This window comes from Diadema antillarum, unplaced genomic scaffold (genome assembly GCF_040938485.1).
Source record: "Diadema antillarum isolate AM-2024a unplaced genomic scaffold, OU_Dant_1.0 scf00000043, whole genome shotgun sequence".
Lineage (NCBI taxonomy): Eukaryota > Metazoa > Echinodermata > Echinoidea > Diadematoida > Diadematidae > Diadema > Diadema antillarum.
In genome coordinates, this window is record NW_027270932.1 from 985,924 (window position 1) to 1,058,012 (window position 72,089).

The window sequence follows — 72,089 nt, forward strand, 5'->3', positions numbered from 1 at the left end:
CTCAGTGCGCATGCGCATGAAGAGAGGCCAAAAGAGCCAGGCGTCTTCTGGCCTCTCTCCTCCAATCACCGCAGCTCGCGGTGACAATATTTGTGTATGATGCGTACACACACACGCACACACACACACACACACACACACACACACACACACACACACACACGCCGCAGCGTCTTCTGGCCTCTCTCCTCCAATCACCGCAGCTCGCGGTGACAATGTTTGTGTATGATGCGTACACACACACGCACACACATACACTAAAACTTGTCTCAGTGGTAGCATGACACAAACTTCGGTCGTTCGGAGTTTACGTACCATGAGGGATGGCGATCGGCTGCCTTTAAGATTGGTGTATTTACCTCTAACTAGGTCTCAGAGAGTGTGCGGCATTGTTAAACAGGTTACAGGTAGTTATTCCAAAGGTTCGTTATTCCGAAGGCTCTTTAGTCCGAAGATTCGTTATTCCGAAGGTACATTGTTCTGAATTTCATTTTCGGATTAACGAATCTTCAGAATAACGAACCTTCGGAATAACGCCACAAATTTTCGGATTAACGATCCCTTTTTCATTTTCGGATTAACGAACCTCTAGGTATAGGGAATTTGTGTGTTTCGGATTAACGACCCTTCGGAATAACGAACCCTCGGAATAGCGAACCTTCGAAATGACGAACAGCACCCGATAAACAGATCTCACAAGCACAAACTTGGGATAATGAGGAAAAGAAGCATCAATCGTCAACCCACGATTCTTTTTCTTGCATGATTTTTTTTTCTTGCTCGATTTTTTTTTTCTTGCTCATTTGGTGCAACTTAGCTGCAAGGGGTTGGCTTATGGTACAGAGTTGCTATAATAAAAGATGGTTCTGCATTGTGCATGTAAATCATTAATAGCCACCAACAGTAATGCCTTACTGAAAAAACAGAAATTTTTGTGTGCATGACAATTTCAAAAATTTTGCAAGGAGCCAAAATTCGCAGAATTATCCTTGTCTACATTATGCAGTGAGTACCAGTGGCAATTTGCGAAAATTTCATGCAGCGAAAAAAGCCGTCGGCTTCGATTTGCAAAGATTTCGTGCCACAAATTTTTCTGGTTGTACAGTGTGTTTAAATCCGTCCACCAAAGATTATCACCATTTGTATTAGGTTGGCGGAAAATCAAAGGTTAACTCTCGCTAATTTTTGTCGTGTGAACAGTCCTCTTGAGACCCTAGGAGGTGATCGGTGACCTTGTTTGACCTCTGCATGGTGCTGATGACAACAGCCCCAAGGAAAAACAGTTTGCCTGGCTATTGTTCTCTGCCACCAATGTTTGCTCATTTTCACCTTGTCCACAAAAAAAAAAAGGCAGTACCAATTCTTTATTTTTTATCACTTTCTCGCTCTCACCATTTCAATGGAATTTTTATTCTCTTGGAGGCAACGTGCTGAAGAATGGCATGTTTAAAGGGAAAAATACCCAAGGACGGGATTACTTTGCATAAACACACAGTAGTTGGGTATCTCAGCTCATAGAAGAATTAACAAATTGAGGAAATATCAATGAGATTTAATAGCATGAATTCATACCCAACTCCTGTTAGGAAGTAATGGTTTGGAATAGACATCTTTAAAGGTAAAATTTAGAGTCTCTTTGCTTACTTGATAAAAGGAACAGAATTATGTCCAAGATAAACAGCTCTGACCCCTGGACAATTACCCTGACCCTTTCTCTGACCCTAGCCCTAATCCTAATCCTGAAAGTAATCCTAATCCTAACCCGTACTCTAACTGAAAACCTAACCCTGTAACCCTACTCTTTCCTTAACCCTATCACTTATTACTGGTATTAATGTAGTGAGGTCCAGGGGTAATTGTCCTGTTTCAGTCCTATACTCCGTAATACAATATATGTATGTTGGCCTAAAGACAGATGATATACAATGTGTATATTTCCAAAAGTGATCATAGTTCATTACTTGTACCATGCAGAAACAATGAAATGAAAATGAAAATGAAAATGAAAATGAAAATGAAATGAAATGAAATGAAATGAAATGAAATGAAATGAAATGAAATGAAATGAAATGAATGAAATGAAATGAAATGAAATGAAATGAAATGAAATGAAATGAAATGAAATGAAATGAAATGAAATGAAATGAAATGAAATGAAATGAAGTGAAGTGAAATTTATATGAAGATATCTATATTTCTGTTTGTGTGAATAGGTCAGTCAGCTGCCAGGAAAGGCTGGATCGAGAGAAGTGGGGGCAAGGACTCGAGGACCAAAAAAGGTAACATGGAATAAGGAAGTATACTCCCAATCTGCTTTATTTGTTTGGTTTATTATATTGTCCAGTAGTTACTGGTGCCAGTATGCATATAAAAGATGCTGAGCTGCATTTCAGAGAGCACTTTCCATGCCTCTGTTGTAAAGGGTGCTGGGGGCATAGTTCTCAGTTTGTTCGTCCATTCATCTATCCTCCGGTCTGTATGTCCCATTTCTCATTACTGCAATTCTAAGAAAAAGTGTGTCATGGATTTTCTTGGTATATCTGGCCCAGGTACACTATATTTAAGGTATTGATACCCTGATTTAGGATTTCGGTGAAACTCCCTAGGAGTCAAAGGTCAATGAACTTAGACCAACCCCCCCCCCCCAAAAAAAAAAAAAAAAATCAAACCCATGAGATATGTAACTGGAACTTCATCTAGTTTATATCCATTGAAAACTGATGTGTTCTACTAATACTGCTGCTTTCTCTCAATCCACATGTATATTAAGGTGAATTTGTTCTTTAATTGATACGGAGGCCTAAGGTCATAGCAACAGTATCATACTTTGAGGAAATCTTTTTTACATTTAAAGGTCCAGTTTACGTTTGGGAGCAGTGATTTAAAAAATGTTCAAGATATCACTTTTGATGCAATTTTCACAATAAAGCCTTATTTAAGGCTTTATATTTATAAGGAGATATTAGTATTTTTCTCAATAAACCATAATTGTAGATGGTTTAGTCTGAAAACATTTTTATTATAAGTATTGTTCACATATTTTGTATTTAACAATACTGAGCATCGATTTATACAGATTCAAATTTTTACAGTGGTTGTTTCTATCCCAAACTCATATTCTAGAACTATTTAAAGCACTAATGCTGAGTTCTTGTTTCATCTGTAAATGGTAAATTATGCCTTTAAGACCCCCACCCCCATCCCCCAACCACCTCATCGCGATACCCAATTCCGGTTTGATTCCAAGCCAATCTTGATGAAGACTGGTAGTAACTACGGAAATCACGGTTAGTTGGGCTACCAGCACAAGAAATCACAAAGAGGATGTAATGCTCGCACATCCTCCGCCTGCCTCAATGTATTTTGTCACAACGGAAAAGTTGTCCCATATTTTTATGACCTTTTCCCTCCCATAATAGACATTTTCAAACGCTGACGGTACTTGAGTGAATAGAATGCGTCAAGTGTGAGGACTTCTAGAGATCTACAAAGTTGAGTGTCATTCAGTAATCGGTAGCAATCCTAACCCACGCACCACTTCTGCTATTCAATTTTGCTACCAAATAATTCAGGTAGTCATTTGCAGCAATAGTTAGGTTCTTGCAACATTTGTAATCTTTGAAATTTTAACTTTGGTGATTAGCTTGTATAGTTTTAAACTACATGTATGAAGTGTATCCACATCAAACGTAATTTTTGTTACGATTAAACTTTCGAGAGCCCCACTTGATAATTCAACCAAAGAACTTAAGAAATACATACCAACAGTGCTAGCGCTAAACTTTATAATGTGGAACGATAAAGTAATGTATGACAAATATTTTATTTTAACCTCAAAGGTCAGAGGGAATGGGGTTCACAGAGTTTTTGGCATGGAAAGATGTGGATGCTCTCTTGAGCTCCGGTGATGCAGTATGTTGTCAGTAATTAAATGTCACTCTTGGGGTCAAAAGTGCCGTACACTATTTCATGCACTCACTTTAATAGTTATGTTTACGGTACAGTCTGATGGTTATGCGATCTCAGATCATTTTATCACACTTTCGAAGTGTGTGTGTGTGTGTGTGTGTGGGGGGGGGGGTAATCGGGTCGGATACGGGGATGCTGTGATTGTTACGGGATTGATTGTATTGTAATATCTGTACACTATGTTTATTGCCATGTTTCACAAGCAAATGGTGTGCTATTTTACACCACACGTCACGACAGTCACCGTCAATCTAGCGCAGATAGTTTCCAAATACTGTATACGCCGTTATTTTCGCGAGGGTTTAATTTTCCCGAATTTCGCAAATTGCTGTTGGATCGCGAATTTAAAAACACGCAAAATTGTCTCTATGCGCTTTGTTGATAGGGCATTAACGTAAGCGTCGGCGTCAATTCGCGAAAACAACACCTCGCGAAAATGTCTATTACCTCGTCATTCGCGAAAATATCTGTACGCGAAAATAACGGCGTATACAGTAGGTCATGTTTTACTCGCACGTCATGTTTAACTGACACACTTTGATGACAACAACACAACAACGTAACACAACAGAAGGGTGATCTGGTGTCCTGGCAGTTGTGATGGAGATAACCCTGTGATAGCTAGTGTAATGTCCTCACTGGTCTCTACAAAGCGTGTCCAGAGTGATGTTATTCGTTATTGATGCAAAAGTGAAGACAGCCCACTGTGCGACAACAGCAACAATAACAAACAAAAGCAAGACTACTGTTTTTTGCGTCGTAGCCTAATACGGTACATACAAGTAAGTATACTGTAAAAGTGGAAATTTTTACGGTGTTCAAATTTTCGCGCATTTCGCGCAACCAGAAACTAGCGCGAAAATAAAAGCACGCGAATATTTTTGCTTGCCATATGTGCCTGTGCGTGATGTCTTGATTCTGCGGAATTGAAAACACGCGAAACTCTTCCGACCCGGCCAAGCGCAAAAAATTAGTCACGCGAAAATATCCACTTTTACAGCACTAGAGGATAACCTGTGATCGCTAGTAATGTCCTCACTGGTCACTAGATTGTCCAGATGTTATTGATGAAGATGTAAGAATGACCAAGTGTACAACCACAACAACAAAAGTAAACAAACACAAGACTACCAATTGAATCAATTCATACATTTATTCAATGATAAAAATCGTTTGGATATAAAATGTATACAAAATGTAGCAGGTACAGTTCTGAGAAAGCCAGAGGCTTGTTGAAATAGAATGTACCCTTGAAAACAAATCATACACAATATAATGCAATTTAAACATTGAAATACCAAATGATAAAAGGAGCACAGAGAGAATAAAACATATTAAAACAAGCACAAAATTAAAATTTACAAAAATTAGCGATAACATTATGGGAACATGGAGAGAATAAAACATACTAAGACAGAGGACAAAACTATTTTGCTAGCTCCTCATCAGAGGATGACTGTGGGATGCATGTAATTGTAAAGTCTTCAGTGTTCACCTTGGACAGTTTCGTCAATCGATGGTATCGTTGATAATTGATACAAATATTATGGCGCAAAATGTGGGTAAATGTTGGGGGGGGGGTTAAATGTGAATTGTTTGGAAGATGTTTTGTATTAAACTCGACATTCTTTTCGCAAACAGTATACATTGGCTGATGACGTGGGAAGTGAATCTTGCACTTGGTGAGGTCAAAACGATTCAGCTCTTGAAGTGTTTTTTTTTTTCAGTCAAAATAATCTCTTGTATAACTGTTTTTTCTGCATTTTTTTCTAATGCAACATTTCTCTGATGTAACTGCCATCAATGGCAAATTATCTTTTCCTTCCATTAATTATATGCAAAACAGGGAAGCATAGAAGGAGAGATGTAACCAACATACATTGTATACAGGCTACTTGTGAACAATGGTGATAATGATGATGGTAATAATAGCATTGGTAGTGATAATGATAATGACCATAGTGATAGTAATAATAATTTTTATAATAATGATAGTTTTAATAACTAGAGAAGCACTCTGAGAGCGCAGCTACTTTTCACTAGTGATCTTGTTTTTCCATAGAGATCAGTGATTTCCACTCATGTACGTGTGCATGCTGAAAATTGCTCGATTTTCCAATATAGAAACCTTTTGTAACTTCATAAACCCTCAGCTGCCCATCGCGCACCTCACCCAGCAGAAACTAGTGCGTGCACTTTAATGAAAACCTCAAAAAATTGCACAGCTTGATCTCTGAAGTGTATTGACCCTACCTGCCCAAATATCAAAAATCCTTCATAAAGTCCAGAAAAATTTTTGGATCACTACCGAAATTTAATAATCTGTTTCATGTGTCATTCTCGACCTTTCCTGCAAGTTTCAGTCAAATCCGTTCACAACCTTTTTAGTTATTTTGCACACGGACAAACGAATGAACGGTCATGAAAACATAACCTCCCCCCTTGGCAGAGGTAATGATGATAACTAAAAAAAGCACTCGGAGAGTGCAGACTTCTCCCAAGCTCATTTTTACTCATACACATATGCTGAAAATCGCCCAATTTCTCAATTATAAAGAAGCCTTGTGTTTACCTCATCAGCTTCCTGCTGTTCACCGCCTTGAACAGAGCACATGCTTTAGTGCGCGTATGCAAACCTCAAATACTCAAATACGGGCAGCTTGAACTCCCAAGTTCACCAACCCTATTTGCCAAAAGATCTTAAAGAATCCGTCAAAAATTCATAAAAATGCCCTGATCACTACCAAAATTTAGCTATCTGTTTCTTGTGTCATTATCAACTTTCCCTGCAAGTTTCATCCAGATCCGTTCCCAACATTTTGAGTTATTTTGGAAACAGACTGACAAACAAAGCAGTGGCGAAAAAAAACAAGCAAACAAAAAAAAACTTGGAGATTATCATGATGATAATAATAATGATCTTGATCGTGATAATCATAGTGATAACAATAATATCAAACTTTCCTGGAGTGATGGGGGGTGGGGGGGAGATGATGCAGTAATTTGATGCATGCAAGTGCTTTATTATCTGTAATTTCATATCAACCTGGCAAATTTGGTTTATTGCTTCTTGGTCTAATATCAGATGGTCTACTTCCCAGTTCATCTAACACCACTACGTCTAAACTCATTTGGTCTACTATCAATTTCATGTAATGCCCGTTTGGTCTAACCCTCACTTGGTCTAATGCCCAGTTTGGCTAATTATCATTTCGTCTAATGACTAGATGGTCTAATTGCAATTTTGACTCCTTGGATTTTTTTTCCCCATTTTGTCTAATAAACTGTGGGTATTAGACAAAATAGGCATAGCCCATCTGAAGGTAGACCTTCTGGTAATGAGGTTGTAAGTGGCAACTGGACTAAATGGTCATTACACGAACTGGTTGTAGATGAAACGGGACTAGACCATGTGGATTGAGACTAAATGGCTATTATATTTTGGATCAAAAATTTGTCTTCCATTGATTGGTTAAAAGAGCTTCACGTGATTATAGGTATTTTGAACTATTTTAGAGTGTTGGTGTGTTTGACACTCCATGAAGTACATTGCAAAATGACGTCACTTTTATGATGTCACAATCACCCTTCTTTACAATCAAGTGTACCCGTCCGCGTCCGGTCCTGAATTCTAGTGTTCAGGTTTGCAGCGGCCATACCATACGAGCGCTTGGATACATGCGACGGGCAACTCTGGCGGTGCCACGGCTACTACGTTTTTCAATTTCCGATCTCTCGCACTGTTGCGTATTGCAGGCGCTGCGCTGCCGCCGCAGTGCGGCTAAGCCTACGTAATGATTTTCACTTTTTATTCAAATTTTTGATCCAAAATATAAAACAAATATACTTTGCCTAGTTTCGAGTTTTTTGTTAAAACTATGGGCCTCTGTGACTCCAGACTAGTACTATTCACTTCGGGGCTGCGCCCGTCAGTGAATAGTACTAGTTTGGAGTCACCTCTGCCCATAGTTTTAACAAGAAACTCTCAAGGCCAAGTATATTTGTATATTAGATGCTGTGGGAGTAGACCAATTAATAGATAACTGCAAATTTAAGGAGTCATATTGCAAACGGGCTTTATGGAGGGTTTAAAAACAGTGACACTTTTGTGTCCTCAAACTCCCATTACATGTACAATGTAACTGTTAATCAATCTCCTCCATGTTGATGAGACCATTTAAAAATTCAGGTTCCACATCCTTCTTGTTACGTTTTCGATTGTAACGAAACAGTTATTGTACTGATTGTATTGTTGTTGAGCCCACCGGAGGTGAGGAGAGACTAAGGGATCGCCTGCGGCGTCTGTCCGTCCGTCGTCCGTCCGTCCGTCCGTCCGTCCGTCCGTCCGTCCGTCGTCCGTCCGTAATGCTATAAAAACTTGAATAACTCTGTATTCTGCAATGTTTATGTGAAGACGGAGTGCACCATTTCACGCATGATGCATGACGTGCTTCACGTTGCGAGTTCCGATTGAACCAGGTCGGAACTTGGAAGCAGATCCACTCGGTTGGACGAGTCACATCCGTGTGGGGGGGAAAAGTACCCAAAAGAACTGTGCTCGTAGCATAGCATGCCCTTGTACTAGAACTTGTTTATTTGCAGGATGTGTGTATTTATGTACTATGTGTATTTGGGTGTACAGTATGTGTATGGAGTATTTGTATGCATGTGTGTGTGCATGTGTGTGTGTACATACCTACAACTAAACTTATGTTAGTTTGTCTGGAACAGACATACAGAACAAAAGAGTACAATGGTTGCCATTATCTGTCATATTTGTGGGGTACATTATATACGATAGAAGAAAACTTCAAGATTCAATAGTGGAAAACAGTGCGTTCCCCCCCCCCCCCCCCCCCAAAAAAAAAAAAAGAAAAGAAAAGAAAAGAAAAGAAAAAAAGAATCAGTGTTTTGAAGTGTAGGTATGTGTGTGTACATGTGTTTACTGTGTAGGGGGGATTTTTGGTCATGAAAACCTTCTGCTTTAAAAGCAGTTTTTAATAGGGTGATACTTTTCTTCTCCCTACACAATATCCTGCATTGTCACAACACGGTCATGTTGATGGATAGATTGTGCAAAATTAATGTAGGAAGTGTTGAAGTACTTCCGTGCTACAGGATTTTGCTTCCTCCCAAATGAACTTTTTCCAGTGATATGTGATGATTTCTGCATAGGGGAGCAGCAAAGGGGAGAGCAAAACATACAGAAAGTATAATGCATATCACAAATTACGTCGGTCTTCTTGTGGTCAGCTAATTGGTTTATACCTCCGCATTGACCACATAGATGACATTATGATTTTCTCTTTTCAATGTGCCGGATTTTGCACCAAATCCTGTGCAAAACACAACTGTTATGCGATGACCTAAAAAGGAAATATGTTTACAAACAATCCTGTGCCAGATAGAACTATTACGGGATGACATACACAGAAAACTTGTTGACAAACCGTTTCATAATCATGATTTATTCTTCTGTTATTGTACAAAACTGGCAATTTTGACAATAAAATCCTCCTTGATCTGCCTATGAGGTGGGTTCCTTGCGCATGTAAACAGTGTATAGGGAGATATGGATGGGATATCAGTTATGCTGTTTAAGAAATGGGAAGTGGTTATGATAGATTACTCGATTGGTCAAAAACAACGAGAGTAAACATATGTGCAGACAGCGAAGAGTTCTGAGGAAGGCTCAAAATTCATCTTACACCATGCATGCTTTGCGCTGAAAAGCAAAGAATATTTGTGACATTAAATGTTTGCAAATTGGAGCCATTGGCATTTTTTTGTGGCGTAAAATTTTCCAAATTGCACTGGCATTCAATGCATAGTGCAAACGACAGCTACAAGACAAGAAAGTAATTATGCAGAGAATTTATGAAAAGCGCACATTCCTTCAAATTGTTACTAACACATGTAAGGTGTAATATTGTTCCCTCTGCTATCTTTCAAAGTGGTATGTCAAGTGCTCTTTTATTTTACTGGAAATATGAAATTATGTTGAATTGTCTTTATATATTATTCTTTATATATTATATCATCCTCCTGCAGTGATGTTACAAACTGTTGTAGTCTTCTCGTCCAGCGATGGCAGCACTAAAACTTGCAAAAAGATTCAGAACTTTTTAATGGACTGTCCGATTTCCTCCAAACATTCACTGATGCGTTCTAAGGGATATTGCTGCATTCACTCAATCAACACATTTTGAGTGAAAGTGTCCTTTAAAGAGGGACTTAAGTATAAACCAAGTGACGAAAACTTATCATGATAGAAGCATCAGCCCAGAAGGGTCCTGTGATGTCATCACATTACTGAAGTCATTTATTTATGGGGTTCAGCTTTGTCACGCTACTGAATTCATTACATGGGGCCGGCTTTTCTCTGTTAGTGCCGGATCCCGCGCCAATTGGTCTAAACTCCATCCATATTCCTCTCATACTGACATCGTTACGGGTGACATGATGTTCCTTTAGCGGCCCAGATGATGACTTGGAAGAAAAAATTTGGCAACGGAGCGTCCCTCGTCACCGCACGGGTAGGATGTCTCGCCTCGGTCAGAAAACAGACACCGTTGAGTCACGGCGGGCACGTGCGTGTTTACTTCCACGGCTGGTTGCCGTGGCAACATCGATGATGCCCTCTGCGGTTGTCTTGTCGTGCAGGCAGCTTGCATGCGTAGAGGAGTGGCACATATAGTGCATCACGTCTCTCTCTCTCTCTCTCCTAGACAAATGAAATGGATGAAAGGGATTGTAAGAAACAGGAGAGATTCCACCAAAATGCCTGCCATATAATGATGATTAATTCAAACTCTTGAATATTTCATCACAAACCGTTTCCAGAGTTTATTCTGTTTTGTTTTGTTTTTATTTTTGTTTTTTTGTTTTTGTCACCTGTCATGCTCTACTTTCTGTCAGCCATTGCTTGACTGTTTTGTTGTTTGTTTGTTTTTTGAGTGTGAGATGCCACGTGGTTCAATATGATTCAATGACACATTCATGTGGGTGTATCAACGACTGCATCATTTTATTCATACCGTATCAAGATAAGACAGATTGAGGCATGAAAGATAGATATTCCAGAAATGAGCTCATCATGATGGCCTGGTAAGACAGCTCATATCATTGATATGCTGCAAGATTCATTCTTTTGTCCTCATATCATAATTAACCCATTGGAGACTAGACCCGAGTATACTCGGACAGATGTGTATGGGAAACGTGTTGTAGCAAAATCAGTCCATCCTCAAGGGGGTAATTATGAAAAAGAAACAAAAAACAAAAAACACTCCAATAAGCTTTAGCCACTCAAAGTTGGCTTAGGGCATTTGCAAGAGAGAGAGAGAAAGCAAAAAACAAACAAACAACAACATCTATGAATGACCAATGAATGAACAAAAAAAATATATACATATGAAGTCATTTAACAAATAAAAATTGTAGATATTTCGGAGATGAACATAGGGTGAAGACATAAGTTGCATATTATTAGCAGAGAAAAGTAAGTTATCGAAAGCAATCATATACACATGTAACACCTTTGTATCTCTATATTGAAAGAGTTGATAGATATCTGTACTATCCTTATGAGTCTTGTATGGTACTGTGGCATACTATGAGACTTTGCAAATGAGTTAGCATGGCAATATTACTGACTGATTTTGCTTTGTAGGATTTTTAGTGAGCTGTATAGTTTGTATCTTCTTCAACTTTCACATTAGAGATGAGTGTACAATTTTGTACTTTTGGTATGATATGTTAGTCAATACCTTCCCGTAGTCTCGCAAAGATAAAGTTAGACCAACAGATAGATAGGTATTAAATAGGTAGCTTGATGAAGATATACATTGTAGCTATAGAGAGAGAGATAAAAGACCTGTAAATATGGATATGGATATAGAAAATAGATATATTAAGAGTTTGAGTGCAAAAATGGATATATCCACTATATCAATGTGAGATATTTGAGATTGACATTGCTGAAAAACAAATGAATTAATCAAAACATGTGTGATAATTTTCCCAATATCTTCAGAAATATTTCTTGTTATGTAACAAGTGCAGTATTGTTGAGAAAGATTACATTTTTATCGACTTGATGATGACCAAACTTGACAGATATTAGAAATGGAATTTCTCTGTTAACTGTTTGCATTCAAGCTCTTCATATATTCAGATAGATAGATAGGTAGATAGACAGATAGACAGACAGATAGATAGACATAGATATACAGACATAGATATATAGACATGGATGTATAGCTGTATTGACATATGGTATAAAAGTGGATATTTTTTGCATGAACAATTTTTTGCACTTGGCGGGGTAAGAAGAGTTTCGTGTGTTTTTGATTCCACGGAATCAAGACATCAACTACTGGAACATATTGCAAGCAAAAATATTTACGTGCTTTTGTTTTTGCGATAGTTTCTGATTGTGCAAATGCGCAACAATTTCCACTTTTACAGTAGATAAATATTTGGCCATATACGGAACTTATACACCGAGGAGGACAAACAAGTATATGTTTTCAATACTCCAAATATTTGTCAAGAACAAGTGTGAAGAAATTTTTCTGGGGAGAAAAATCAGAATGGGTGAATATATCTGTGTACAAAACGAATGGAAAGCTGATCAACATCAGAATCACACAGAGTTGTCAATTTGCCTTACTCTTTAGATTTTTACAGTTCATACAAGTTTTTTTTTTAAAAATGTGTCTGCTTATTTTCCCAAATTTTCACTGATCTACTCCTCCGATTTATCTGCCTTCATACAAAGCAACATTTGATATCAGGATGGAAGTCCCCTCTGAGTGGGAGGCACATTTTACCAATTCTGGCGTCTTATCAAACAATTACTCACAAAAAAAAAGAAAGAAAGAGAAAGAGAGGTGAACTACCTGTGATACATTGTACTGCCGCTTCCCACTAAAATGACTCAGAGCCAACGACAAAACCTGATATTTATACCGATCGAGTCTAACCCAGATCGAAGGCGACTGCCAATATCCAAAGAACAAACATTTGAGTGTATGAACAGTGTTACTGTCCTTCCTAATCCTATATCTTGTTTTTGTCAGGCTTTCTTTCTCTTTGTTTAATTTCCCCTGTTTTTAGGGAGCTTGCGTTTCAGACATTATCTGCCTATGTCACCTCTCTTGAATTCTAGGTTTTTAGTCTTTAGAAGGGCTTCCTATTGAAAAGGGATTGATGTCGCCGCGTTTGAGGATCTTGCCTCGTCACTTGCTTTGAGGTTGAGGTTGAGGTTGATTTTTTTTTTTTTTTTGGGGGGGGGGGATGGGCATATGAAGAGGGGCTGCCTGTGGAGAACGGAGCCGACCGAACGAGTGCAAGCCTTTCTCTGATTCACGCGGACCGATTTAGCATCAGCCGTATTAGGCGCTAAAACCACCCCTCAGTCATCGGGGGTTCAGTCCGGGGGAGCGAGAGGGACTATATATGAAGAGCAAATTTGTGTGTGTGTGTGTGTGTGTGTGTGTGTGTGTGTGTGTGTGTGTGTGTGTGTGTGTGTGTGTGTGTGTGTGTGTTTGTGTGTGTGTGTGTGTGTTGTTTCTTGAAATCAGGATTCCTACCATATAATAAGAAGTGAATATTCTCTTCATTATATTTGTGCCTGGTGAAAATGGGTCAATAATTGTTGTCGTTGTTGAACCACATTGGTTTAAATTTCTAGACAATTATAACTTCTGACCCTACGGCATAAATACATAGATACATTGTACATATGTATGTATTTATATTATGCTTTTCTGTGCATACATACAAGTATGCACATATGTATGTATGTATGTATGTATGTTTTTTAATCATATGTGCACAGGTATGTAGATTTATGTGTCTGTAATGGATTATGTTGATAGATATATAGAGAAAGACAAATATTAAAGGCACATTCAAACTTTTTGCACAAGACACGACAATATTGAATGTCAAGAATGATATAATTTCTGGTAATTGACAAGCCTTGAAAAAGTAAGATGATAATCCCCTACCCCCTGAAAAAGATAAGAAAAGCTCTGAAAACAAACCAACAAAATGTAAATGTACGAGAGGGCATTCAGACGCAAAAAATTTATACTAGAACGGTATAGCTATACCAAAACAGTATAGCTATACGATGAATTTATACGTCTGAACGCTGACTAACGAAACAACGTATAGCGAAACGACGGTCAGAGCATCGTTTCGAACTAGAACTCGATAAAGAATCAGCATTCCGTGTGCGTCTGAGCGTATGGCGACCATAGAACGGTATAACTGGGCGGGGCTTAACGGGAGCGCGCACGAAAGGTGACCCCACAGCTGTCACTCACAACTATAACAGCATGCGCAGTGGGAAACTGCACATCTATTCAACGTTTCCCAGAATGGTCGAAATTAGTGTCTGAACGGTCTGTCGGCTATACGATGATTCTTTATACGTCATTTCGTTATCGAGTTTTGGTATAAAATGGCATGCGTCTGAGAAGGGGGCATGTTATACATGAGATTATTGTACACATAGTCGTCTTATGCTACAGTAGCTAGCCTATCACCTTGTTGATTGTGGCTATACCAGAAATAAGTATGTAAAATCTGGATTTTGGCGTTCCAGAAGCAGACACATGTACCCAGCCACATCAGACCATTGGATCAACTTTGGAAGCAAAGCCATAGTCTTTCCTACCAGCCGTTATGAACACGATTGTTTTTAAACTGTTGAGTTGTAATAAAGGAGTGTGAGAAATGGGAGACTAGTCTTGTCTTCTGAGGATCAAGTACGCTGATATGATAATTGATGATGACTAAAAGAAGGCTACATATCCACATGGGGACCACCCATGATGGGGAAAGAACTATTAAATGTGAAAAACTGTATAACTTTACCCTCTCCAACAACATGTCTATATGCTTGTTATACTCATGTGTTCTTCAACTTGCACGTTGTCATTGATTTTGCAAGAGCCTGTATGCGGCACTGCAAAAAGTCGGATGTTAAATTTGAAACACTAAGCCAGTGTTAAATTTCTGGTGCTCATTTGTGGTGTTAAATTAGCACCTCCAGGTGTCACTTCAAAATATAAAACCTTTTATTAGATAGGTAAATTAGTTAATGTTCCTCTTTGATTTTGAACTTCAACAAGACAAACTAGAACTTTCCGATAGAGTGCTTAGATAGGTAAATTAGTTAATGTTTTTCTTGTTGATTTTGAATATCAACAAGATGAACAAGAACTTTCCGATAGAGTGCTTGGATTTAAAAAACAAAGTTGTGAACAAATTTATACCACATTAACCTGTTGAGGACGAATGCAGAGTATGTAACTCAGGCAAGTGTCTATGGGAAATGCGTGCTGTAGCAAACTCAGCCCGTCCTCAATGGGTTAACACCAGTTGGTGTAGTCTCGTATTGACACTGGGCAGGTGTTATACCATTGACATTAACACCAGCAATATCAAATCAACAGTATGTAGTGTCATTGTTGAATTAATACCAGCAGTGTCAAAATATCACCAGCTACAGTACTAGGAAGTGCCAGGTGAACACTTTTCAACACCATCACAACATTATTTCTACACCTGTTGGTGTGGTCCTCTATTGACACTTGATCGGTGTGAGATTTAACACCCATGGTGTTAAATCTAACACTGCTCTTTTTGCAGTGTGGTCAGTGGTGGGTTTTTCTAGGATGGATTCAGGCATAGTTGCTATTAAATGTAGGATACAGTGTATGTGTGGCACAAACATGTTTCTTAGTACCACAGGCATGAAAGGAAAACAAATGTTTCCAGAGACTCCAATTCTCCCGTTTTCGACGGGAGATCTCCCGCCGAAAACCTGTTTTTGCAAAATCTCCCGTTCTCCCGCTTGAGATTTAATTTCTCCCGCCCTGGCTCTGTGTCTCCAGTTGGAAAGGATATCTTACTTATTGCTATCGTATGTTGAAAAAATAAGCCTGAGATAGCACCAGAGAGCATATAGAACCCTAGGAACTTCGCGCTTCGCACACATCAACTTGGAGTCTCCCGTTTGCTTGGGGTTTCGGGCGGGAGAATCTCCAGATCAGAAGGTGCTTGGGGTTGGAGTCTCTGTGTTTCTTTTCTCTTATCGGGCACTCACAAAGGCCCAAATTGGTGCTGTTTCATTATCAACTATTCTTTTTTTCCTCTTATCGAATACTCACTTTCCCGAGTACGTAACAGTAAAGTTGCCGTCTTGGGATACCTCCATGGTGTATTTCTTTGAATGTGGTCATTGTAGACATGCGACGTCAGATATCATCAGTCGGTAATGCTAGAATAAAGGGTTATGTGGTGGGATATCATGGTTAGGCAGCATAATTTTTTGACAGAGCTATGAACATATGGGACTAACCAATTAGATGTTATGGTTTCCAAACTGTATTTTACTTGCGGCTGTCAGGGAATTTCATGGTTGTGGGAATATGACCATGGTATATGACTATCCATAATACCATGCTCATTTTGGGGGACAGAATTCTGTAACAAAACCACCACATTTCCTGATTAGTGGTGGGGAGGGTTGAGAGCAAAGTACAGGGTGACGTCCATATTTGTCACTTTTATCCCTCTCGTTTGTGTATTTTCGTTGAGGGCTTGACAGATATTAGCCAACTGGAATAAAATTCTGCTGATGTGAATACATTGGTTTGGATGTATGACTAACTTGAAAATTCAAGAAAAAGTGGGTAGGGTATTGAATTCCTGCCATAAAAGCATTGTTTTGTTTTATTCCAGAGACAAGTAAATCAGTGAGATAATTTTCACATCTTATTCTAGTCTGCCCCACCCCCTCAATAAATGTTTAGATTGCTGTGAATGAATATAAGGTGAGCATATGAAAACAATGATTTGCAGATTTTATAAGACAGCAGTGCAGTTGCAGAGTCTGACATATCATACTCTCGTGAAAAATTAGTAAAAAAAAATAAATAAAAGATCACACAACTAAAGATCCAACATGGGGAAACAAGATCGTTCTTTTCTAGAAAGTTCACAAATATGATAAGTGACACTCCGTTACTGGTATAGGACATGATCCATATCCTAGTATCCAAATATTCTTTGTGCTAATGTGATGCATTGAATTACTGTGCTGTATCAGTGAAACTACATTTCAGCGATGGGATGTAATGGCTACTTGCAGAGTTCGGTGAATGTTGACGGAAATCATGCGGGGGATCAATGCGCCACACCTGCCGTGACGTTCTTCCTTGAAATCTAAGTAAGCTTGTTTTGGGCCAAAGGAACGATCGAACAGTTCAAGCAAGCTAAAACTTGCTTTCTTCCTTTTATATTTCCTTTTTGTCTCTAAGGCTGTCTTTATGATTGAGGTTTTCCTGGACACACAGCATAATATCGCCTTCCCTTCTTCCTCTTCCCCTTCTTTCGGCGAATTAAGACAAGCTCCTACACCAAAAAATGATGTCAGCCCAAACAGACGAAACAGGAAACGGTAGCAGCTGGGCATTACACAGCCGGGTTGAAGAACCGCCAAACTTTGCTGACTCTAGGTGTTCACCTATTAAAAGTTGTTGATGTTGTTTGCAAATCCGCCGTCGATCGTCATTGGTTAGAATGTACATTTTGCTTCACATCACTGCCAAGTTTGCTTGCAAGATTTTTTTTTCAATTTTGTAAATATGTAGTTACATGATGAGGGAGGGATGCATAGTGTACTTGAGGGATAATCCTTTGTTTCATTTTCATTTTTTTTATTTTTTTTAAAGTGAGCAATATCACGAGATAGACAAAAGCAATATATGATATGAACAACAACACCACAAAAGAACAAGTACTACTAATTTTAAAGAAATAGTTAAGTATGCAGCTAATCATGCCCAGCACATACACCCACACACAGGCACACCGTATAACCAAGGAGGTCTCGCCTAGTACGTCCTTGATATAACACAAACACACACACAAATGCACAAACCACATATCTTCAAAGATTATTACCACATAATACACAGAACTTATGGCTGAAGGAATGATACATTCTTGATATCCAATGTGACCATGTGGAATCTAAAACACAAACAAAAAATGTGTAATGTTGTCTTTGGTTTGGAATAGTAAATCAACTCTAGCTACATGAAAGATACATTTCTTGAGTCAAGTTTCTGAATTTCATGTTACATCTAGCCACTTTCGCAAAGTTAGATATGACTTAGGACATTTTTCTGAAGTAATTTTTCCCCCAAGTATACTATGTACAATACAACCTATCAGATCAAAAATAATATTTTTTTTTTCTGTGTTTGACATCAAGGGTTTCTTTAGATCTGTAGTATATAAGTACACGGGTAGTGTGCCTTCTATAACACACAGTGGAATCAAAACCACCAGGAATGTCGACTTTGTTGCCAAATACTCACAAGTACAATCCAAAAAAGTATGTGCAAATACCTGACTTGAAATGTGCTACTTGCTGTTCAAAGCAGCAATTGGAAAAGGGGGAAAAATGAGAACTTGAAAATGATATGCTTTCGGGCAGACAGGCACGATAAAAATGATGCAGGTTTGTGCTATATTCGGTGCCTATCTCGTCGTAGTCCACATCTCACGTGCGTCACACGCATCTTCGGGAGGCACTTGACTTGTTTTCATTCACCCTTTTCAGATTTTTTTTTCCTCATCTTTTTTTTTCTTTCTTTTGAAGCCATACCACGCACCTCGCCAACGTGCTGCCCTGAGCATTACGTGAGCGTCAAGCAGTATCTGCGTATCTGAGAACCTTGAAGGGAACAAATAAAATAAGCAACAACAGCAACTGAAACATAAAAAGAGAGCTCACAGATTCTGACATGGCTATGAATTATCTTTGGAAGGAGAGAAGGGTGAATATGCTTCATAATTATGCTTGTACGTACCACCCTAGTCGACATACGTGCACTCTGAAGTTTGATGTCAGGATGAAAGAGGGGGTGTCTAGCCGGCAGTTTTTGAGTGAACGTAGATCTGTCAGAAAAACAAGTTTGGTAGGAATTAAACTCTTGAGGGTCTAAGATGATGATCATGAGAGAACTGATTGTGATTGTGATAGTAGTGATGATGATGATGATGATGGTGGTGGTGATATGACAGGAATGATAATGATGATGATACCTGGTGTTGTGATAATGATAATTGCAATGAAAATGGTAGCTTTGCTAGCAATGGGTGATGATAATTATGATAATAGCAGTGGTAAAGATGATGACACTGGCTCTTTAAAGGTTAATTATCACAGTGATAGCTTTTATAACCGTGGTAATAACAATGAAAAAAATAAAGACAATGACTGTTTCAATGCTAATTGAATAATAGTTTTGATAGTTTTGATAGTTGAAATGATGATGGTGATGATTAGGATGCTGATAAAGATGACAGATCATGATAATCATAGTGAAAATGATAGATTTTAGTGGATGATGTTGATAGTTCAGATACTAAGATGTCAACAGTGACTAAAATGGTGATGAATGTAAGAAGTATGGTAATCAAGAGTGTAAAGGTAGTAATGCTGGTGATGAGTGAGTGTGGTCATGATAACATTTTTAGCGAGCTTTAGATTTGTGATGCTAATGTTCACCACTTGCCCCTTCCTGGTTTGGGCAATGAAAACAGTTGTGCATGTGCAGAAAAACTTTTTGCTAAATAACGGCCTCTTAGCATTTATGTTACCAGTCTGTTGAGGGTATTGTGCTTTTCATTGTAGTATAAACTACTATGTACTTATGTAAGTATTATTATCATTTTAAGTGATTAATTATTTGTGTAACTTATAGTATTTTGGATTATGCAGTAGTTTATGTTTAGGTATATATTATGTAAAGCGCTTAGAGAATTTTATTGATAAGCGCTATATAAATACTGAGTTATTATTATTGTTATTATGTCTGAGGTATAGAACGTGCCATTGATGATGATGATGACAAAGGTAATGACATTTGTATCTTTTTTTCTTGTGTATCCATTGTCTATTCATGAAATATCTTCTATTCATTGTATATTTATTCCTTAAAAGAAATACTTTTCTTCCTCTTTTTTTTTCCTACTGCACACTGTAAAACGAGGAATGTTCGCGTGCATTTTTATTTCTCAAATTTCGTGAGTGCCAATATTCACGAAATAAAAATGCACGCGAAAGTTCTTGTCTACACTATATGCATTGAATGCCAGTGGCAATTTGCGAAAGTTTCATGCCGCGAAAAGGACCGTTGGCTTCAATTCGCGAAAATTTCATGCCGCGAAAATATCATGTTTTACAGTACACTTGTATATGGCGTTTTCCGTCACCCAGCATAACCAGGTCGTCTGTCTGCTTGTATGTCAATTGGCTGTCATCTCAGACCAATAAGAGACAACATTTGTATGTTTGTGTATACGTGCATAAATTTATACAGTATAAATTCCATTCACATACATTTTTATGTATATGTACAGACGTAAAATGCAAAAATTCATAATTACATAATATGAATACACATGTGTGTACAAAGCATATATTCATGTGTTTATATACAATTGTACATACTACAGTTGAACCTCTATTATCCGGCCTCCCTTTATCCGGATCTCTCTATTATCCGGACGCAATCTCGCTGTGATTTTTTAAAATCTTTTTTTAAGAATTACGGGAGGAAAGGGGGATTCCTACTCCTTGAGAACTCCTACACAAACACACATGAATTACATATACTTGATACATTTCTTAATAATTATTTAGGTAAATCATCCCAAGAATTTATAAAAGAAAATGATTTCATTCTTGCAAACACGAACCTCTATTTTGGGGTCTGTTACTGAGTGTAACAATGAAAAGGTTGCAGTATACACATTACTACATGTGGTACTACAATGGGCTACATCAGTACATGTGTATGTATATGTACATGTATAAAGCATTGAGTCTCCCGTATCCGGCCAAATCCCTTATCCGGATGAGCCCCGGTCCCGACTTGTCCGGATACGAGAGGTTCAACTGTATAAAAATGCATGTGTGAATACGCACATACTTGCATGTTATCGTTACTTTATTCACAAGAGAACCACCTTTATACCAGTTGGGACTGGACATCCTATAGTCCCAAACCTGATCGAGCTATTAAACGGTCTGTATAGAGAGTGGGTGTTATGACAGAATGAAATCAACTTTAGCCGGTCAATAGCTGACCGAGAAGACACTGACCCATCACATGATTCTGGCTTGGAGTGATTTGTTGCGGTGCCTGCCGAGTGATAACGAGAAGAGATGACCTCTCGTTGTAGTCATCCTTACTGATAGCAAACAGCAAGCATGTCAGTATTAAAGGGAGATACTTCAAGTGGTCATAACCTTGCCCTGTGGAATGAAGTTGACTGTTGGGAACATGTCAGACAAATACATTGTACAACAATTATGGTATCTTTAACTTGTTTCATATTTTGGTTCGGTAATTGAATCGATTTTCTTTCGCTGCCCACTGTGACCCCGTTTACAGTGCGTGAAAAGGCCGGGCTCGGCCCAGGCCGAGCCCAGCCTTCCTTTTTCTAAAACTGATATCAATTAAAGGGGGTGTTCACCATTTCACAGAGTCTTAGCATGCATAGTGATGCTTGATGCTTTGCTCCTATAACTATGGTTCATGGAAAGCCCCCCCCCCCCCAAAAAAAAAAAAAAAAAAACCCAAACAAACAAACAAAACAAAACAAAACAAAACACAAAAACAAAAAACAACAACACAAAAACAACAAACAAACAAACAAAAAGCAAACACAAAAAAAAAACTAATTTGATGGGAAAATCATCATATTTCCATATTCGTGTGTAACAATGTTTGTGTCACATGGAAAAAGAATAGTTTTGTCTGCACCTTCCTTTCACAGATTAAAGTTTAACAGTGTAAGAATTGTTTCTTTTCTTCTATAAAAGATACTTGCAACAGTACACATCACGTTTAAGTTCATGCATTACTATGTCAAGTTGAAATCATAGAATAAAGTTTTATAGTGTACATATTGTGTCTTTCCTTCTATAAAAGATCCTTGCACCAGTACTCATCAAATTCGATTTCATGCGTTATGATTTCAAGTTGAAATCTTACTTGCCAGCGATAGGATGCGGATGGGAAGGCATCACGGAGGGGGAAAAAAAACAAGAAAGGCATGAATGTTAGTACTATCTTTGGCTGATGAGGTATGATGTGAGAAATTGTAGGGATTCCATCTCCTGTGTTCTGACTCAGTTGCAAAAGGAACTTTGTTGGCATGTACTAGTGGTGGAAAGCTACTTCAGAACTGCAGAATCATTGATGTGTTTTCAGATCCAAGAGCCAGCGCGCATATAGCTCGGGGAACCCCCCTCTACATCACCACCACTACCCCCCCCCCTTCCCATTCCTTCTCATCCCTTCCCTTCCCCAACCAAACTAAACAGGAAAAATATTGCATTGTTTTATTTGGATTTCACAACAACCTTTCAGTGGTTGTGGTCGTATAACACACCTTTGAGCAGCCATCTAAGAACAGACCACAAATATTGTTCCTGTTTATTGTTGTTCATGTGTTTTTGCATTTTTTTTATATGTCACCAACTGCCCCACACTCACTAGTTTCTTTTATAGAATGTAATTATTCTGACCAAGAAATACACATTAAAATCATACCCCGTGAAAGTGTCCCTTCTATGCATGTATCCAGAATGTCCAAATGTTGGAATACCAGTACACCTGTAAAAATGTTGTTGTTTTTGAAGGGGGTTATTGTTCCCCCCCCCCCCCCTCACAAATAACATAGGAACCCTTTTGTTTCCTTCACTGGTATCTCCCAACTCGAGATCCTTTCAAGGTTCCACGAATAAGGAAGTGCGTTATTTCCTCGAACAAAAAGCACACCAGAGTTGAAAAGTTGACAATTGTTACTTCCCGTTTGGCACTGTTGTTGGGCTCCCAAATGCCAGGGAGTGCAAATCACCCACTTCCCCTCCCCCTGTCCCTCCGCCATGCCGGTCCCACCCCTCTGGCAGAGTGTAGCAGTCCATTGTACAGTGATGACTGTACAGTGGGCCAGAATACAATTATGCTAATGAGCTGCCTCCATGTGGTGATTATGCATGTGTGATGGGGGGTGAAAGCTTCGCACAGCAACCGTGGAGCACAAAGAAATCCAGATGAGTCCTTGTGACATCATCAGCCCTTGAGAATACTCTATGAGGTCACAGCGAGGCCTTTTTTTTTTCCCCAATCTCTTTCTCTCCACAGTTCTCTGCACCAGCCTTGAAATCTCCTGTATAAAGCTGACTACCTCTAGCACAGCAGTCAGATAGAATAGCGAAGTTATACTGCAAAGACTATATATCCTGGAGTGCTCCCATATTGATACACATTTTACCCAAATTATTTCACTGTATGCTGCATCATGTGCACACCTTGATAATATTTTTCAGTGCTGGAGTTTTTTCTTCTACAAGCCATACTGTTATGGTAGATTTTTTTTTTTCTCTCTTGTGTGTACTGTGCTGAAAGGCTAGCTGTTTATGCATAGCTTGTGTGTGTGTCTAAAAGGCACTGAACAGTGTAGAATCGCCGGCTGCAAACAGCTGATGTGGAGCAAGCTCTTTGTTTCGGAGAGAGAGGGCTCGGCAAAGCACCACTCCGCTAAACTGTTGTTGGGATCCAGCGCTGCTGTACATGTACCCTTGTGAATATAACTATTTTGGATATACGCCTGTGTGCCTGCCTCATTCATAACTATGACGAGTAAGTATTGCGATCAAATCTTCAGTCTTTCTCTTTTTTTTTTCCATGTGTATATACAACTGTACATTCTTTGGATAATTGTGTTGCCTTTGTTTATAACCCATCGGCATAAACTTGCTTCATATGTTTCTTCCCATGTGTGGTATATATTTAATGGATCTACCAAGAATATGTGATGCTACCATGGCCCTATACATCTTTTAATCTGCATCCGGTGGACTTTGTGATAATCATTTCTTTGTCTCCGTTAAACTGAACCCTCCTTGTTCGTGCGGCAATCTGGAGTCCTTCTCTGAAAAGTACCAATTAATCATTGCAAGCAAGCAAGCAGAGAGGAATGACCCATAACGAGAGTCGACGCATTGTTTGGGCATATCAGATGGAGGAAAGAAGAGGTGGACTTTGCTATCAGATTGTGACGCTGCGCTGGCGAGCGTCCAAGGTTTCAAGCATGACACGGAGCATATAAACAGAATGTTGATACATTTATTTACAGTTTGCATCAGGGCACATCCTAGAGTTAATGGACGAGATACGGTAGAAAGAAAAAGGAAGGGTATTGATGAATTGCTGGCAAGAAACTCCATCTTGTGTGGTTAACCGTTATCATGATTAGTTTTCTTTTTTCTCTAAATTTTTTTGTCAGCCCAAACAATCGATCAGATTTGGCAGTTATGTATGAATGACCAATTTCCTGGCAAGCGCACAAGAAAATGGATGAATAAACTGTGAATGTTTGTCTTTGTGGGGAGAGGAGGGGATATGTTTTTGCAGCAGGCATGCACTGAAACTGGGAGACTTGAATATGAATCATTTCGATACAAAAACATAGAAGGCACCCTTGAGGTTGACTATACGAGTTTCTAAACACCAAACAGGACTGGGGAAAAAGTGGGGCAGTGTTACATTTCCTCACAGCTCACTCTGTACTCAATCAAATTGGAGGTGGGTATTATCAAAAGCTGGTGGGATTGGGGGTTGATAATCTTGGTTGCACAGACACGCAAACATCATGCACAGGAATTGTGATAAACAGGCCTTGCTATGTAATAAGCCTGCATTAAGTGTTATAAAGGTGTCTAGACTTTTTAAATGAATGTTGTTGAATGCTCGTCTGTCCCCCATTCCTGTTTTTTCCCCCTTAAAGGACAAGTTCACCTTTATAAACATAAGGATTGAGAGAATGTAGCAATGTTAGTAGAACACATCATTGAAAGTTTGAGGAAAATCAGACAATCCGTTCAAAAGTTATGAATTTTTAAAATTTTTGTGCAGCAACCGCTGGATGAGAAGACTACTGCAGTGTATGAATAACTTGCGTACAACAATATAAGGAAAATATAAAGAGAATTTCACAAAATTCCATCTTTTGAAAAAAGTACACATTCCCCTGACTCGTTACCGACAAATGTTATGGGCAATATTATTCCCCCTGCCTTTAGAAAGAGGCAAGTCAAGAGTTCTTTTATTATGCGAAAAAAGTGAAAATATGTTGAATTTTCTTTTACATTTTCTTTATACTGTTGTACGCTTATGACTCACAAGCTGTAGTAGTCTCCTCATCCAGCGGTTCCAGCACAAAAATTTTAAAAATTCATAACTTTTGCATCGATTGTCCAATTTTCCTCAAACTTTCACTGATGTGTTCTACTAATATTGTTGCATTCTCTCAATCCTTATGTTTATGAAGGTGAACTTGTCCTTTAAGTTTATCTGTGCACAAAATCTCTTCAACGTGCAGGGCGGGGGGTGGGGTGGGGGGATAGGGGTAGCAAGGATGGGATTGGTAGGTTTAGTTGATTCCCAGACAGTAGGGGGAAGAAACAATGAAAATGCATGTTTTTCATTGATTGATGTAAAGAAAGTGCTAAACATGCAATATGTGTTTGCATCGTTCCGGGGAAATACAGTCTTAGTTTTGGTTCATGATGACTGGAAAGTAGAAGTGTTTTCCCCTTTTTCGCATTCACCATAATCACTGTGACCAGGCAGATCTTATTCGCAGCAGCGCTACTGCCAGCTACTGTATGCAGTGGAACTTGTTGCCGGCTGTATGGAGAATGCAGCCTCGTACCGGCACTCCCCCCCCCCCCCCCCTTTCTCCCTCCCCCTCTACCCTCCGAAGTCACGTTGACTGAGAGCTGGGACGAATTGATTATGATGATGAAAGTTCACAACCAGCGATCCATCGCCACTTTTTTACCCGTGCCAGAACGAGCGTAGAGCGCAGGGGACACATGGTCTCGGCAGAGAGAGAGAGAGAGAGAAGAGAGTAAGAGATAGAGTCTGTTTCTGTTTATCAATATAATTGACAAAAGAAAATTGTGTGTTATGCGAAATCAAACACGGCTTGTTAGCTTGTACAGCAGAAGGTTTAGAAGATGTTTTAATATATTGAGGACAAGCTGATTTTGCTCCACTCCAAGTGATCGCACGCTTTCTCCCATAGACAACTGGCCATGTATACATGGGACTATAGTCTTCATCGGGTTAAAGCCATGGGTCCCTTGTCTGTATGGATACACCTCCATGCTGGGTCCGATTGTCCGCACTTCCTACACATTCTTGGACTTTCAATTCCTTTTCGGCTGAATCCCTTGTGACGTTTTCATGATACACCTACACGTATCATTCATTGTCTTCCTATGCCGTCCTCCCTTTTTTTTTTCTCTCTCTCTAGCTTTCCTTGATATTCTCCCTGGCGGCCTTTGTCCTCTGTTCCCCCCACTGTTTGTCGCCTCGCTTCGTCATCTTTAATCTCTTCAGGCAGCGAGATAGTCCAGTTGACTTTCGGAGAATAACTTGTATAGCTTCCAAGCTCTTTTGTTCCATCGTCCATCCGTCCTATCTCTCTTTATCGGCCCCGATGTGTTCAAGTCATGTTGTAGTTTTCTTTGTCCTCTTTCCTTCCTTCCTTCCTAGTCCTTGTTCTCGTAAACATTTGTTTCTTTGAGTTCACTGCGATGTTTTGTTTTGTTTTGTGTGTGTAATCATGATCTCGCAGACGTAATTCCTGCTTTCCTACAATGTAATGTACATTCTTTCTCATAGTATACTATTCACGACTCCCACGTTTAATCAATAATTTCCCTCGTGCGTTAGTTCGTGTACGGATACCACGCATGGAGTTAGAGATGAGACTAAGCAGTAGGGGTGCCCCTCCCTTACTCGCTTTTTTTGCGGAATTCAATGTGGATTATTTGTCTGCTGAAAAGCAAAAGTGAAAGGTGAGGAAAAGTTTGTGGATTAGTGGGGTGGTAAGGGTGGGGTAAGGGGGTTATAGGAGAGAGAGGGGGGTTACCTGTGCGGTGGTGTGGTATAGATGATAAAGGGTCATTGAGAGGCCACCCCAAAAAAGAGGGTGTCTAGGGGTCATACTGTGGTCATTGCTTGCAGGGGTCAATCCCTATGTGGGTTTTCTTCGTAATGTAATGGAAAGTTGGGGGGGGGGTTGAGGGTGGTTGGGGTTAGAGTAACTAGCACTTTAGGTTACAATAACCAGCGGGGCAAGCAATTTTTCTCTGATTGGCAGTGGTCAGAGACAATAAGGGCATTGAGTGCTTAGAAGTTAAAAGGGTCTGTCTGTCTACCTTCTGTTAACCTCACATGGTAAGGTAACCTCACATGGTAAGGTAACCATGCTGTTGGGGTTTTTTTTTGTCTTCTTTGTTTGATACTGTATTGTTGTTTGTTTGTGTATCAGTATTCTTGGTAGACATCAAGTCATTTATCTCTTCCACCTAGATTCCCTGGGTTCTCCTTAGAGTCTTTTCTGTCCCCTCTTAGTCATGTGGAAAGAATTCAATGAGTAACCACAAATTGTTTGGCATTTTCTTTGTTAGATATGTGTAGGCCTATTCTTTCTGCAGTCTGCATGTGTCCATTGTGTTGTGTGTTAATAGACTCTCCCCCACACCTGACCCTCCCCATCCTCCCCCCCCCCCCCACAAAAAAAAAAGAAAGAAAAAAAGAGCAGGAGCATAATTTTGTGTTTGGCGTAGTTTGGCTGTGTGCCGTGCAGTCTTGCCTGTGTGATATTTCCTACAAAATGGAGAGTCTGGAAAAAGGACACCACCAGAAAATTTCAGGGGACTTTTGTTCGAATAGTCTTGACCAATCTATTTTGAGGGCCAATGATAAATGAAATTGAAATGCTCTGTTCTGTTAACACTAATGAAAGGGGATGTAGGGAAAAGAGGGGAAGGGGAGGGGGAATTCTATGACTGCCACACGAGGACCTGGGACTTAGCACTAAAGAAAGAAAGGAAGGAAAAAATCCCAGGAAGTGCCCCATTGGCAGTTACGGTAATTATGAACAAAAGGTTTACCGAGAGTGCCCAAGTATCACAAAGTACTGTGCATATTACAATTTGTTGTGTATGCATACAAGATATATGACTCAGTGTTAATTACAAAGGTTGTATATCCTGCTGTTTTTCTTCTCCTTTTTTCTCCCCCTCCCCATTGTTTTTGTTTTTGATGTGACAGCTAGTAGCCAAGTTTCTCAATTCATGTATCTGTCCCTACCCATTCCCGAGTATCTAGCTGTACATGCATGAGCACTGCTATTACTAGTGTTCGTGGAATCAAGTGGATCTGGAACTAGAAGGGACTATAGTTTGGGGGTTGTTCGTGTTCAGATAGAATTTCAGTTTCAAAAGATTTGTGTTCCTGTTTATAATCCCCTGACTCGGGTGTAAGTACAGCAATATGCGCACAAGGGGATGGCAACATTTACAGCTTCCAATGAACTAATGAACTGAACTACATGTAGTTGACGTGGGTGCAGATTTTTTGTTTTGTTTTGTGCTGATGGGTGCTGGTACCATGCTGGACGCGTCTGATGCAGGCGGTCATTATAGTATAGGCCAACACAATCCTAAAAGACCTTATTTTGATGACCAACAGCATACATGCTGGTCATTTAATGAGTAGGCCTATATTATCCATGTTGACTCTGTGCCATGCCTTAAACATTTAAAGTAATGGTACTTGTAAAGAAGCATACCCAGGGGGTTGTTTGCGTTCACACTCACAGTTATCTCTAAATTCACAAGCTTCTCACAGTCACACCTGAGAGAGGACACAATGTGACAAAGGTCATAAAGACTACAAAGGTCATGAAAGGTGACCACAGGAAACTCAGAAGATTTGAAAGAACAAAAAGCCACATACTATGAAATCCACCCCCCCCCCTTTGTCTCCTGAAAACGGTGTGTGTATATTTGTGTGTGTGTGTGTGTGTGTGTTGCAGTATGCACTTTTGTCCTAAAACCTCATGGCAATCATGGATTATTATCTGGCCTGCTGCTTTGTTGCTCACTATCTATTTAAAGACACCATACCGTGGAACAAGTGTATCAGTGTGAATCTCCTCTTCCAGCCTCCAACAATACTCCTGAACAATGAATGGACCCCTATTCTTTTGTTGCTGCCTATCTTTCTCTCTTCTCCTCCTCCTCCTCCCCCTTGTCCTTCTGTCTTTCCAACACCCTGTGGGAAGCTGGCCATGTGGGGTGTGTATGCGTAAAGCAAAGACAAAGACCCTCACAGATAGCAAGCAACAAGGAATGTATGTATCTTCTTTACCACCTACCAGTATCCTCGTCTTACCATCTTTTTTTCCCTTTGTTCCTTCCATTTTCCATTCATACCCTATTACCTGTAACACCCCCTTTGATGTTTCTATTATTTTGTTGTTGTTGTTGTTGCTTATGCTCTTCACTACCACCATTATCATAAGTTTCCCAACTTTAAAGATTAGATGGGGTGCCAAGTTGTCACCCCTTTGTTCCCTCTTGGTTTGTGACTCTGTTCATACAGTCTGTGCAGTTTGATTGTGGTTTTTCCACCTCACCCCCCTCCACAAAAGTTCCTGGTTTGCTGCCTCTTTGCTGGCAATCTGACTCTGACACATTGTTGCAGTAGGTCACTGTCCTACGGGTTCCCACCTCTCTCTCTAAGAAACAGAAACGGGGCCAAAGCTAATTGTTTAGTTCTTCTCCTTAAAAACCAATTGTTTGATTTCTGCTCTTTAACCCCTCTTCTCCAGGTCTGATATAAACTTATTGTGTATGTGTAAAGCGTGGTTTACTTGGAAATCCACACTATCTGCCTGTGGTGATAGCAGTCTCCTTGGGAAGGGAGAGGGCCTAAGTTCCATCAGCATTGATCTGAGAAAGGAAATAACCAGCAATTCTGATTTGACAAGGAGCCAAGTCTTTTATTTTTTCTTTAGTGTCCCTGCTTTTTTTTTCTCTCTCTATCATCTCTTCCATTTTCTTTGGTAGACCGTGTTTTACCATTATGTCACCGCAATTGTTGACTGCTGTAAAATGAATAAAACAAGAAAAGAAAGGGAGTTGTTTTGTCAGAAATGTATGAAAAATTACATTGAAAGGGGATGAATGAAGATTGTAATAGTCCCATATATACATCATCATATTTGTTAGTTTCACTGTGGCACATGATTTCAACATTGATCAGTTTTTGGTAACAGGCCCTATACCGTAGAACAAGAATAAAAACAGAAACAATGAAATACCCTCAGATTTGTCATCTGCTACATATGTGCAGACTGAATATTTTTTTTTTTTGAAATTTTGGATGGACTTACACCACATAGGAGCTACATTACATAGGAGCTACATTACACGGTTGTACTTTCCCCGACACCAAGGCACCTCAGAGAATTTGCCCGACATCCAATACAGTATGTGGGACTAAGCGTGTCCTTTGTTCCTCTTCCTTCCCGTGTGCTTTCCTTGAAAAGAGGAAGATAGATGTTCAAGGTCATGGGGAGACAACTTTGAACATCAGTGGTGGGCGTAGGAAGGTCGACAGACAACACTTATTCCAGGAATCAGAACACATGGGGGGATGGAAGGGGGGCTGTGGTACCTCTAAAAAGAAAGTGTCATTCGGGCTGTAAGCTCTGATAGGCTGAATTGCACCTATTTGTGGGGGTGGTGGTGGTTATGAAAAATGAATTATGGCTCGTCGACAGGCTTGGGTATAGCGTGTGCCGTAGGAGTTGTTGACAGCTGGTAGTCACATGTTCCCTCAGGTGATGCCCGATTGTTCAAGTGACCATGGGAGGCACTGAGTGGCGACTAACGTGTGGGGTGTGAAGGGGAGCTTTTAGCACACACACACACACACACACACACACACACACACACACACACACACACACACACACACAAGCTGCACCTTGATGACACAATAGTGGAGGTCGTTATTCATGGTCGAGATTACTTTACACATTAGTAAAGAGGATCCAGCATTGGGCCTGCACAGTAATCTGTTTCCATTAAAGTTTCAGAGGTGACTCCCGTGTTCAATGAACTGAACAACCTTCATTCATCCGTTTGTCTTATGCTTGTTTCTGGAAGAGGCAGCGATCATGCCCGCGTGCTTAATTGTCCTATCTCAATACTGACAAATATTGCTGTCACTGCACAAATCTTCACTTACTTTGTCTTCATGTACATGTAGGTAGAGATATGTAATCCTCAGTGCACGTTTCTTCAGAATACAATTACTACTTGTTTTGCTCAGTTAAACTGCAGTACTCGAGTGCAAAGGGTGTGACGTGGTTGTTGTTAGACTTCTTTCAATAAACGTGATCTGCCAGTAAACATCTCTCTTCCTTTTTTTTTTAATTCAGTCTTCCTTGCAGATTTTTTTTTTCTTTTTTTTGAGGGGGGATATGGAATATGTCTCTGAATATGAAAATATTTATATTTGATTTTGTTATGTTGGAACTTTGTCTTTGTGACTTGTGACTGAAATGTGCACAGTACTTTAATATCTTTAAAGATCTTCAGGGTGTCATTAAATTTAAATGCATGCATATAAAGATATTAGATACACATGTCTTTGTCTTTTTGTATGGGGGGGGGGGCAGATTGCAAAATGGCATGTTTGACCAACACTTATGTCATGAGTATGCTTTTATTGTTGTGAAAATGTTTGCTGCCCTCCTTTATTTTCCAGATCAGTTAAACTAGGGCAGGATAGTGAGCAATTAATATTCAAGGCTAGGGTCATTGTATTTACCTTACACTGAGTCATTGTAGCTTAGAGGTTTAGGCTCTTGATTTTATCTCAGCCAAGCACTGAGTTGGAGAACTTCTTGGTGAGGTGAATTTTAGCTATCATAATGAGACAGATCACATTGCTGGAGGGGAAAGAGATTTCATGAAAGGCACCAGTACTTCATTTACCACTGAGTTTCTTTTGGTTTGGGTGATTTACATTTTTGTTTTCACAATTTTGTGGTAGATATTTTGTAGTGAATGCAGCTTTCTTCTTGTCATACCAATGACTTGGCTGAATTCATTCAAGGTTGCTCAAGGTAACTGATGTTTTACTGTGCACACAAACAAGCTCTAATTTCTTGTTATTTTTCCTGTCTGTCTGTGTATATGTTTCGTTTTTTTCTTCTTCTGTAGCCCTCGCTACATAGGATCAGGAGCGGTCACTGTGTCTAGACATATGGAGTATTCACATTTCGTGGGCAGAGGCCGGGTGGTGGATTCTTGGGAGCTGCGAGATGGACCCTTTATTGTGGATAGCACTGTGTACCCCACTGTGTGTGTATTATGCGTGACGTCAGTCTTTCCGCTGGCCGTTTCTCTGAATCATTGATTTGTCTTCCTCCCCCACTCCGTCTGAATCAAACAACAACAATGTGCGGTCCTTGTGAGAAAGGCACACATGTCTACACACACACACACACACACACACACACAGATACGCATATACGCATAATGCAAACACACACACAAGTATGGATCGATCCATTTCAGAATGTGGGTGGGCACAAGTTCACTCGGCTTTCCCTTAAGTAATAGGGAGAGAAATTCCTAACTGATTGCTATGCACCATCAGAACTGAGATAGCAAATTCAAATTTATTATTTTTTCTTTCTCTTTCAGATCAAGTGCATAAAATTAATCTATCTGTAAGAAGAATTTGTATGGTTGCAATGGCTTTTAATCAAAGACAGACCAAAGAATTAAGTCAGGAATTTGCACTGCTTACTGCATTGCCGTGATGATTAATTTCATTCACCTTGTTGCTTGCACTGCAGCTCCCCCATAGTAAACAGAGATGTATACCAAACACTCGTGCACACAATCATTCTCTACATGCTTGGGCGGTGACCCGTTAGTTAGGGTTAATACGTAGGAAGGAGTGCACACACGTCAGAGAGATCCACCCATGAAGGCAATAAGGTGCTTGCTGCCTTTTGTCCTCTCGACTTGAGGTGACATCGGTGCGGTTCTAAGAAAAAGCTGCCGACACTGACAGGGAATAGCACTCAATATCACAAAGATGAATCTCCCGTCCACCCGTTGTCTGTTTTTCCAAACCCACAGACTCCGCCCTCCCATGCCGGTAGCATTCTTCCCGTACATTGTCATATCATTACACCACCATCATCATCATCATCATCATCATATTCTTGGGTGGGAGTCCAACGCTCCCGAAGATTGCCCGGCATGAATGAATCGATGAATGAATGGAGGAGTAGTGGACTGGACACCGAGAGCACACAGTAATCGTGCCCTGCGTGTACTTAGTAGTAAAGAGCGACAATCGAACAGCGTGCCATGCACTGTCGCCAGGCCGGTGGCTGACAGCCGGTGCGCACAAAAATGAAATGGTAGAGACATAGATTATGCAGTTTCATTTTCCGTCACATGTACTTTCCAAGAGTGGACATAATGTTAGTATCCCACCATAAACTGCCCACGTATATACCTAGATAGGCCTATACCTTTTGTCTCTCCTTTAATAGCGTACATTGTGCTTGTAGTCACTTCCTGTATTAACTGCAACAATGCATGCATCTGCATTTTCAACTTCTGTGGGAAACGAGGGTGGGAGTGAAGTGAAAACACAGCTCTTTGTTCTCTGAACTTCCTCCCGACAATCAAGAGGGTATAATGCACCTCTTCCTCTAGCCACATTCTTCTTCTTCTTTTTCTACCTATATTGGGGGGAAGTAGCCCAGCCGGCAACAATTGTTTTGTTGTTGTTGTCGTTTTCTCACTGATAGTTTGTTACATGGAGAAGCGTCCCTAATACGAGAATAGATGTCTAGAGTTGCCAGAGAACCAGTGACACTAAGACCAGATGTGGAGGAGGTATGTGGTTTGCTTTTATGAAAGGAGAAATTTGAAGAACATTGTGGAACTCCAATTTGTGAGCCCTTCCAAAGAGAAGACAGCATAAAAAGGGTATAAAGGAGAAGGAGGGGCAAAAACACACACACACACAAAAAAAAAAACAGACAAAAAAGGCAAGGAATGAACTTTGCAGTAACGCGAGACAGGTCGGGCTACCACTTTCCTGATGTGTATGAGTATGCAGTCTTATTCATTTCCTCTGCTGCCTGCAAACAGTGTGCAGGCCCACTGCACCTGAGTATGAGAGTGTCAGCGCTGATAGAAATGAGAACTTTGCCGAGTGTCATGAGCTGTTCATCTGTCTTCCACTAACCTCTCCCCATCAAGTTTCCTCCGACCCATCAAGTTTCCTCCGACCCCCTTCCAAGTTTTCCTCTCCACTTTCATCCAAGTGACAGCTTGAGTTAAACTTCACATCTTACTCTGTCTCGGCAATGGTACCAGTCGGGATTATACAACTGTATTTCTCACTGACATTTGGAGATGATGGTTCCAATTTGCCGAAACGTTTGCAGGTTTCTATGCAGAAATGGCTTCACTGTATCTCTGCTTTACTGTGTAGCACAATGCTTCACAAATTCCATTTCATAGTCACTCTTTAAACATGCTACGTTTGATGAATGACCCACACTAATTTTCACCCTCGTAGGATGACTGGAAGATACCATGGCTAGTCAGGGAACAAGGAATAAAATACAAAAGAGTTGTCTTTTAAATCTTTACTGTGCTGCTATGAAGGCTGGTTGTAGATTTTTAATGGTGAAATGTTGAACATTTGCAGTACATTAGGTGCTTATGATAGTCGCAATTGCCAGCTACGCACAAAATTGGAATGAGAAATTGACTAGGATGAGGGAAGGATCTTGTATCTTCAGGAGGTTTCCCCCCTCCCCCTCACCTTGCCTTGTCCCTCTCACCCTTACCCCTCCCCCACCCCCCCCCCCCCCCCCCAACCACCAACATTAATCACATGTCCTCTGCGGAGTGCTGTCACATTTTCAGCGATCGGGATTGGGGGAGCAGCAGAATACGGAGCTGCTGCTAATTAGCTGTGCCGGCATTTCCTGCGGTTCGACGATTGACCTAAGTCAAGAGTTCCCCCTGTAGTGCATATGTATGCATGATGTACATGTATAATTTGTGTGTTGCTACAAGATTAGGGTTATTTTACTTCTATAGTGTCTGGCTTTAGTCTCTCTGTCGTTCAACTAGGTGCCACTTAAGTTTGAATTTAGATCTGCATTCTTGTGAATTTCCAGAAATTCTTCTCCGCGTGGTTTCATTCGCCACCACCCCCACTCCATTTTCAGCATTGTGCAGGTTATTACTTGTTCAATTTTCTGTTTTGTCTCTCTTTGTTAAATTACAATAGCAGTGCTGCAATGATGTTCATTCAGGAAGGGAAAAAAAATCTTTGCCCTGCCTCGCGACAGTACTTGACATACTTCAACCTCTTCAAAAGACACGATTCCAAGTCTCCCTGACTACTTGGCAGTGACGACGTTCAATCAATCCCTGGCTTGCAGTTGACCCGTCGCAAGTTTCAATGTCGCTAATAAGAAAGGACGACAACCACAAAAAAAAAACTGAAACATTCTTCAAACACACAAATATGATTCACTTTTCTCTTACAATCATATGACACATGATACATGTTTATGTGTATGTCATTTTGGCACAAGAGGTTTGGGAAAAAAAAAATATTCTGAACTACCAACATATATCTATTTCACTTCAACTAATGTAGCTATTGCTATGCCAGTCATACTTGCCAAGATCAGTATTGCATTGCTTTTTGCCTCTATAATAAAATGCTTATCATCATGTAATTCCAATTTGCTTTTCCATGTGATGTGGTAATGTGTCTATCAACCTATTGTAGACTTCATGTCTATAAATTGAAACTACAAGGACAATTCACAGTTACATAATTTTAATGCTATTTGTGTCAACCTGCATCATTGATTAGAAGTTCAGGATAATCTGTGGCAAGCTGGGCGGTCTTCGTGCAATGACCCGAAAGTTACAGACAATGATATACAGTCGAGGAGGTGACAGAGAGCCAAGTTTTTCATCGTCGGAGTAGCTCCTCACCAGACGACTTATGCCAGCAATCTTTCATCTCCCTTGACTTTTCCACTTTCCTCCCCTCCCCCCACTCCCAAAGCAAAGCCACTGCTGTCCCGCTTTCAAATTGACCCTACCCTTAACATGCCAAAGAAAGAGGAGTCTCTCCTTGAAATGAAACTGTGAATTAATGTGGGGGGGGGGGTGGGGGAGAGGGGGATCACTTCTAGCGAGGATGAATTGAATCGCCGTGGAAACTGGCTTTTCTTATTTCATGGATTCAAACATCCTCCTGTGCTACACCAAACGACATTTGTAAGGCCCGTTATTTCCATCCAGTGTCCAGTTGCTATTCAAGTACAGAGTGGTGTGTGAGAGGGAGAGAGTGTACGGAATAGATCTCAAGTTGTATCATGTATAAAAGCAGATTCTGTCATAATTTCTTGAGAGAGAGAGAGTTATGCGTAGACAGGCAACAGAAAGTCTGTCATCACTGACTGCATGCAAACGAGATTGTAGCATTAAACCGAGCTGAACACGGAAGACAAAACTGAAACATGATTTTACAAGTGTTGTCAAACAGGCATGGTGTCACCTTGGTGAGATTAGATTGCTTAGTCTAGCCATGCAGTACTGCAGAAGGATATCTCGTGAAGTACAACTGTAGAGCAACAATGTAAAGGAATCTGCTCGCAGCCATCATACTGTACATGTACCTCCGTGACATATCTGTGCAGTTTTTTTTGACAATACTTCAAATGAAGAGAAGATATTATTCTCTTGTGCCGAGAGGGGAGGTGGTAGGCGGGGTATGTGGCTGCAATTTTTGGACAGGTCCCAATACTTATCGGCTGTTTATCGACGTGAGCAAATTTGTCTGGCGCCCAACGCTCCCACAGTCGCCTTTCCGCGCTGCAATCAGGGCCCAAGATTAAAGTTTCAGTGCAGAGAGTTGTTTGGATCTAGGACGGCAGCTGTATGCATGTCGAGCTGCCAAGACAGGCAGGCTCTGACAGTGCTAGGCCAAATGCAGTCTACGAGCTGCCATTTGTGTGCTCTCCGAACGTGATAATGTCAGTTGCATCGAACTGTACTAGTCTTTTGGAAAAAAAAAATCTACTGAAAAAAAAAACACGTACTTGAACAACCTCTGTAAACTTCCTGCTACGGAAAAAGGAAAAGGATGAATACTGTAGTGAAAGATTACTTGTAGCCTTCACCACGACTAAGCGGGCTATTTCCTCTTTTTGTCTCTTGCAGGTTGAGTCAGTGTGCAGTGGGGATTTAGATGAGTGGCAGCAACACTACAAAGGTTGGGATCACTGAGGTCTACACGGCTGCAGGAGGTAGAGGGCGGACGATCCAGTGAGGGACTCTCACCGGAGCTACCAGTGTGGTCCTTTTCCTTCGTCCGGAACAGGGGAGACAGCGCCACGTGTCTCGGGGTTAGGGTTTTCAGCGGAGCGTGGAGCGACGACGTCGGTCTGATGCGCCAGGTAGCCAACACGGCGGGGAATTGCATGAGTCGGTCTTTGGTCATGGGGCAGAAAGTGTCCGGAGGCATGAAGCAGGTGGCGAGGGAACCGTCCAAAGCCCTGCACCGCGAGCTGACCTACAGCGATGACCTACAGAAGCCCAACCGGCTGGACATGCTCCTTGACATGCCGGCGGCTGACAAGGACACGCAGCAGAAGTACGCGTGGAACGAGGAGGACCGCTCATTGAACATTTTTGTGAAGGAGGACGACCCACTTACGTTCCACAGACACCCTGTTGCGCAGAGCACGGACTGTATACGAGGGAAAGTTGGTTTCACGCGTGGACTGCACGTGTTGGAAGTCTCATGGAACTCTAGACAGAGGGGTACGCACGCCGTGGTTGGCGTCGCCACGGCGTCAGCACCCCTCCACTGTGTCGGATATCAGTCGCTGGTTGGCAGCAATTCAGAATCGTGGGGCTGGGACTTGGGGCGCAAGAAGCTCTTCCACGACTCCAAGCATAAAACGGGCCACCAGTACCCGCTTGCCGGACACTCGGACGGCTTCACCGTGCCAGACACTTTCCAAATGATTCTCGACATGGACGAGGGCACACTGAGTTTTTCGGCCAACGGCCAGTTTCTGGGCATTGCATTCCGTGGACTTAAAGGGAGAAAACTATTCCCGATCGTTAGCGCTGTGTGGGGACACTGTGAAATCACACTAAGATATGTTGGAGGCCTAGAACGTAAGTATAAGTTTTACTGTATGTTCAGTGCATGCAGTAATTTTTTCTTTGATACATGTAGGCGTATGATAATACATCAATGGTATTTATATACTCCAAACTGAGACAAAATATGTAGATAAGAAAGCCTTTGGCTGGTTGTGCTAGATCACTCAGAAATGAGGATGAAGAACAGGCGGAAATTGTATCCCTACAATGTATGTGTCATGCTTGCAAAGTATGGACTGTAACTGGAATATGGGCTGCATAGAGGCATGCCTATCACAGGGTACATGAATCATCTCACATAGCAATGTTGTAAGAACAATTTATACAAATACAAATTTCCAGAGAAAGCTTGCTGCGTGCATACTTGCACATTATAAAATGTACATACTTATGTTGAAACAGCCATGCAGTGTGTGCCTGAAGTGGCTGTAGTGTGCTTATGCAGATATGATAACTGATCGGCTCCATTGATGACAGCGAAAACAAAGTTGAAACATGAGGATGCCAAGTATCCATTCGCCGATAACATCAGGCTCTCGGATATCCTGTGTATTAGTATCGGTATCCAGTCAGTCTTGCTGGCTACAGGCAATTCTTCTACTTTCCTTTTTCTTTTCTTTTTAATATCTCTGGCACATTTCACACACAGTTTTATGTATAACAGTCCAAGCCCACCCCTCAATATTCTGTGTTACTTGTACACTTTGAGCTTGCCCCCTCCTCATCTTGCAAGAAAATAGAAAGAGAATAATAAAAATGTGTGACACTAATCTCCATATCATTTGAAAGCCCAATAGAAAGTTGATCAAAAATCCCCCCAAAAAACCAACAAAAAGCAGAGTCTTAAAGCAAAGCTACAACATGTCATGAGATTTGTTGAAATGAGAGAGGAAGTAAAAAGAAGAAAAGACTTGAAGTGAAGCTACATTTTACTGGATCCTCTGTGAAGCTTGCACACATTGTACACACTACTCGATGTCTGGCAGTAATCCAGACCATTAGATAGAGAAAGTTTGCGACGTTGCCATGGTTTCGGTTGACTGAGATCACTTCCTTCCTCCAGCGTCTATGACGCTAACTGTCTCTCAGTTACATTTCGATACTATCATTGCCTTTGGAAAACAAAAATACGATACAAAATGGAAAAAAAAATGAAAAGATGATCTGTGTAAAGATAACATTATGCTGTAAGATAGCATTCGTAAAATTTTGAGTGAGGTTCATCGTTTTGGCACAGTGATTTTTAAGAGGAGCTCTTTATGTTAACTTTCTTATTAGCATATTAGTGCTCTTTATTCTGCAATCCAGAACATTTGGATGCCAGCGATCATGTTTGCATGGTATGGAGTCTTAACACGTTATTGACAATTGATAGTACTTGAAAAGTAATTTTGAAAAATTTCATAATAATGCCCTCATATGATGAATGTGAGAAATTATTTTGCAAAAAAGACAGACCAATCTGTAAGTTCTTCATAGATTCAAACTCCTTTCCTCTGAAAAGTGAAAAGTAGCCCGCAGCCACAATGTGTGGCCCCATGCACCCATATTTGTGTCTGTAGCTATGCGAGTCCGTTGTGTGCGTTCCACAGCATATCAGGCTTTAAGGTTTATGATCAGCCCAGCATTGCGTGTGGGCCTACTCCTCCTCTATGAAGATTGATGTCGATACAACATTTGTATCTTGAAAGAATGGGCGGTTTCTTCTTAAAATATGGCTTTCATATATAGAAACTATAACGAGGACTGTCTGTGACTGAAAGATATTTCAGTGCTTACCAGTGCATTTTAAATGAGTGAATGCACGATCAACTAAAGAAAGTGTAATCCTCATTTTTTTTTTCCTGTGGAAGGGCCTGTGGAGGGGGGGGGGGGGGGGGGGGTCTTTACCCCGTAATGGGAGCTCAGTGTGTTTATAGTAAGAGTGCTTGTCACATTGCAAGATAATTTTTTTGACATGACCTCTTTGTCCTTGTAGTGTAATTATACTTTGCATTGACAAGATATTTAGGTATAATATATTTTAGGTAGGGCCTGAATATAATATTTATTTTTTTTTTCTGTTTTGATGAAAAGAATTTCCTACGTGTTGTGGAGTATTTTTAGAACCATCTTGTCTGTCCACCACCCACATGTATACGGGGGCCATGCCAGAATGAGAAATTGAAAACAGGACACAGCAATTTTGGGGTGAAATTTGAGCGACATCATCCAAATTAGGCCTTCCAATGCCCCGTGTAAGTGTTTAATTCCAACCACGTCTATTCTTAGCCAGACGGCTGAGCTACTGTGTTCCCTTGCGATGCTTTCATATATATGATATGGATGGACAAAGAGACAGACGGCCGATATGTTTTATAGAGAGCAGAGTTTGAGTTTAACAGGCTGGTGATGACAGATACATCTATAGATAAATATATGGTTGTGGGTGTGTGTGCTGGTGAGAGAGAAAAAGCGAGCGAGAGTGGGAGGGAAAGAGAGGGGGAGGAGGTGCAAGATATGGGAAGAGAAAGAGTCTTAAAAAAATGAATTTTGTAAAAACATTTTTTAAATCTAAGTTTTTAAAAAAGAATTTGTACTATTTTTACGTTCATGTGCTTACATAGTGAACACTTCCGTAGCACAGTCCATCAAAAATGCTCAAGATGCTTTTTAAAGAGAAGGAGAAACGTGTATATGGTATATATATATGTAGATATTTATATAGATATAGATAGCTAGATATATATAGACAGATAGATATAGCCATATATATATATATATATGTATATATATATACACACATTGTATATATATATAGGGAAGATATATGGAGAGAAATAAAGAGAGAGAGAGAGAGAGATCGAATCATAGGAACGTGAGAGGAAAAGGTGTGGGTGAAAATAGAAAGTGACTGGATTCCGCCCGGCTATGATGTGATGGTGATGCATAGGTCAGCAAGCAAACTGGAGAGAGAGAGAGAGATAGGCCTACAAAGGGACAGAGGAGAGATCGAGAAATAGAAGCAGAAAGAGGAAAAGAGTGAGGTAACTACAGGGATGGAGGGAGCGAGAGAAGAAGAAGAAGGAAGAAGAAAAGGGCAAAATTTAATGTTAGATGGAGAGACAGAAGACAGGAGAGGAATTGGCCAAAATTTAAAGCATTTATTCTGCGAAAGACAAAAATAATCCTCAATATTAACAACCCGAGGCTTCCGCATAAATGTTATGTTCACATTATTATCTGCCAGGAAATGGGGTAGGGCTCTCTTTCTTTTTCTAACCTAATGGGGGGGGGGGGGCATGTATGGAGGGGCTCATTTTCTCACCATCACAAGTTGGGAAGGGTAGCGTTCTCTGGTTTCCCCTCAAACGGCTATTTTTGGTCGGTGTGCCAATGTGAGTCATGGGCCTAATGGGTGACTGTGCAAAGCACTTTATACTTTACAGCACTGAGAACACACACACACAGACACTCTTCACCCATACCTACACACAAACAAACACACACACACACACATTTGCATAAACACACGCACACACACACACACACACACACAAATATGCATGCAACATTGAAAATTCTCATGTTCATTTGTATGTCATAACAACATAGGAATATTGGAATTCATGTGACATTGCATCACGTTGTTTTGCTTCGTTGAGACAAATTATAAGACATCATGGTTAAAGCATGTAACCCAATCTTCCACGAAAGCAAGCTGAGGTCTTGTTTATTTCGGCATTCCACGGACAAACCATGTGCAATTAATTTCATCGTCCTGGTTTACACAGAGGTCACATGCCCATGTACAGTAGATTCACCCTGCATACTAGTACATGTTTCTTCGACATAATGTGACAGTAGTGCCAGTCATGTTATTGTTTTAGACACCCTCATACAGTATCTCGTATCGAATTGTTTGTCTCCGAGTGATTTTGAGTGTTTTGTGCTTGTTTCATATTAAGTTGAATGGCACATTCTGATTCCATTTCCAGGGAAGAGTCTCTATAAGCAGACTCTGAAATGTCAAACATGTCTCCCATAATTTACATTTTTTCTGCCTTGCGGTCTCTTGGAAGTGCTTACATCACTCTTCCAGGTAGTTTGTTGACGTACGGTGCCACACAGCTCTCATAAATTAATCATGACGTAGGCACATTACCAGTTATAATGCCTTTCTGAGAGTACATCTTACAGTCTTCCAAGAAAAACCAAGGGTCACATAACGTATATGGAGGGATGGAGGCTTGTTTTTTTTTTTTTTAACTTACTTGAATCCATCATAGATTGAATAACTGTTATCATCATTTTAGCAGCAAAAGGGCACTACCAGGTAATGAGTTATAGTCCATCAATAGTGTGAAGTACACTTTGTATTTTAATCTGATGACATGTACAGTGTGTGTGTGTGTGTCCTTTGGACTGTCTGGTCACTTCTTGTCCATGGTGCACTGATGCTCATTTGATATCATACAACATGTGTAAAAGAGAATGAAAACAGCAAAATGGGTCATTCCATCTCTTGTATTGATGATCCTTATATCTGTCTATCCCATTTGCAGAAGAAAATTCCAAAACATAACATATATACAATGCATATCATACATGGGTTGTGATTATTAGGCACATCTCTTGGTTATATTCCTTTAACTTGGAACGCAGAGCAGTGCTCAAGTGGCCAGCCTTTGGATAATGATGCAAACGTTAAATGGTTAAAGGAAATACTTCTACTGGCAAAGTGTGGGAAAGTTATGGACTTTGACACCTTTAATACATGTATGTGATATGCATATATATATTTTTTGAGTCTTGAATGATTGAATGAAAACAAAGATATTAAGATTGATTGTTAACTATTTTGTTATTTTTTCTCTCATTTTTGTTTCCCACCTACAGCTTCACCCCTCCCTCTCCAAGACCTGTGCAGACGATGTGTACGTGTCTCGGTCGGCAAGGAGAACCTAGAGAATGTCTACCAGCTCCCGTTACCGGGCATGGTCAAACGCTACCTCCTCTACCAATGAACTCGCGGTGCCTGTCAAAGAAAAAACAAAAGAAGGACAAAATAGAAACAATCACCTAGATGGACAATAAGCAGAAATTAAAATGATGGTACATTCGAAAGATGGTCATCATAATCTATCCGTCCGGGAGACTCATTGGTCATCGCATTTGTCTCCGATAACTTCTTGTTCAAGTCTGTTTGCGCCGGCCAAATGCAACCAAGTCAACGTGGAGCCTCCCTTATCGCAGTCTTTGCACCAAGCTTTTGTAAAGACCATTTGCTAAAAATGATCTGGATGGACTATTGCAGCATGGGTGTGTGGAGTTGCTCGTCACAGACAAAGTTTCACACAATAAGAGGTGAATAGACAAGTCGACGACAGCGAACAAGAATGGAGGGATACCGTCGAACTTAGGTGGACGAAGAAAACTTGGTATCTAGTACAACTCAAAATGGAGGAACCACCTGAGACACATGATATTCTCCAATATCTATTTTTTCTCCTTTTTTTTTGTTTGTTTCTGTTTGCCTACCTAATTGTGCCTCCAGCGGGTCTGCGGTCGGATGTAGGCATATGTCGTTGTCATGGCAACGCTCACAATTCCTGCGCGGCAACCTTCTGCACATCTCAGTGCTGGTGTCTGCGCCTGTCATCCTTCCTCCTGTGGGCAGCTCACCGGTGTCTTAAATGCTGCATTGGACAGACACAACACACAATGGGCATGGAGAAACACACGCCGCCGCACAAATGCAAGATGCAAGTTATGGTACACCACTGTAAATCGCTACTGGATTCATAACATGATGTTGAGATGGAAAGAGCAGAATATCTAATCAACGAACAGGTAACTTATTCAGGAAAATGAGAAAGTCATTTGCCCTCTGACCTCTGAGGGCACCACTTCCTGGACTCTTGAAGTTCGTGGGCATTGCATTGTTTGCAGCGGATGAATGGGAATGTTCATAGAGGACATGGCAAGAACTCCAGCATGCTAATTTCCTCCGAAAAAGCGAAGCTGTTACTGCTGGAAAAATTTGCACAAGGGCAGGCCAGCACTTTCGATCGGCACACAAGGTTTGCCACATTCTGTCAGAATCGTGTGAAAAACATCATGTCATTTTTCATATTTTTTTTTGAAGTCGGCATGTGTATCATTTCATTACAGCTTTCTTCTTTTTATTGTATTTTTCTGTCCTTGGGTGACCCATGTCACGATCACAGATGGCACCGCTGCACCGAGTAGGTTCTTCTTCTTTTCATTGTAAGGCCGTGTGCCGGTAAAAGAAAAAAAGTAAGAATTCGGTTCTCGGCAGGCACGTACAAATATTCAGGTCATGTGAATCCGAGCATGTGTTTCTATTGCTGTATTTGTTCACGTCAAATATTTTTGTGAATGCTACGACAAACTGCCACCCTCTCTACCACTAATGGCAATAAGCGAGAGAGGAATGTACATGTGTGTCTCTTAGCCACACCCACCAATCTTAACCCAAAGTCGTCAGGACAAGGGCTGCATATTTAAGAGATGTTTACAATCATTTCGTCATTTTTTTTTCTTCGTGCGTGAAATTGTCTCGATCTTTGTATTTTATGAATGTTTTTTGTTTTTGTTTCTTATCTTAAGAAAAAAAGTGTGTGATGAATATTTTTCTGAATTTGTTGTGTATCCTATCATTTTTCCCCTCTCTCTTTTCTTTTTAAATGCAACTGTTTAGAGAGGGATGAATGTAATTCCATTCATGTATAACCTGTCTAAGTGTAAGATGGGTTGACATGAAGGATCAGTTGGTCACAGATGTACAACTTGACATCAGTCACAAAAAAAAAAAGAGAAGAAAGATTAATGATATGCTTCCATACTTGGCATGTTAGAACTAAGTGCCGAAGTGACCAAATACATTTTTTTACTCTATACCTCATGGCACAAGGCAGCGCGTGGACATGTACAAAAATGTAGGCTTCTAAAAGTATTCATGTATCAGTAAAGGGAATGAGCAAAAGTAAGAAGTGCCCAAGTCATTCTTAACTGGTACCACTTTATTTTTTGTTGCTCTATTCAAAAGCCTTTGTATAGTTTTGGGAATTGGCGAGGGGAACTAGACAAAGACAAATATATGTGTATATATGTCAATGGTTCTTTGTATTTCTGTTGTGAACATATGGGCAAAAATCATCGTATTACACACTTTTAAGCACAGTTGGATAATTGTCAGCAAACCATTTCAAACTAACATATTTAGTTGTCATAAGCTCAGTATTTTTTTTTTTCTTGATATGCTGGCCAAGAGTCAATTGTATCAGTCCGACATATTAAGTTTTATGTGGGTATGTTCTACAGCATACATGGTGTGGTCTTATCTATAAAGTGTGCGTTTGAAGAAGCCTGCATGGAAACTGGTTATTTTGACTTTTCAGAACAAAATCTAGCCAGTATATATCATCGTAGCATTTTTTTTTTCAAACTATACTTGGGTTTTTATGAATAACTGCTGACTTCATTTTTTGAAATGTTGATATTTCTTCTCTATTTCTCTATCTATCTATCCCTCTCTCTTTCTCTCTTGTATTTCTGAAGTGTATTAACTTGCATTAATAATGACATGCTGCAATTTTTACCTATCTGATGTGCAACTTCAAGGTTTGGCCGAAATGTGAAGTGTGTTTTGTGATTTTATTATCATTTTTATTCCCCATTTTACCGTGCATCACATACTATGGAGACATTGTGAGAATAGAGACATTGTAACTTTGAAGTTTGTTGACCAAAACTAGACCAGATATAGGCAGGCCGCACTCTTTAAGTACACAATATAGTTATTTGCTGGGCAGCGTTTAAGTTTCCACAGGGAAAGAACAGTACTTTGAGCAATGCTATTTTGTTTGATTGTTTTTTTAATTTCTGTTGACCTCAAAGTCTTTTGCTGTTGTTTTTTGTGGAGGGAGGATGCTGCAAATAAAGGACTAGAGGTGAGACTAGGTAGAAAATTACAAGACGTAATGCAACATTCTTCTTTATGAATGCATACCAATTTGAATTTGCCTTAATTCTGGACAACCCCCTGACTCTGAATGGAGCGAATCATTGAATAATGTGCTGCATATATATCTGTGTGGAATGTCTCATTCCAAACATAAACTTTACACAAACAGAGACAAAAATACATAAAAAGAGTATCATATGCAGTATATAGTTGTCATAATATGTCTTCATGTAGTTTTAGATAACAGTAGCAGGGAGTTGAAAGCTTAGCATAATTTGACTTTATCTTGTATCATTGTTCCATGGACTTACACGGTGATATATGCTTAGACGTGTGTGTGTGATGAGTGGAGAAGGCTTTGATGCAGACATACGGTACACAAATATCCACCCCCTTCCACATTTAACCTTGCCAGCTCTAGTTCAGAGAAGCCGGAAACCAAATATAGACACGTGTTCGTCGTAGGGATAGATAGATAGCAAGAAAGAGAGATAGAGAGATAGAAAGAGAGAGAGAATGAGGGAGAGAGAGAGGCTGTAATGAAATACCATGCCCTGTTGAAAACCCAAGACATAGGGTATGTATATTATGTCATGTTGAACCCTTTAAATCTCCTCCCCACCCCACCCACTGCTCTGAAGGTGTTAAAAATGTGTATATAAAACTTTTTGCAACTATGCCCTCAATATGCCTTTATTTGACAATGTCAATTTTAACCATTTTGATGCAACAAGTCAACTTTTTGTAAAAGAAGACGTAGAGAGAATTCCATCTTTTATACTAAACTTTTATACTGTGTAAACTTAATTTGATGTCACTGTTGTTGTTTAGAATGACTGTATGGCTACATGCAATTAAAAATAATGTGCTCAGTTGACATTCAATACCTACATGAATCATTCTACCGTGTAAAGGTTATCCTTTTCATACTCTGTGGAGATGACCTTTTACGTTGCATACGTTTACAGTTTGTTTGTGTTTACTTGTTTGTGTAAGCCTTACTATATTCGGTGTGTCTCGTTTGACGTCAATCTCGTCTCTCATTATACGGCAGACGTGAGTCTCTTCTTACGAAAATGGTGCTACAATTGTGGGAGTGGCGGCCTGCGACAAAATGTCGAGGCGGCGGTGTGTTTCCCCTACGGCAATGAATAGAAAAAAAATGCAAAATGCGACTCTTTAAAAAAATAAACAGTCGAGTTGTGTGTCTGTATGGCTGCCTACAGAACCAGTGCAATAGATAACTTCTCCTTTTTTTTTTGTCACATGTAAAGGGATCAATTCACTTATTTTTGTGTGATTTTTGCTATGAAAATTTTCTGCTGTGAAAATTTCTTGTTGCCTCAGATGAAAAAAAAAAATCTGCCTTCGGTGCTGGTGGCACAAGAATAACAGAATTGGAAACTACACTCGCTTTTTAGACAAATGTGCATGAGACACTCTTTGTTTATCATTCACTGAAGAACTTCAGGCCATGTAATGACTGCAATTGACTTTTTTTTTTGGGGGGGGATCGTTGTAGAAGGATGGTATGTGCGTAATATGCCATTCATGCTTGTAACATGTCGCACAAGAAAGTAGTTTTATTTCAAGAATTATGGGAGGTTTTTTTTTTTAATGTGCTGTTCCCATACCACTTGCCATATTAGTGTGAAGTTGTCCTATTCATTTTTAATCAGGGTCTTTTGAGTCATGTTTTCTTGTTCTCCAGTTGTCTGAGTCTTGTTGCTTTTTTGTTTTTGTTTATCATAATGTATGAGTAACAAAACCATTGCAAGAATTCAAGTGACTGGCCCACTCAGCAATGAGATAAAACAACAGCAATACCTCCCAAGCTGAAAGAAGTTTTCAGTTTAAAATGGCAGTGCTTTCTTTCCAAAGGTTCGTGTTAGAGAGAGCGGAAGTTACTTGTCACTGCGTAAAGTGAAGCATTTCCTCCTCTCTGGTTGTCCTTATTCAGGGTATAATCTGTTTTCTGTTACAAATATTGGATCTCTCAAGCAGATTGTCTGCAGACATGAAGCACACAATATTATAATCATGCAATTTCGAACAGCCTGTACAGAGCCAAAGCATGTATAGCGTCCATATCGAACTATCAAAATGCAACAATGGTTCTCACAATGAATACGATGTAATGCAACATCGGTCATTGCAATGAATTCAATGTAACTCCTTATCAAATATGCGTGAATCTAATTCCATCGATGATTGTGGCCCTTGACTATAACAAGAGGAAACGATGTGATGAATGTCTGTATTTTCCTGTCTCCTGCAAAATTATATCTCTCTAGATGACTGAGGGCCTGGAATGGTTATCTTCATTTTCTCTTCTTTTTGTGTTTATATGTTCTAAGTTATTGATATATGTGTTATATATATGTATAATTATTATTATTATTATTATCATCACATGTAAAGATCAAAGTCTTGAGATGTAATTTCTGTCTGTATTTTTCATTGTTTGTTCGTTGAAATAAATTAAATTCTGGTGGAAATTTTTTGTGAATATATTGAAAGAGATGATGTTTTCCTGTCATTATTGATGTTTTTTGTTCAGTCGCGGAAAAGGATCACTAATAGCAAAATATTTGTATATCGTCAGCTTGGAACCAGAAGGGCGTTATCACATTCTATTTAGATTAGAGCATTAAAAAAAAAAAACAATCACTTTTCATGAAATAACAAGTTTATAAATGAAAAGTGTTCCAAATATAGGGTAAAATAGTACCTTGTGGTTTTGCTTTTTAATATTGTACTGGACATGAAAATAATTCAAAATTGACACCATAATGTACAGAAAATCAAGCTCTACAACATGATACTAATAATTCAATACCCCACAGAAACTGTGATAACGCCCTTCTGGTTCTCAGCGAACAATATGTGACTATTGATCACAGCAATCTTCAATTCCCTTCAGTTTGATTTTATTGTCCAATTCTGGAAGTTTATTTTGCTTGCATGCATACACATTACATAGGTACATACATAGAATGCATATATATAGAACACAGACATAATAAAGATCTATACATGGAGACATGATAAACATGCAAAAGATATACAACAATATGATATCATATTCATCAGTGTCAGAAGTACATGGAATTGGGGGAAATATTAATCTGGATGTGTGAGTTAAATTGTGTTGGGTGTGATGTGCATGTATGCAGGCGTGTACATGTAAGTGTGAGTCAACTTGATAACTACAAGTACAGTATATTTAACAGAGTTTAATAGATATGAGTGAGTGTATTTTCATGCCTGAAAAGTGATTGTATAATTTTTTAAGGTTTATGTGTGTGAATATAAATAATCTTTTGACCCGTTGAGGACGGTTTGATTTTGCTACAACACACATTTCCCATAGACACCTTGCCCGAGTGTACTCAGGACTCGTCCTCACCAGGTTAACTTTAATATGTGATCTAAAATCTTTGACCCAAAACTAAGAATAAAACAAACACAAAAACAAAATATACATGCTGTAAGTATTTTTTCAAAGGAGTGTAGTAAACTTAAAGGGACTGTACAGTACTGGTTGAGGTAGGGATTCATGTTTTGAAGATTCCTAAGTGAGAAAATGAAAAGCCTCTTATGAAATATGAAAGAGCATGTAATCGTAAGAAGGATTCAACGTTTATTTGATGAAAATTGGTTTTCAAATGGCTGAGATGTCCAAAAAAGTGCTAATAATAAAAGGCGACATGTCACAACTTTATTAGGATCTCTTTGTTTCACGTTGTTTTTGAATATCTCAGCCATTTCAAACCCGATTTTCATCAAATAAACTTTTGATACCTCTTAGAACTACATGCTCTTTGACATCTCATATAGTGGTTTCTGAATATCTCGCAAAATGTTAAAAGCTAAATCTTCACCTTTACCAGAACTGTACACACCCTTTAAAGCAGAAACAACAATTTACCAAACAGATACCACTCTAGTACAGTTTTACAGTACATGTACCAAGCTTCCCCAACAAAGAAAACATGTACATGTTTGTAACTGACAAAAGTAAAGTATTTCTGAACATTTTCAAAGAGGCATATGTTGAAGCAGAAACAACAGTTTATCAAAACTCTACACTAGTATGAATATCAACCCTTTTCCCACAATCTTTTTGTACCAGGTACAACTGTAGATCTAATGTCCTTTTATAGTGTGTTTTAATGGACAAATTATATCTAAACACATCAATTATTTGTCTATTTCTGTGTCCATACATCGTGGGAGAAAGCTTCAAGATTTAAAAATGTTGATGTGGAACGGTCTTTGGCATATATCTTTCTCCCTATTACATTTTGGAGAATAAAAGATAAGAGGTGTAATAAACGTACGATCAGCACATCTCATAACATAAACACACGCGACTTCAGATTAACTTGATATCTGAAGAAGCAATATCAATCATTTTGAGACAGTCGCTGCAGCTTCGTAAGGCCAGTGTGCACTGTGTATCAACATAATCATTGTTCTGTGATTGTTGGACACATGAATTACCTGTGTGATTATCAAACTATTTTATGACATCACTTTTTAAGAAATATGGAGACTGTCAAATGGAGGTAAGGATTTAAAGGGGAAATCCACTCCAAAAAAAGTTAGTCTGATAAATAAAAAGTACAATCTTATGAGTTCAACATAAAATTTGACTGAAATCAAAGGTAAAATGAAGAAGTTATAAAATTTTGAAGTTTTACTAATTTTGGCATAACAGTTCTTGTACAGTGGATATGAATATGCAAATGAGTGAGCTGACCATGTCATAACCTCACAATTTTCCATTTATCGTGTACAAAAAATGATGAAAATTAAATATTTCTGCCATTGAAGTCTGAAACATGGTGTTATTCTTGGTTGAATAACTTCAGAATGTATAGTAATCAGTTAGATATATCAGGATATGAGCCTCGGACGAAATTGCGTTTGAATGAAAAATTGGAAATTTCAAAATTTTATGTGCAAACTACAATTTATATGGCAAGTTGAGAGGGGATGACATGCTCACTTTGGTATTTGCAAATTCATATCGACCGTTCAAGAACTGTTTCCTCAAAAATTAGTGAAACTTCAAAATGTCATAACTTCCTTATATTTCATCCGATTTTGATCAAAATTTTACCGTTTAACTCGTAATGATTTACTCTTTCTTAACAGACTAACATCTATTTGGACTAGATTTCCCCTTTAATGAAAGGTAGGGGAAATTTGGGAGTTTGTTTTCATGATTTTTTTTTTTGTGACACATAAAGAAGCCAAAAGTTTTGATCTACATTTAGACACACCATCATGGCATTTAGATGCTAGGTTGCCTTGTACAGATAAAGTTTTCATGGAATTGAGATGAAATTCATCGGATGCTTGCGTTAAGTACTGCTGAGCTATTAGGAGGAAGTCTAACCAAATCTGACTAAAACCTTGACACATTGAGCACTTCCACTGCCAGCTGCAGTGGACAAATCAAATTCAGTGGAATGGCCATGGGAGGGCTGTTATTAAAGGACAAGTTCATCTTCATAGACATGTGGGTTGAGTGAATGCAGCATTATTAATAGACCACATCAGTGAGAGTTTGAGGAAAATTGGACAACCCGTTAAAAAGTTATGAATTTTTGAAGTTTCTGCTCAGTCATGGCTGGATGAAAAGACTACTATAGCTTGTGATGTCACATGAGTACAACGATATAAAGAAAGAATAAAGAAAATTCAACATATATCCATTTTTCTCGCATGACAAAAGAACACTCCACTTCTCTCTTTCAGAAGGCAGGGGGAATAATATTACCCTTAGCATACGTCAGTAGCAAATCGAAGAAATGTGCACTTTATTCAAAAAGTAAAGTTTTGTGAAATTCTCTTTTTATTTTCCTTATATAATTGTATGCATGTGACATCAAACACAGTAGTAGTCTCCTCTTCCAGCAGTGACTGCGCAGATACTTAAAATATTCGTAACTTTTGAACGGATTGTCCGATTTTCCTCAAACGTTCACTGATGTGTTCTGCTAATATTGTTGCATTCTCTCAATCCTTGATGTATACGAAGGTGGACTTGTCCTTTAACCTATTGAGGATGAGTCCAGAGTATACTCGGGCAGGTGTCTATGGGAAATGCGTGTTGTAGCAAAATCAGTCCGTCCTCAATGGGTTAATACAGTGTATGTATTGAAAACGAGAGTTTAAATGTAATGAGGGATGGGGGGGGGGGGGGATGAAGTGCATGGTTGGATCAGAGATGATGAGGCTGTGGGTAAAGTACAACATATAATTTCACTGTCCAGGTTGGAATTGATTTGAGAGTTGATGAGGTCAAGAGATAGGGTTCTAAATATGTAATATTAATGTATTTTTTCTATGTTTTGTTTCTTTTTAGTTATCTTTTTTTTTTTTTTGCTAAAGTAGGTAGAAGTAGGGATGGGGGAATAAGGGTCATTTGTATCTCCTTGTAGCCCTATGCAATGAAGTCACTAACTAGGATAGGGAGGGGGATGTTGGCTATGTCTGATGTCATAAGGGGTAGGGGTTGGGAAGGTAGTGGGAGGAGGAGATGTAAGATGGTTGCTTTGATAGGAAAATGCAGCATCTGTGTGTGTTTTGGAAATATTTGAAGAGTTTGTTTGCAAAAACTGATAAGTCCATTTTTGAAGATTTTGAAGTACGATCTCTGTCATAAAGTACAAAATAATACCTTTTAAATGATATATTGGTCACTACATATAAAGGTACATTTTTGAAGTTATGGTCAAAAGAAGCAAAAATTTTCTTATTATTCTCTATATATTTCTTGACCTTTAATCGCAAATATCTCTATTTGGCAAATATGGACTTATCGGTTTTTGCGAGCAAACTCTTCATTTGCACCCGAGAGTACACTGTAGCTTAGACCTGTGCAGTTGCATAATGTAAAACGAGGAATGTTCGTGTGCATTTTAGTTTTGCGAATTTTGCGAGAGCTAAGATTCGCAAAATTAAAATGCATGTGAAAGTTCTTGTCTATACTATACGCATTGAATGTTAGAGGCAACTCACGAAAATTTCATGACATGAAACAGGCCGTCGGCTCCAATTCGCAAAACTTTCACGACAGGAAAAAGGCCGTCGGCTCCAATTGGCAAAAATTTAATGCCACGAAAATATTGTGTTTTACAGTACACTGCTAATATTGCTGTCCAGGAATACGCTTCTAAGAACTCTGTGCTTGATTTTATGTTTATGACTCTTCAGTAGCTATCAATCAAACATTTCATGCAACAGGACAGAAGATATGACCGGTTCATTCTCCTATTCTCGTTTCTGGACAGGGTCAAATATCTAACCTTAAATTAAAACACCCTCACAGATCCAAGACATCGCTAAAATGACTATTTAGAAGATGGAGGGGTTTTTGCTCTATTGTCGAAAATAGCAACCAAGCCTGATCTGCGAGAAAAAGATTTATGTCCAAGTTCACAGCCCTTAAAGTGCAGATGTCTTATGGTCCGGTGAGGGGTCCTTTGTTTGATGGATGTATATGGGACCAGCAACAGTGGTCAATAGTCTTTCCAAGGAGCCATTGTCAAGGGGTAAAGTACTTCTGGCAAAATCGTTACAGGTGCAGAAAGGGGGGGGGGGGAGAGGAAGATAGAATGGCAGAAAGTCCTAAGAACACTGCAAAACAAGAAATTTTTGTGGCAAGAGGTGTTTGCGATTTGGAGGTGACTGCCTTTTTCGTGGCATGATATTTTTGTACATTGCCACTGGCATGCAATGCATATAGTGTTGACAAAAACTTTTGCATGCACTTAAATTTCACGAGTCTTGGCTCTTGCAAAATTTGTGAAATCAAAATGCATGGAAAAAAAAGAATAAGTATGCAGACAATGTAGAAAGAGACAGAGACAGGTAGAGGGACCCACACAAACATTGCTCATATATAACCTACACACACACATATCTATGTGTGCTTGTATATGTGTGACATATAAACATACAATATACACACAAAGATAGATACAGTCAAACCTGTCTATAGTGGCCGCGCCCAAGGGTGAAAAGAGTGGCCATTATAGACAGGTGGCCACTGAAGACAATTTATCTGACAGTTCGCGCACATTACCTATGTTTACATGTATTATCGTTGTATGCATCTGTAAGTAGTTATACATAGGGCCTACATGTATTACTGTGTATATGTATTAAATTATATTATGTGTTTCATTCATTGAGCAATGCCGATACTGATCGAGTCATTGCACGGTAGCACTATCACCTACTATTGCAAAACTGTGTGGCACCTTGTTCGAGAAGAGAGGTGGACAAAGCTGGACGGCAACTTATCTGGGCTCAACTTGGCATCTTTACTTGGTTGGCATCTAGTCAAAAAAAAAGAAAACAAAAGAAAAGAGAAAAAATGGAGTCTACGTACGTGAGTTTCATCAGGTCACCTTCTTGGAGCAAACGTGAGTTCCTTTCAGAATAACACCTGTAATGAAATCATGACCCTTACCAGCATCGATACCATTGTACCATTCTTTCAAAAGATCGACTTACATAGATGAAGATGACTTTGTTGCACAGTTGAAACATGAACTCTTGGTGACCTATAAATCTTGGGGGTGGGGTGGGGGAGGGTACACAAGCAATGAACAAACGCTTTGGATCCCCCCTGGTAGGATGAGGGTGGTAGAAGAATGGTAAATTAGTCGATCCTAAGGATGAGACCTAAAAAAAGCTGAATCAATTAGTAAACCACAAGGCTCTTTTCATTCAAAGAATGTTTAGGGGCAAGGAGGGGGGGGGGGGTGGTTATTTTTAACATCCTTCCTATTATGGGGTGTTTGTTGGACAAAGGGGGGGGGGGGTAAAAGGATGGGATCCTGAACAAAGAGACCCTTATCTTTCCTAACTGTAGTGCCATATAGTTCAAGTTCTTTGTCAGGCTCTTAAAGCTGTTAAAGTGTTTGAGGGTCAGCTAATCCTTGTTGGGCAAGGATGGGGGTACTTTGTTACATAACACCATTGTTCCTTCTTTGCCTGGATGTTTCAAATAAGATGGAGGGGCAGGTGTAGTGTTCAGGAAAGTGTTCATTAAAAAGTGCAGTGGTACACAACACGTAGAATCAAAGGGTACCAACGCTACAGATGAAAAGTACTTTTAAAGGATAAGTTCACCTTCATAGACATGTGGGTTGAGTGAATGCAGCAATACTAGTAGAACACATCAATGAAAGTTTGAGGGAAACTGGACAATCCATTCAAAAGTTATGAATTTTTGAAGTTTCTGCTCACCTAAGGCTGGATGAGAAGACTACTATAGCTTGTGATGTCACATGAGTACAACGATATAAAGAAAGAATAAAGAAAATTCAACATATTCTCACTTTTCTCACATAACAAAAGAACACTTGACTTCTCTCTTTCAGAAGGCAGGGGGAATAATATTACCCTTCACATATGTCAGTGACAAGTCGAAGAAATGTTCGCTTAATTCAAAAAGTAAAGTTTTGTGAAATTCTCTTGTTATTTTCTTTATATGGTTGTACACATATGACATCATACACTATAGTAGTCTTCTCATCCAGCAGTGACTACGCAGATACTTTAAAAATTCATAACTTTTGAATGTATTGTCTGATTTTCCCCAAACTTTCACTGAGGTGTTCTACTAATATTGCTGCATTCACTCAATCCACACGTATATGAAGGTATACTTGTCCTTTAAAATTACTTTAAGATATGGGTCTGTCGCAGCATTTGGCATATCAAGCATATTGATTATCATAAATTGGAAAAGGGAGTGTCACATTTCTAGGCATTGGTGTTGACAGAAAAGAAATCACCATGGAAATAGTATAAGGTTCGAATGACGTCATTATGCCATGGATGAATTTACTCAGGGGCTAAAAACTGCACATGGGGGAGAGGGGAGCGTGTACAGTAAGTGTAAGCGTGTTACATCCCACGACCAGCTGCAGGCACGTGAGTAGGCATGAGTACGCCAACTGCATGCTAAAGCTATATGCGCGTGCATATACACGTGATTTGCTTTTGCCCCTCAGGCAACACATTTTTTGACGTCACGGAATCTCATCTATTTATAGGGCAATCATCTTATCTTGTAGTAAAAGAAATTGGCATACTCTATGGTTATTGCCTCTTTCTTAAAAAAACACCACAAACCCACTCTATCATATTGATATGTAATATCCTGACTTTATCACACATTCTCCATTGTTTTGGCTACTTTCTGGCAAAACCATTGACATCATGACTACATATCTATTCGAGAAAAAAAAATGTCTGTGTATCATGGATTTAAACTTCTTAAAGTCTATGACCATGAATACCCTACATGTAGCAATTTATCATTAATAAATGCCAATGAAAGCAATATTCTTTCCTGGTTTTGTTTCATTTTTTAAATCATACTATTTTCACATTTCTTTCATATGTACTTCAATGGGTAATCTACAACTGTGTATCTCTCATTGTTAACAGCAACTGTTGTAGTTGTAGTCTCAGTTTGTTTTGTTTCTGTTTTTGTTTTTTGCTTGTTTTTGTGCCTGTTCTAATTAATGCTTTATTTTCTAAATGTTTCTATCCTACTGCCAGTATACTTTTATCATTTGGTATTTTAATGTCTAGACTGCAATAGGCGTAATTATTATGGTTAATTTCTAGAAACTTAAAGGACCTGTTTACCTTTGGGAGCAGTGATTTACAAAATGTTCAAGATATCCCATTTAATGGATATTTGTAGGTCTGTTGTATCACAAAACATCCTACCATACAAAAGTTTTGCAATAAAGCCTAAAATATAAGGAGATATCAGTATTTTTCTCATTAAACCATAACTGTAGACGGTTTTGTCAGGAAACATTTTTATTATAACTATTGATCACATTGTGTGCATTCAACAATACTTAACATCGATTATACTGATTCAAATTTTTACAGTGGCTGTTTCTATCCCTAACTCGCATTTTAGAACTATTTTAAAGCACTAATGCTGGGTTTTTGTTTCTTCCGCAAATGGTAAATTATGCCTTTAAGGGTACACTCTATTTTAACAAGCCTCTAGCTTTCAATGAATTCTACATGTTGAGCCTTGGAACACATTCTATGCTCTATGTCCTAACAATTCTCCTAATGGATAAATGTAGGAGTTGAATTTCTCTTTCATGCATTGAAATATTATCGTGAGGAATGTAAAGAAAGAGATGAGACCGAAACCAGCCCCTTGTGGTTTGGCTGAGAAAACGACCAACAGGTAGCACACTGTTACCAACCACACAAGCCATTCCATATCAAAGAAAAAAGAAGAAGAAATTTTTGCGGTGTTGAAATTTTCGCGCATTTAGCACAACCAGAATCTAGCGCAAAAATAGCAAGCAAATATTTTTACTTGCTATATGTTCAAGTAGTTACCGTCTCGACTCTGCGGAATTAAAAACTCTTTTTACCCGACCAAGCGGGAAAAATTAGTTGCGTGAAAATATCCACTTTTACAGTAGTAGGCACTCCTGCCTTCTCCACATAATTTTCCCCTAATAATAAGCCTGTTCACACACACCCAACATCCAATAGCTTTTCAGACATTGATTTTATACAATGCTATTCAGAAACAGATAATTCTTTGTTGTGGATACAAAACCTCATTAACTACTGTAAAGCAAGAAATCTTCGTGGCATGAAACTTTTGCAAATTGGGAGCCGACAACCTTTTTCAAAGCATGAAATTGTCATAAATTGCAGCATGGCATTCAATGCATACAGTGTAAACAAGAACTTTTGCATGCATTTTAATTTTGCGAATCTTGGTTCTCGCGAAACTCACGAAATTAAAATGCATGTGAAAATTTCTGATTTTACAGTATTGTGATTTGAATCCCAATGCAAAAATCAGTCCATCTTGGATGTTGTTGTTGTTGTTGTTGTTGGTGAAACCCTTGTAATAATTTGCCTTGCGCAGTATGAATAACATGCAAAACAAGTATGAGAAAAAAATATGAGTCTTTTTAATCCCATGATACAACTTAACACAAGGTCATTGGTTAAATAGGCATGTGTAGCTGGAGATTTCAGATGCTTTGCTTATAGCCAAAAGAGTTTGTTTGCCTGTTTATTCATTTATTTATTTATTTTTTTTTTTTGGTTTATAAAAATTGATCATCATACCTCCATCCCAAATCTAGTAGCTCTTGCCGATTTCATGTACTGTAAAAGTGGATATTTTCGCGCGACTAATTTTCGCGATTGGCGGGGTAAGAAGAGTTTCGCGTGTTTTTCATTAATGAAATACATCTGACCTTAAGAGAAGAATTATCTTTCAGTTCAAGTATATAATATATGTTGGTACACTTCATAATGAATCGAGAAACCACTTATACAATAATACAGAGCATACCCTCTAAAGAGGAATTAAAAGTTTATTAGATGAGAATCGGCTCTGGAATGGCTGAGACCTCCAAAAACAAAGTAAAACAAAGTGATCATAACAAAAGGTAGGTCCCATCTTTTATTAGGACTGCCCTATTTTGGATATCTCAGTCGTTTCAAAACCAATTTCATCAAATAAACTTCGAATCCCTCTTGGAATTACATGCTCTTTCACATTTCATAAGCGGTTTCTTGTTATCTCACTGAAAAATGTTTAGAAACCCGAAGTTAGGTCTCAACCAAACTATACCATCCCTTTAAGAGGGTGTTTTTTCATTTGTTTCAAGTACTGAAACATACAGTCATGTGCCTGTAGTGAAACACTACAATATCCCCGACTGACAAGCCATAAACTTAAGAGAACACACATGCACACACACACACATTCATGACACAGGATATTTTTTTTTTTTTTTTTAGGGTCACAAGATTTTGATCCAATGGTGCAGTGAAGCAAGTTCAGATGTAATCAGGATCAGGTAACAAGGAAGCAGGTTTTACAAATTACGAAATTCTTGGCTGAAGATCATACATTTGATAATTATCAAAATGAAACGCAAGAATGGAAATGTGGAACTGACAATTACAACTGGTATTATTGCGTCATATTTCAGATCTGAAAACTGTCATGGCAGTTTATTACATGATGGAAAATTCAATTCCTGATATAGTTTTAATTCACTATTATCAAATTACCTACACATGTGACGTTGATCTCATGATGCACATTTGAGACATTGTGAAATGCAATTGTAATCAACGCGTTGCTATATATATGTCATTTCTTTTGGTTTGTTTTGTCTCTTGCTTGTATGTTTTTATTTGTTTGCTTGTTTTCATTTTCTCAAACAGTTATCTGAAAGAAATGGAGAGACAGTCATCTGTACTCCACCGATCAGGGAAGCTTTCTAACAGTCGAATATGTGGGAGTTTGGTTTTGGTTTCGTTTGGTTTTTATTTCTGTTTTCAATGAAATAAAGATTCAACACAAATTTCAACGACATATTGATAAAAGAATAACAACTGCAATGATAGCAATGATAACAAGACATTATACAAACAAACCTGTTGAGGACGGACTGATTTTGCTGCAATACGCATTTATTCCCATACACACTTGCCCAAGTATACCCGGGACTCGTCCTCAACGGGTCTATAGTATTATATAGACGAGCATGAGTAATAGTATTATGCAATAAACATATATGCAAACACATTGTAAGATGAATATATAACACATGATGTTTTTCCAGCATTGAAATATGAGAAATAATTGAATGCAGGAGATCGCTATCATGAGCGGTTGAGCTCGAAATGGATGGGACCTCATTAACCCGTTGAGGACAGACTGAATTTGCTACAACACTAATTTCCCACAGACACTTGCCCGAGTATAATCGGGACTTGTCTTCAACGGGTTAAAGTACAAGAACAAATAAGAAATGGGTATTTCATGATACTCATGTCATATGAGAAGTAAGTATACATACGTGTATTTCACGTCTCTTCCCAGTTTGGAGCTGACGCGTGCAATGATAAAAAAAAATGCCAGAGACTCAGGTTTGGTCGTTTCCTGGTCACTGCTGTAGTAATTGCAATTCTAGCAACTTCCAATGACTACAAACACATTTTCCAAAGATGTGTGATTACAAGTGAATCCTCTATCACTGAGATGACATGCAATCTTTGACATGCATCTGTCATTTTTACCCCCCAAATTTTCCCCATATGCCGATCACTTGATTGGATGGAATTTTGACTGGAAAACTTATATGATTGCAGAACACCTAAGTTCTTGTCAAAGTTCCATTCAAATCTCCAAGAGAGGCAGATTAAGTTTGATCTGGAAGTAGAATTAAAGAGAAAAAAAAAAGACTTTTGAGGGACGAACAAGAAGGAAGAAAAAGTAGTTTCCAACGGTCCCATAGTTATGAGTTCCAGGTGCTGATGGAGGAACAACTTAGATTTTCATAGCTGAAGGGGAGAGAGAGAGTTAATTCTGTGACCTACCAGTAATGGAAAGAGAACACATCAATGGGGGGTTCAAATCCCACTATTTATGTATATATACAGAGGTGGAAAGCAAGAAAGAAAGAGGGGAAAAAAAGAAATAAATTGCTTTTTTGCCGAATGTGTCAGCTAGGGGTCCGAACCAGCATCGGCACAGGAAGAATGTGGTCAAAAGTTCAACAAGAGTTCATGGAAGAAGGGATCATGGGGATAAAATGAGGAGACCGAAAGTACAGCCAATCCATATCACATGCAATTGTATTAATGCATTACAGAAAAAAGCTGGTAGCATATATACATTGTACAGTTCTACATGCCCATGATAGCCTATAAAATTCTCACATACTTCATAAACTGAAGCTAACATTCTCACTGCATGAGTGCAGCCCATATCACTACACATATCAACTAAAAGCTAGACAACACAATACTTGATTTCAGTTTCATATTTTCAGATGATTGGCAATTAAGAGCCTGTTGAATGCTATTTTTAGTTGAATTTCATATGAATTACATATCATTCTTTATTGTGTCAGCAAACAATGTTCAAGTTGCAGTACAATTTCCAGTATATGTATATTCAAAGAGATTAAAATAGAATACGAAGAAATTGGCTAAACGTTGTTTTAAGTTGAATTTGTACAAAGTCTGTATTATTCTACATTAAGTCAGCTAACACTGCTGATGTTGCATTACAATTTCCAGCACTGGTATGTGTATGTAGGACCACAGCAGTAATGATTTCTATTGACAAGTGTGCCATCCAATTGCAGGACACACATTTTTGGTTGTAAAGACATTTCCTCATATGTGACCCTGCACCTCAAAACAAACAAAAAGTCACCAGACATGAATTTTTAGTTAAGACCATATTCTGAAAGAGCAGACTTTAAGCTTTAAAATGATGTATAACTCAAATCAAACGGACTCTCCTAACCTATCTAAATATTGGAAAGAAAGCACAAACTCAGGAAAAGTGTGAACTGAGAAAAGAGGCTCTAAAGTACAGTGTCTATTCAAGCGCTTAATCTTTACCAAACCATGCTGGCTGTGCAATGAATGGGACAAAAAACAGGAAGTAAACCACCAGAGTAACAACAATGAAGGGATTATCAGATTAAACTGAAATTAAACATGCCTCATTAACACATTCTGTCCATAATTAATGCCAACTTTCAAGCACTATCCTTTCAAAAGTTATTAGAGTTGAAAGTGAATAGTGTGGACAAGGTTTTTCAGAAATGAAAAAGGGATTCTAAAGACACACCTAATCACACTATTCTACCAAAAATGTTCGAGATAAACTGCTAAAAAAACACACTTTCCTGCCCGTTTTATGATACCAAATTTTAGCATAATGTAAAAGAAGACCCGCTCTTTCAGAAAATATGAAAAAGTCAAGTTCGGCTAGGTTGACCCATTTCACTTATTTTCAGTCCTCACGCAAAATCAGTGTGTGCGACTTTATGTTCGTTTTGAGGTGCACGGTCACATATTATCTTTACCAGTACTCTATAACAGATAGGTCACAATATATGATTTTTCCTTTCACAATACCAAATCACAAAAGAAAGCCCACATCTGAAAAATTAATTCTCAGCTCTCAGTTTCATAAATGTCACTCTGGCAGAACTGTTGAACGTTACTCTTAAAACACTAAATAGATGTATTAAGCTAATATTTACTCAATTGAGTGTTGATTGTTTTAAATGAAGTCATGTTAATACAAAGCAAACAATGACAACTTCAATCCAGTTATGCAGTGATATACTGTACCACCACTCCCTTGTGATGAACATACTTGCAATGAAGCATAAAAATGAGAGTTTGATTTATATGTCATCAATAATAATGATAATTAATTATATTGCTAATGATAGTTAAAATCTTGAGAAAAATTGTCGGCATAGAAGACTTATACAAAATCAAGCAGGTAAACAAATGAAAAAAAAAACAATGAAACTGATAAGCTTTTGCCTTATACAACAATGATAAAATAATGAAAGTCGAGGAGGCACAGAAGAAAAGGAAGTACATGTGATGGAAGTGAAATAAATGAGAGCAGTACCCACCAGAATTTCAAGGAAAAAAGCAATCACTGGACTTGAACTTGACATAAATCATTGCATATGGCTCAATCATCACAGTTCACACAGCACACACTCATTAACCACCACTTTTCCCCAACCAGCAAACACCTGTTGCGCTCATCAACTGCATCATATTTTTGATCTCTCATAACCTTTCTTTTTCACAACTTTTTTATTCTTCTTTGTTTATAATTTGATGGGGTGTGTGCTAGAGGATTGCAGATTTATATTGTCATTATTAGCTGTAGAAAAAAAAGGGGAATTTCCCTATCTATATCCCTGCCATTAGTTTTTTGACTGCATCCCTTTGGAGTTCTCTCTCCCCTGAACAAATTTGGCATCTACTCTTCTCCCCAAACAGCTTCTCAAGAGGGCTGTTGCAGGCCGGGGCCAAGAGAAGGTACGTCCTCATTGATGAAGTTTTGAAATTTGGGTTGCGATCAGGGTCGCGTTCTCTTTGGTTCATCGTTCCCACTGTAAAAAAAAAAAAATTCGAAACTTGGGTCGTGATTATTTGCGAAGAGCGGACCTGCATGTGTACATGAATAATGGAATGCTTACTACATGTATTAGTAAAGTCACAATGCCCTTTCAATAGGCCTATACTGTGGCGCTCCACAGCTGCTAAAACAAAGAAGAAGCAATCAGCAACACGTATGTTGCACTGTGGGATACCAAATGTTTAAAATTTTTGCGGTCACCGTTCTCACTGTACTACTATTTGCAAAAATGTACATGGTACTGCAATTAAGATCGTGACCCCAAATCTCATGAAATCTCGCGATCCAGATCGCGACTCCAAAATAACGTGTTATTTTGAATGATATGATACTATTGAAATGAAAGAACTCTTCCCATTAAGCCAAGTTTATAAATCGTGTTTTCAGTGAGCTTTGAAATATCAATGTTTCAATTACCGTATATCTTTCTTCTTCTTTTTTTTTTTGTTCTTTAAATCTTCCTGAAGGCTTTTTCACAATTTTGGAATAAGCAGATAAAGTCAGTTTTGAAAATGTTTTTCCATAAAATTCTATTAAAGAAAGAATTTTGTACAGATATCAAAAACAAATACCTTACATGTTCTTTTAGAAATAAAGACAATTGTAAATAAAAGGAAATACAAGGAAGCCACATCGTTTCATATCTTAATACACAAAGAACTTATGACCTGCTAGTACAGAATGATCATTGTAACATTTACTAGCAAACAATGCCAGCTGCCATTATGTTCATTTCAGCAACGCTGACCCTTTTCCTGTTTGTGAGAGAATTTCCTGTTGTGTCAGATATCGTACTAAGGTCAAATGTGTAAAGAGGTCAGATATGTAAAGTATTTAGACATGCATGTTACTACAGAATGCAGAGGTGCTCCACAGCATATTGTGTAAATTGCTTTCTATTTGTACACAAAGAGAAAATCAATATCTTTTTGTTACTAACAAATGCTAAAAATAGCCCCCCCAAAAAACAACAAACAAGGACAGAAAGAGAGAAGTAAAGAAATAAACAAACAAACCTTGGAAAGGTGTACTTTTGGAATAATGAACCAACCAAATACAAAAACTGTAACCCATTTGGACACAATACAGCATGATATCACATACAATATTGATAGTAAGAAATAATGATGATGACCTGTACCAATGTTTACTTCCAAAGAAAAAAAAAGTACCAACAAAAATGAATGGATTTTAACCAACATTACTTCCAATCAGACAAAAAACAGAGATAATTTGTATGCTTGCATTCTGCTGGACCACGTAATACAAAGTAGGAAATGGAAGCTTAAATGTAACAAATACTGTAGAACAAAAACTACCACATGATAAAATGCCCCAGCAAACAGGAAGTTGATCGCTCACACAGGAAGCTGATCAGTGACCTTTACTCAGATGTTGGGGGGGGGGGGGGGTATTGAGGAAAAAGGAAGGAATCAACCTGACATGCTGAGTTTAATCTTACAAATGTCCTTTCTTCTTTGATTGGCTCTATTGTCTGCCCCAGAAACTGGCCCAACCAATCAGTTCTTGAACACATTCATTGCTCTTGCACCTTGAAATATGACAATATTTCTCCAAATAACTTTAAACTTTGACCCACTACAATGAAGGCCTGGTAAAAGTCCCACAAACACAGATTTTTGATACTTTTGGCATTTTGTTTTTAATTTTACAGGCTCACAGATTTCTTGTGATACATAATAATTATGTTCCACTTTATAGCAAGAAATCTGCAACTTTGTTTTTCAGGAAAATTTTATGATGGGGTTATATGAACAAGGAAAAAAAAGGTATTATTAACTCCACTCTGTGTAGATTATAGAACCAACAATGCTGAAATGAGGTTTACCTGCATTAAAACGCTTTCATTTCTTTTTCTCTATGAATTGGGCCTATACATCTATATTGCTAAAATGTTTCGGTAAACTTTGTTTTGATTACTGTTTATGCATGAAATACAACCATCCATGTATTCTGGAATTTAAAAGACCCCGTTTACAATGCGGGGCTCGGCCACGGCCGCCTTCATTTCAGTGTTAATGCGCAAAAGGCCAAATGCAGGGCCAAAATTGGCTGCGCATTTGGCCCAACTCTGGAGGTGGTTTCAGCCGTGGCCGAGCCCGGCCTTTTCTCAGTGTAAACGCAAACTGGGCCAAATGCGCGGCCAATTTTAGTCTGGCTTCCAGACCCTCTGCCCTACTATTTCGCTATTCAGGATCCCCTCAAAGTCGAAAACTAGTATAGTTTAAGGTGGTTTTGTCCTGCAAAGGATTTTTCCTTCAGCAAAGGCCTTTGCCCAAACAGCGACTTCGTCACCACGGAATCCAGTTGGCAATGGGTCTGAAAACCAGTCTATACCAAATTGCATTTGTTTACAGGCAGAGCGCCACCACGACAAAATATTGAAAGGTTTGAATTAAAAGCACGGCCGAGCCCGACAGTGTAAACGGACAAAATTGCGGGGCTCGGCCCTGCAATTGAGGCTGGGCTCGGCCGCGGCTTGGCCAAGCCCCGCACTGTAAACGGGGTCTTAGACCAGCAAATAAACTAAAAGCCCATTAAGACGGATGTTTGCCTTCTGACATGGATATAAGTACATGGGACTTATGGAAGGTTTTTTTTTTCATTTCTCTCTCTCTCTCTCTCTCTCTCTCTTCTTCTCTAAAAGAAAAGCGATGTTTACATCAATGGGCTGCAACAATTATAATCTCTGTTAGTATTTTCAGTCATAATTGTAGCCATACATTTGTTATGTGGTGTCTGCTTCAAGCACATGAAGAAATATACTGGATTCTTTGCACTATTTTGAGGACAGTTTCTCAGAAGCTGCCAACTGGTACTCAGGCTGACATGAATGAAATGTTGTGGCCAATAAAAGACTGTAAAGTTCAGTCATTGTTTCCTTTAAGGCATTATACAATGCACACGTAAAGGCACAATTTATCATTTGCAGTTGAAAAAATCCCAGCATTAGTGTTTTGAACTAGTTCTAAAATGTCAGTTAGGGATAGAAACAACCTCTGTAAAATTTGAATCTGTTTCATCGTTGTTAAGTATTATTAAATACACAAAATGTAAACTATAGATATAATAAAAATGTTACAAGACTAAACCGTCTACAGTTACGGTTTATTAAGAAAAATACTGATATCTCCTTATATTTTAGCCTTTATTGCAAAAATTTTACATGGTAGGATGTTTTTTGATACAACAGACCTACACATAATTATGCATCAAATGTGAGATCTTGACAATTTTTAAATTAGTGCTCCCAAATGTAAACTGTACCTTTAATGAGAAAGAGTGCAGCCTATAAACTACAACTTTTATTAAAAACTAAGCGACAGATATGCCACTACTTTGTACACACTGCTGCCATTGAATGAAAACAGGAAATATCACTTATTTGAAACTACAGATCTAGATACATACACAAGCAGAACAGTAATTTCACAACCAGTCTGAAAATTTGAACAACAGAGAGAGGACCCATAACCAAATAACTGGTGTATACATCATTTCAGTAATGGTAGTTTTAAAGTTCCAAACTTGCCGTAACAAACAAACAAACAAACAAACAAACAAACAAACAAATAAACAATTTGAGATGGTTCCCCCCCCCCCAAACAAAAGAGGAAACAATGAAATAATAAAACAAAAGACAGACTTCTTTTCAAACATTGTGTATGACATTGAATGGATCTGCTTCAGATAATTCCTGTCATTTTCTATTCTTAAGTTTCCCTTGGATTCAACCTCTCTTGCATTCTTAATCACAAACTAATATAAACAGAGCTCAGGCTTCACACAATAACACTGACACTCTCCTCTCTTCTCTCTGCTCTTCCTATTCAGTTGCCTTCTTTACTCTTGTCCCTTACTCTTGTTTTTTTTCTCTCATCTTTCTACATTCAGCCTTGTGTTTTCCTTTTTGGTCAGATGACAATGAAAATACTTTTAAAGATTTACACTATTTGTTCTATGTGTGTGTGTTCTGTTCCTTTAGATTAAAAAATTGTTATAAAGCATAATGTTCAGAGGCTGTTGTCCAGGTCAAGCAATCTGCTTATTGATAACGGTCTCCCCCACCTGTACACTTAATGATTATAATGAAATTTATGTATTATTTCACATGATTATATATTTGTAATGTGAACTCTTGTTTGTATTTTCATGACTTGTGAATGATATGTTTGATATTGTTATATTTATTTTCTTTTATATATAAGTGGAGAATTTAAACTTACTGAAAATGAAACTGAAACAACAAAATACAAAGAATATTATTCAGATATCATATAGTTTTCCATGACAGTATATACATTAGCTATAATATTTTCTCTCTCTTTTTTTGTGTGGGGGGGGGGGGGGGGACAAGGAAACAACTGAAAAAACAAATGCTTGTGAAATGTTGATCCTGGACTGGAAGCCTCTCCAACTTTTCTTGCTTGCAGTGAAAGTCGAAGAAATATCTTTTTAACGCAACACTGAAACTGAAAATAAAACAAAAAAACAAACTTTTTGCATCTCTATTGATAGGGGAGGCAAATCCTGAAGCACTTCACTCACTGCAGTTTGATTGCCATGCAGGGTGGCCAGCGTGGAAAATGGTATCATGAAAAATGGGATCCTGCTACAGGTGGCCCAAAATTATGCCCAGTGCTCAATTACAATGAAATTATGCTACGTGATACAAAACAAGGGGAAAAAAAAACAAAGAAAAAAATTCTTGCCAAATTGCCTGACATGCAAAAAAAAAATGAAAAGAAAACAAAAAGATCTTCACAGTTTTACTGCCAGTTCTTTTTCCAATTTGGCTGAAAAGGAAACAAACAAAAAAGAACAAAAGAAAACAAAAGGAAAACCCCAAAAAACAAACATATATACAAGCAAACCCAGGATTCACATTTCAGGCCATCAATCCCATCAACTAATTGGCTGACAAACAAACAAACAAACAAACATACAAACAAATTTATCACAGTAAACAAAATGCATACTGATATTCAAATAGAAAAACACAACAAAAACAACCAGAGGGAGGAAAAAAAAAAACTTTCATGAAGAATATATCTTTCTGTGACAATAGAATGCTACAACTTGTAGAACCATGCTTGAAAAAATATATATGCCTTGCATTTTTCTGTTTACATGGTGAGGCATAAAGAATTATGCCAATAAGCATAATTATACTAACTTTGGCAACGTTCTAGCCATGGGAACCAGCACAAAAGCAGACATGTAACACTCCCCATACAGAAGGTCTTATTTGCACATGTACAGACAATATCTTGGCAAACAATCAAGTGATATGGCAGATAATTCAAATAAAAAATTATGGAGGTTTATTCCTTTTATTTATCATTCCATCACCCCCACCCCATCCCTATTTTCATTATCTCAAAAAGTCAACCTGCACTGCTTCGCTGGCATTAATAACCTTCTCAGAAACCATAAACCTAATTTCAAGTTACTGCCCTCATAACATTTTACAACTTTTCTTGAGTGTGGGAAAAATACATCATTATTTTGTTTTGTTTCTTCTGTTAATGATAGCATGCAGTGAGGGGCCATAATTGTATTGGTGACAAATTGTGAATGGTTCTACATTTAAAGGCATATATCTACCATGTGCAGTTGAAGCAAAAACCCAGCTAGAGTGCTTCAAAATAGTTATTTAATGTGAGTTAGGGATAGAAACAACAATGTAAAGATGTTAATCAGTAAAATCAATATCAAGTATTGTTAAATGTATAGAATGTGAACAAGAGTTATCATAAAAATTTTCTAGACTAAAATGTCTACAGTTAGGGTTTACTGGAAAAAATAGTAATATCTCTTGAGGTTTTATTGCAAAATGTTTGTGTGGTAGGATGTTTTGTGATACAACTGACTTACACAATACATAAGCATCAAATGTGATATCTCGAACATTTTTCTTTTAAATCACTGCTCCAAATGGTTACAGTACCTTTAATATTAGGGGAGGGGAGGGAGGTCATGGTCTATGTTAATACTCCCTACGCCCCCCCTTGATAATTTTGGAAAGTGTATGGTTGAATCCCCTCCCCACCCCCTTCAGCAGCCCCTGAATTGTGATACTTTTACTTTATCTAAATCTGTAATCATTATCTTAATCTTACAGGATTTTACACAAGTGAAGGGCCTTAACACACAGCTTCTATCTCTCAAGATTCAATTCCATTCAAGTTATAGCTCAATTCAATTTAGTTCAAATCAGTGATCCTCAAAATACTTTTAAAAAAAGATATAGAAACATTTATAATAGTGTGTTACACACAAAGTTGTGATATTACATCAAGAGGAACAAGAAATGCCTTAATACTGTATACACCGAATATTTTGCAAGGTTTTTATTTTCGCGAATTTCGTGAGTCAGGTGCTAGTCGCAAAATTAAACACACATGAAAATATTGACTCTGATCCCGATGTGAATCTGACATACACGTGTACACTTCTCTGTTCAGTACAGGACTCCACTATCACGAATTTCAGCATTCGCGAAATTGTTGGGAATTCCCAATTCGCGAAAATTTTGACTCACGAAACATATATGGAGTATACAGTGTTGGAAAGCATAAATCATACAGTTGAAATACATCAATATGGTGAGCCAACAGGACAGGAAGATTTAAAGCGAGAATTGCTAAGAGCAGTGGGGTTTCACCAACAAATTGTGTTGTTGTCTTTATTTCTTAAAGAAAACAGAGTGACTGCCTCCTTGTTTCACTGCACTCATATGATCGCCCTTTCCAAAGAAAACAAAACTAATGACTTAACAAGTTTCGGCAAATGCAAAATTTGGCCTGTTCATCCTTTATCACTGTTCTTACCATGAAATTATTGGTCTTTGATTTATTTCACTTTCTTTTTTAATTTGTTCCTTTTTTTTTCCCAGTTCCTGTGTTGCAAGTACACCAGGGTGTCTGTGATTTCAATGATACAGCAACATGCAGAAATCTATGCAGAAAATCTTATGAAGTTTATCACATTTTCATTTTTTTAAATATCAAATATCTCAAATATTTCACATATCTTGAGAGATATCACAGGCAACACTCTACTATTCATGATGATTGTTTGACACACTGGCTGTGGTATCCTTACATTCGAATGTGCGATTACTGACAAACATTATACATGCAATGTGCAGTTATCATAATTATGTTGGATGCTTTTTTTTTCAACTTCCCTTATTAATTGCTATTTTTCTGTGTTTTTTTTTTCTCAGCTTCACTTCTCTGGTGGATCTCTGGCTGCATTAATCTTTATTTTATTCAACTGAGAGAGAATCACGTTTCAAAATACGTTTTGAATGGTGTTCACGAACGTGGTTTGAAACGCAATTCTTGGGATGCCGCATTTATCTTAATATCATATAATCGCAATTGGAGTGCTGTTACTGCGGAGCTGCTTTCCATTTGCCATTTGACCCAGGAAGTAGAAGTTAACTGAGGCATGCGCTTCATTGCAACTGTTGACGTGTATACTGGAAGCTGACCTATTGACAACTAGGAGACACACACACATTTCAAAACGGCACTGCATTTATCTGCACACAGAAAGGTGATCATGGCCTCAAAGACATTTCAAATTGCCCTTTGACCGGTGTTGCAAAACTGCATTTCCAAATGTATTTGAAAACACGGTTGCATTTATTCATCACTCTTAAATGCCTCAGATGTTTCTGCCATAGAATCGTCTTCAGATAAACACAACCTCTGTTATATCTTAAAACATCACTGATATCCAATGTAATCGAAGTGCGTATGTTTAAGCTGATGATATGAATTGAGTAAAATCAGTTAATAAAACGGAATAAGAGAAATATTGCATTGTTGTTTACTTTTAAAGCTTTTTTGTGTATGTGCAAAATCATTTATTTGCAAAGTTTGGCTCTGTATTTTTTTTTTTCATTTTGAAATGAGAATATATTGGTCACAATAAAAAAAGGGAAAATTAGATATGATTACTGCATATACATTATGCCCATGCCTGCTGCGCAGTAAATTTGCATTACCAGAAGTGCACAGGTGAACCGCGAAAGTGTGACTCCACGTAATGCGCATGGGTGCATGAGATCAGCTCATTTACTTACATGTAGCATACGGCCAACGCACGGACTTGACCACTAGTGACTGATTGTGTACATTTATGTGCAATTCATTGAATTGCTAAATGTATTAACGGTTAACACACAATTAAGAAAAATACCTTCTGCTGTAAATTGGCATGCTCACCCAAAAATATACAAGAAAAGGCGATTAGATATGAAGAATGCCAAAATTCCTTGCCACTTGATACACCTACCGCGTGGTCTTCAAGGAGGAAATGACCGATTGACCGTGTGGCATAGAATCTGAAAGTGAATGCTGGACCGGATTCTGTGAATGGTCAGAGGGGAAGATTTGTATCAAGGCGGGAAATTTTTGTTGTAGTGATCTCAAAATTTATGTTGGTGTCTTGTGAAATGCAGAATACCGCACATGCACCTCCACTGACCACATGCACGGCCAATTGGATAGCATTTCTTTCCTAGTCCGTCTCAATTCCTGTCTATTGCAATACCTCCAACTAGAATTCTTAGGAATATTTCTATTATAAATAGAATCTGACATCATCAACACCATCACTGGCACGCCCTGTTGCTAAATCTTGGAAGACAATCTAAATTTTCCATGAGTAAGCAATCTCTTTGATTCACAGATATACACTTTTTTGATGGGAGGGATCAGGGATGGGAGCTTCTGGGGGTAGACAGGAAAGATCACATACATACCCACACACACACACACACACACACACACACACATATATATATATATATATGTGTATATATATATATATATATATATATATATATATATATATATATATAT

General features: G+C 38.7%; 1 protein-coding gene across 1 annotated transcript; it reads left to right on the forward strand.

The window, feature by feature from the left end:
* Window positions 1-23,350: 23,350 nt before the first annotated feature.
* LOC139713311 (protein gustavus-like) lies at window positions 23,351-46,784 on the forward strand. The gene is made up of 3 exons (XM_071625059.1): window positions 23,351-23,717; window positions 37,244-38,209; window positions 43,076-46,784. Exons 2-3 carry the CDS (start codon window positions 37,471-37,473, stop codon window positions 43,201-43,203), a joined length of 867 nt encoding a protein of 288 aa, XP_071481160.1. The 5' UTR covers window positions 23,351-23,717; window positions 37,244-37,470; the 3' UTR covers window positions 43,204-46,784.
* Window positions 46,785-72,089: the final 25,305 nt, after the last annotated feature.

Excerpts from the sequence above, each read along its gene's own strand:
- LOC139713311 (XM_071625059.1), top strand. The coding sequence starts at position 37,471 with ATGCGCCAGGTAGCCAACACGGCGGGGAATTGCATGAGTCGGTCTTTG. Across the intron at positions 38,210-43,075 it reads ATATGTTGGAGGCCTAGAAC|CTTCACCCCTCCCTCTCCAA; the intron begins GTAAGTATAAGT and ends TCCCACCTACAG.